Raw genomic sequence first — 72,089 nt, forward strand, 5'->3', positions numbered from 1 at the left:
TTGTACTCTTTCTTCATCAAACAACATTCTTGCTTTTGTTTTGTCTCTTACTTTACCCTAATGAATAATTATTAGACATGCCCACTATGTCTTGAATATCCGCATTAGCAGTCTTCCAAATAGGCTATCTTCCAAATGTGTTGATTGTTACTCCCATCATTCCCAACTATATATGAAGAATATCAAATTTGGGAAGGATGCATATGATTTAGCTGCTTAATTGACTTTGTTAACAGTTTACTGTTAATATTAACTGTGGTAAATATCACAGAAATGTGCTTTATCGGAGAAAACTTTTAAAAGAAAAGGCCTTTCTTAAATTAATTAAATAATGTACACTCACTGTACTCATTTTTAATATGTTAAAAATGCTATCAAAGTTAGAGATACTCTGCTGTACAATAGAATAAAGCAGTTTATTTCATCTGGCAGTACAGGTGAAACTCAAAAAATTAGAATATCGTGCAAAAGTTCATTTCAGTAATGCAACTTAAAAGGTGAACCTTATATATGAGATAGACTCATTAAATACAAAGCAAGATAGTTCAAGCTGTGATGTGTCATAATTGAGCTGATTATGGCTTACAGCTCATAAAAATCCCAAATCCACAATCTCAGAAAATTAGAATATTGTGAAAAGGTTCAATATTCTAGGCTCAAAGTGTCCCACTCTAATCAGCTAATTAAGCCATAACACCTGCAAAGGGTTCCTGAGCCTTTAAATGGTCTCTCAGTCTGGTTCAGTAGGAAGCACAATCATGGAAAAGACTGCTGACCTGACAGTTGTGCAGAAAACCAATCATTGACACTCTCCATAAGGAAGGAAAGCCTCAAAAAATAATTGCAAAAGAAATTGGATGTTCCCAAAGTGCTGTATCAAAGCACATTAATAGAAAGTTATGTGGAAGGGAAAAGTGTGGAAGAAAAAGGTGCGCAAGCAGCAAGGAAGACTGCAGCCTGGAGAGGATTGTCAGGAAAAGGCCATTCAAAAGTGTTGGGAGTGGACTGAGGCTGGAGTCAGTGCATCAAGAGCCACCACACACAGATGGATCCTGGACATGGGCTTCAAATGTCGTATTCTTCTTGTCAACCCACTCCTGAACAACAAACATCAGAAGCATCTTACCTGGGCTAAAGAAAAACAGACCTGGTCTGTTGCTCAGTGGTCCAAAGTCCTCTTTTCTGATGAGAGCAACTTTTGCATCTCATTTGGAAACCAAGGACCCAGAGTCTGGAGGAAGAGTGGAGAGGCACACACTGCAAGATGCTTGACGTCCAGTGTGAAGTTTCCACAGTCTGTGTTGATTTGGGGAGCCATGTCATCTGTTGGTGTTGGTCCACTGTGCTTCATTAAGTCCAGGGTCAACACAGTCATCTACCAGGAGATTTTGTAGCACTTCATGCTTCCTCCCGCAGATGAGCTTTATGAGGATGCTGACTTCATTTTCCAGCAGGACTTGACACCTGCCCGCACTGCCAAAAGCACCAAAACCTGGTTCAATGACTGTGGGGTTACTGTGCTTGATTGGCCAGAAAATTTGCCTGACCTGAACCCCATAGAGATATGGGTCATTGCCAAGAGAAAGATGAGAGACATGAGACCGAACAATGCAAAAGAGCTGAAGGCCGCTATTGAAGCATCCTGGTCTTCCATAACACCTCAGCAGTGCCACAGGCTGATAGCTTGCATGCCACGCCGCATTGAGGCAATAATTGCTGCAAAAAGGGCCCAAACCAAGTACTGAGTACATATGCATGCTTATACTTTTCAGAGGTCCGATATTGTTCTATGTACAATCCTTGTTTTATTGATTGCATGTAATATTCTAATTTTCTGAGATTGTGGATTTGGGGTTTTCATGAGCTGTAAGCCATAATCATCTCATTTATGACAAACCATGGCTTGAACTATCTTGCTTTGCATGTAATGAGTCTATATCATATATTAGTTTCACCTTTTAAGTTGTATTACTGAAATAAATGAACTTTTGCATGATATTCTAATTTTTTGAGTTTCACCTGTATGTGGTAGAAATTAAACCAGGAATGGATGCAGCATTGTACTGGAGAAGAAGATGGATCATTTGCCACGAACATCTGTATAACATGCTGTTCAGGGTTTCTTTTACTTGGGAAAAAGCTATGATTTGAATGCACAATACAAACATCATGATTAATGAGTTGATTTTCCTCTGTTCTTGAAAAGAAAAGAGAAAAGCTTGGGACTATAGGTGTCAAAATTAGAAAATTGAGTAATTTTGCCTGTGTTTTTTGGATGAGCAGTGATATACAGAAGCCATACTTTTCTTTGATCTTCCTTTGCATTTCTGAGAAACTGAAAAATATATTGCAGAAAAAGAAATATTTATGCAGCCATTTATTGCCACTTGCTATAGGCACTTCTAATTTTCCAGAACACTAACCAAAGGTGTTTATGAGTGATACCTGACATGTGGCTTTGCATGATTTTTTTTCCTTGTAGGTTACATAAATTTGAGAAAATGATGCTTTAGATTGATATCATCACTTTCATGTGACTGGTCTATCCTTTTCGTGCTCTGTGCCTTGGACTGCCACCCACACCTTTGCAAAATTTCCCTCACACACACAAATGAGCAAAGTGATAATCATTTAAAAGTATTTTAAACTGCACTGTTTGGTTAAAAATATGGACTTGAAATCACACTACATAAACTTGTGACATGATTGCATTTCACTATGGAATAGCTTTTTCTCCAGTTTTTTTTAATGTATCATAATTGGTGGATTAATGACTATCCCACCGTATCTTTGAAGGTCTCAAGAGCTAGTGTATCTGACCAGTTCTGGCTTGTAAGCTAAGCAGAGTCTGATTAAGATGGGTGGCTGCTAGGAAGGACAGGTTTTTCTGGCAAAACAAGAAGTTGAAAACATCCTGTGAAGATGGTAATAGCAAACCACTTCTGTACTGTTGTTAAGGAAATGATGAGGTTGTGTCCACAAAACCACCAAGAGTCAAACTTGATTCAAGAGTATCCTTATTATACCCTCTAAACCTGGGCATATGTAGATTAAAAGAATAGTAACCTAGTTAAGGGATGCAGAGTGAGGGGATCTTTAAAGTTTGATAAAAGAAGAAAAAAGAGCAAAGGATAATTTCATGAAAACCATACACACACCAACAACAAATTGGCACATGCTAAGAGCCATGTCATCATTGCCTCTTAATTGTCTTCTCTCACTGTTTGAAAATAGAAAACTTGAAGTTATGAATATTGAAGCTGGAATTCCTGCATTAATTCATTGCAACTTTTATTCTATAAACCACTACTAGAGATATAATCATTATATTAAACAAAAAATACTCATTTGGTCCTTGTTCAACGTTTCTGTAGTTGAAAGATTGGCTCTGATGTTTTTAGACTGCCTTCTTCAGATTGTTCCTAGAAGATTTCTTCCTTTTCCTTTTTTTCCACCTGCAAGATCAGATGAAGGTCTTTCATTGTTTAATTGCCTAATTTCCTTGGTAACCTTATTAAGATGCATCTGTCTCTTGATTCTAATCACACAAAGTATGTTGTGCAGGGGTAGGATTCTACCAGTTCGCACCTATTCACTAGAACCGGCTGTTAACATTCTGAGTAGTTCAGAAAACTGGTTGTTAGAAGAAATTAGTGGCCTATTCCTGTAAGGAAGGCAGGAAGGAAACATTCTGGAGTTACAGAAACTGCCACTCCGTTAACCCTTATTACATTATTGGCAGGACTAGACTTCCTGTCTTAGGAACTTCACTGGAGTTTTTCCTCCTCCTTTGCTGGTACTTTGCTTGTGTGGAGTGACCATTCAAAGTTACAATGACATTGAAAAAAGTGACTTATGACCATTTTTCACTTTACCACTGTTGCAGCATCCCCACAGTCAAGAGACGCCAGGCGAGGAGATGCGTGCCTCGATGTGAGTGATATTGAATTGGCCATGCCCAGCCAATAACATGACCACCAAGCCATGTCCACCTGGTCACATGATCACCAAGCCATGCCTACCAACTAAACCACGTCCACAGGACCGGTTGTTAAAAAATTAGAATCCCACCCCTGATGTTCTGCTAAATACATCCAAAATGCATGAATGAACTGGAGGGTGCTGACCAAAATCACTTCAATTTTCTCTACAATAGATTAGCTCCAATCCAAGAAACAGTAGATGGAATAGAATTTAGAGAACAGGAACATGCTCCATAAATATGCAAAACTATTTGTATCTTCAGTACTGCTGTTAACAAAGGTAACAAAAATAGATAGCAAAGGCACGATTTTAATTCTGTTCTTTAATTCTGTTTTTTTCTCTTGTGTCCGAAATGTTTTTTTTCTTTCTCCACTTTTATCTTTCCTTTGTAAAATTGAAACATACAACATAGAATTGGCTGCAGGTATCACTTTCTTGCTGAGTGAGAATAGAGAAACATAAATGGTTTTACGTATATAGACACCATCTCCCAGACAACTTTTGTTTAGTTTTCCTTTCATTCTACATTGCAGTGAGGGAGGAAGAACATTTATGATTTTCAAGTTCTGTCTTATAATTCAATCTTATAATTGAATTCAATCTTCAATCTTATAATTGAAGAACTGAAATTTGTAACAGAAGAAATCTGAATTCTATTCTCTGCACCATTGCTTATCAGGGATTTTCCCAGTTTCAGGTCAATCAAGTATTTCAATTCTTTACTATATATTTCAGGTAAAATTCCCAATAAAAATATCTTTGGTTTCAAGTCTATATGTTTTTTTGTCATTTTTTCCAACCACATGTGGATTTTAGTCCAATATTTTTTGGCATCCGCCCAAGTCCACCACATATGGTAATATGAGCCAGGTATCCGATGACATTTCCAACATTTTTCAGATTTGTTCTTGAACATTCTTGCCATTCTTGTTAGGAGAAAAGGCCACCTGTAAAACATCTTATACAAATTTTGTTTATATGCTGTTGACATTGTCATTTTATAATTTTGAGACCACAGTTTTTGCCATTTCTCTAGATCAATCCCATATCCAAATTTCTTCCCCCAAGCAATCATAGTTTCTTCAACTTGTTCTTCTTCTAGTTTAATTTCTAATAAATATCCATACAATTTTTAATCACCTTTTCATCAGTACCTGTCAAAATCTTATCTGAGTCAGTCAGTTTATCATAGAAACCTTCTGTTTTAGAATCTTTATCATACCTTGAATGTATTTGCACATATGAAAACCAATTCATCTTTATCATACCTTGAATGTATTTGCGCATATGAAAACCAATTCATCTTTATACCTTGTTCCTCTAACAGGTTTAAGTTCACCCTTTTCATTCAGTATTTCACCATATCTAACTGTTTGTTCCTTTTTATATATTATAGGATAAGAAAATGCTTCAATAGTCAATAGCCAGACTGGAATTTTCAAATAACATTGTCTTTTAGTCTTCTCCCAGTTTAACCACAGAGACTCCTGTATATAATGTCTTCTAAAATACCCCTGTGTTTAGAAAAGCATGCCACCCCAACAACAGATCATTTCCTTCTAATGTCAACAATCTAGTATTTCTTAATGCTATCCATTCCTTAACCCACATCATATTTGTAGCTTGGTAATACAACTCCCAATTAGGCAAACCAAATCCTCCTCTTATTCTGGCATCTTGCAAAAGTTTTAACTTTATTCTTGCTTTCTTACCTTGCCATATATATTTCAACACAATTTTATTTAAATCTTCAATCCAGAATGTATGGGATACATTCAAAGTAATCTTTTCCAAGCCTAATTGGAATTGTTTGGAACAAATATAAAATTCTGGGTAATATATTCATCTTGATTGTTGATATTCTCCCTATTAATGACAGTTGTAAATTTTTCCATTTTGCCAAATCTAGCGCTATTTGCTGCTTAAGTTTGATATAATTATTCACTTTTAGTGTACTACATCTTGCTGTCAAATATATCCCCAAGTACTTGATCTTATTCGTGACCTGAATTTTCAATACATCTGCCAGTTCTTCCTTTTGTCTCAATAGCATATTCTTTATCAAGATCTTTGTTTTATCTTTATTTATTTTCAAACCAACCACCTTTCCATGTACCTCTATCTTTTCTATCAGTTTTGATGCTGTTTCTAGTGGGTCATTTGCTAATGCTTGCAACTTAAATTCTTCCTTTTTAATTTTCATCCCTTTTATATCCTTTTCTTCTCTAATATTTCTGTTTAGCACTTCCAAGGTTAACACAAGCAACAGAGGTGATAGTGGGCACCCTTGTCTTGTTCCTTTTCTTATATCAATAGAGTCTGTCAGTTCTCCCTCTATCATTACCTTTGCCGTTTGCTTATGATATATAGCTTCTATTGCTTGAATAAATTTTTCAGCAAAGCCCATCTGTTCCAGCTGTAATAACATGAATCGCCAATTCACATTATCAAATGCCTTCTGTGCATCTAAAAACATCAAGGCCATTTGCTTTTCAGGATGCGCCTCATAGTATTCCAGTGTGTCTAAAATTATTCTTATATTGTCTTTAATTTGTCTCTGGCAGAAATCCATTTCGATCAGGATGGATAATATTGTTTAAGTATTTTTTAAGTCTTTCTGCCAATATTGAAACAAAAATTTTATAATCTGCGTTTAGTAAGGAGGTAGGTCTATAGTTCTTGATTTGTAATGGATAGGCCTCCTCTTTTGGGACAAGTGTAATATAAGCTTCTGACCATGATTTGGGTATCTTCTTCTTTAACATAACTTTATTCATAACTTCTAGCAATGGAGGTTCAATGATTCTTGTAGTGTTTTATAAAATTCTGCCGGAAGTCCATCTGGGCCTGGTGCCTTTCCATTGTTTTGTTTCTTAAGTGCTTCAGTTAACTCCATCATTGTTATATTGCTTTCTAACATTGTTCCAATCTCTTTAGGTATCTGGGTAGATTAGCATTCTGTAAGTACTGTTTAACTCTTTCCTCATCAATATTCTCTTGTGTGTATAGTTTCTCATAATAGTCTCATATAATTTCCTTCTTCTCTTTTCTACCATGGCAGACTTGGCCTTGGTCATCTATTAATTGCAATATTTTTCTTGATTCTTTCTCTTTTCTCAATTTATATGCTAACCATCTACCTGGTTTATTTGCATCTTCAAAGTCTGTTTCGTACCTCTGATTTTCTGTGCTAGTTCTTCTTTTTCTATTAGTCCCATTTTATGTTTAATTATATCCATTTTTAACTTAATGTCCTTTTTCTGTGACATTTTCTGTAGCTCTTTTTCAAGTCCTTTATACTCATCCTCTAATGCCCTAGACGCTAGTCTTTTCATGGTATTTCTTTTCCTTGTATAGTCTATTATCAAGCCTCTGGCATATGCCTTCATTGTATCCCATACATTCTGCATTGATGTATCTTCTTTTTTGTTTTCTCTAAAGAAAAAGGCCAGTTCTTTCTCCATCTATTGTGTGAAGTCTTTTTCCTTTAAAATAGTATTATTTAACAGCCATCTAGATCTTCTTCTTTGTCCTTTCCATTTAATTGTTATTGGATTGTGATCTGCCCAAGTACTTGTTTCAACATTTATTCCTTGAATATTAGCTAACAATTCTGTTGACATCCATATCATATCTATTCTGGACCATGATAAATGTCTATTTTAATAGAAGGTGCATTGTTTAGTCTTAGCGTTTCTTTCTCTCCATGCATCTTTTCAATTTATTTCATCTATCATTTTTAAAAAAGATTTAGGGAGAGTCTTTCTGTTTTGCTTTGTTGTTTTCTGTGCTGTATAGTCCAATTTATTATCTACAATTCCATTAAAGTCTCCCATCATAACTATATTAGCATAGTCCAGTTCAATTATTTTCATATATAATTTTTTATAAAATTCTTCTTGATTGTCATTCGGGGCATAGATTGCAATCAGGAGTGTTTTCATATTATTGTCCATTACTTCCACCATTAGTAATCTTCTATTGTCATCGGTATAGATCAATTTCGCTGGGATAATATCTTTAATGTATAAAACCACTCCTCTTTTCATGCATTGTGTCAATGAAGTAAATATTTTCCCTAATTTTGGCTGTATCAGCAATTGTTCATGTTGCTTTTTAACATCTACTTCTTGTAGGCAGATTATACCAAATTTTAATTTCTCTAATTTATGGAAAGTTTTCCTTCTTTCAACAGCTGAGTTAAGTCCATTTATGTTAATTGTAATCAGTTTTTTCTCTTCCATGGTTATACTTTGTAGTTAGGTTTAGCAGCTCTTGTTCTTTAATTTCCACCTTTCTGCCTACTGCACCTTCTTCTTTTTCAGTTGCTATTTGGCGGTCCTCTTGGAATTCAATTAGTGACATTTCTTTTTCTGCCTCCTCCTCTTTCCCTCCAAAATATTCTGTGTAAAATAATTTAGCTTTCTCAATTGAGTCAATTCTATGTCTCTGTTCTTGCCATGTGAACATTAAACCTTCTGGAATCAGCCATCTATAATTCACCTCTTTTTAAAGTAGAATTTTAGTCAGAAATCGGTATTCTCTTCTCATCCCTCTCACTCTTCTGGGTACTTGTCTCAGGACCACAACCTCCTTGTCTTTATATTTCAATGTCTTCTCTCTTGCCACTTGCAATATTTGCGTTTTAATGGCTTTCTTTGTAAATCTAATGTGAACTTCTCTTCGTAAGCTATTTCTCGTTGCATATCTTATGAAGACTTGATAAACCTCATCTATTCCATCCATCATCTTCTCTTTAGTTATTTCCAAAGCTTCAGCCAAAATTTCTATCATTGTCTCAGCTAGGTTTTGTCCCTTTTCTTCCTCTATGTTTTCGAATCTGAGGTATAAATCTGAGGATCTGTCCATCTCCCATCTCAGCATCCCACTTTTATCTTGTTCCACCACAGTTAATCTGCTATCAATATTTCCAATCTTCTTATCTCTTTGTTTATCTTCTTCAATTTTTTGGAATCTCTCATCATACTTCACCATCATTTGTTGAATGTTCTCCACCTTTTCATCAGTTTTTCCTGTTCTTTGTTCAATGTTCTCTGTTCTCATTTCAATATTCTCTGTTCTTATTTGTATATTTTGAATTCCGTGCATAATCATCTGCAGCGTCACTTTTTCCTGTTCTTTTTCTTGCTGTAATATCATCTGTATTGAGCGTTGTCCTCCAGATGGTGAAGAGGAAGAAGTAGAGGTTGAAGAACCAGGGGCTGTTAGTTTCCTACTCATTGCGGACAATTCAAAATCTTCAGGTTCTTCTAGACCTTAATCCGCTTGTGAAATAACCAATTGTAATTCCAAGTAAAAATAATGGGAAAAAAGAAGCCAAATAATAACAATAATAATAATGATAACAATAATAACAACAACAACTATTATTATTATTATTATTATTATTATTATTATTATTATTATTATTATTATTATTATTATTATTATTATATACCTTAATCCAATCGATTGGTTAGATAGCAGTAAAAACTCAAAAACGGAAGAAAAGACCATAAACACACCCACAAAAAAGAAAAAAAATGTTAAATCCTGGAAAAGGCAGAAAAGTAGAAAATAAAAAACTAAAGAAGAGAAAAGAAAAGTTCTTCAGGTTCTTCAACACCTTAATCCAATTAAAAAGTCTCAGGTATAAAAGAATGCATAAGAAAAAAAGAAAGCCACAAAAAAACCCAATATGGAAGATAAATTAAAAAAAAATAAAAAAAAATACAAGGGAGGGAGAGAGAAAAAGGGAAAGAGACTACTCCCTTAAAAAGAATTAAAAAAGGAAGGAAATCATTAATACTAAAGCTTTTCCTTTAAAATAAAATGCAAATGTAAAAATTAGACTTAAAAAAAAAGAAAACAAGCTCCAAAAGTCCAAAAATCCAAAATAGCTATTACAAAAAGTAAGCTAGTAAGGAGGGGGGTTTGTTAAAGTATGAAATAGCCCAGCTTAGATAAAAGTAGAAAGAGCACACTGCACCTTGTTTGGTTATCCAAGGCTTTTGTCAAAGTTTATAACTCTCTTCTCCAGAATCTTATCACCTTTTTTTCCCTATAGACTTCAACACCAGAGTCCAGCTATTGATAGAAACCCAGAAGAGCACCTATAATAATACTTTCCCACGCTCTTCCCTCTGTCTTATCAAACAGGCAATGTCCTTGAAAAGAAATCTCAGTTCTTTCTCAGCTTTGTCTGGTCAAGAAAAAAAAAGAGATACAATATTTCCAAGCCTCTAGTTAGCAGTGTTACAAAGTTTCTTCTGCTTTCACTTTCCTCCTCCTTTTCCAAACAAGATATAATAAAAATTAATTAAAAAGGGAGAAAGATATTTAAAAAGATGACTAGAAGGGGGTCTCTAGCCTAGAAAATTATAAAGTCAGAAAGGAGAGAAAGGATAGATGGAAAAAAAAAACCCAGTCCAGTTTCAAACTGTAAAATCATGTGTCGAAAATCCAGCAATGAGAAAATAAAATAAAAAATATTACGTTGGCTTCCTGTTTAAAATCGCCGCTTAATCACTTCTGTCAAAACTTTTACAGATTCTTTCTTTTCCGTAGGGTGTACTTTCAAATCTTAAAGTAAAGAAAAAAATCTCACCAAACCAGCACACTTTCTCTTTCCGTTCTCTTTTGTTTCGGAGCTGTCCCAACTTCAGCAGCTTTAATGGCTACCTCTTTGCCGCTGGCAAAAAGAGCTTCTCCTGGATCTACCAGGGACTTTGCGGTGTCCCTGGGATCGACAGGATGCACTCTTTACATTCACTGTCTCTTTGGGACAGTTTAGATCCGTTTGGACCATCCAGGAGCAAAGATATCGGCAACGATCTCAGATTTCCAAGATTGCATGCCGCATCATCGCGATGCGAGCTCTGCCCTCTGTCATTTATAAATGTTGATGAACATTTGATGTTGTATTTAAGCACTGGTCTTCCCTTTTGTATTTACAGTTTAATTACAAAAATTGTTATTATGGTCAGAGATATGGGTTGAAGAATGGTCACTGAGTCAGAAAAGAAGTCAGTTATGGTTCAGTATGCAAGACATCACATAAAGTAATAAGCCTTGCAGAAATATGCTATTTTCACACATAATCTGTATAGTCTTGGCTATAGCTCAGGGCAATCAAACTCCCAACCTGTGGGCCAGATATGTCACATGCTGGCCACACCCAGACCCAGGTTAGGAAAGGGGGAAAAAATCCTGATATGTCACATGATGCTGCCATGATGACGTGAGTTTGACATTGCTACTATAGCTATTTTTTTTACTCGTGGCAGTTTTAGCCTCAAGTCCCTCAAATTAGCCAAGCTTCAAAATAGCCAGGTAACATATGGTCTGACTTCTGAAAACTAGTCTGAACCAACAGAAGTTTCTGGATGTATGTAGAATTACTATAATCAGACCTGGAAGATAAAAGCACATTCAATATTATTTTAAACTTATTGACAATGTTTATAAAAGCTAATAATATGTGGTCCTGGCCATTGAGTCAGAAAAAAAATGTTCTGGATCAGTGGTGGGATTCAAATTTTTTTACTACCGGTTCTGTGGGAGTGGCTTGGTGGGCATGGCATTGCTTGGTGAGTGTGGCTTGGTGGGCATGGCAGGGGAAGGATACTGCAAAATTGCCATTCCCTCCCCACCCCACTAACCTGCTTTCCAGCTCCATTCTCCTGTGCAGGGCAACAAATGAAGACCCAGCTGATCAGCTGGGACTTGGGAGGCAGAGAATAGATAGGGCCAATCAGAGGTCTCAAAACTTCCGCTACTGGTTCTCCAGAACTGGTCAGAACCTGCTGAATACCACCTGTGTTCTGGATCCATTACTGTGTATCAATTCCTTCTGAGGAGAGTAACCATTCAGAGAAGGGAATTCACTGACTTCTTTGGGAGTCCTCAGCTGGGGCCATGTTCAGCTGGTGCATGGATCTAAATGAAAGGATTTGACTCAGCTTTTTTTGAGAATTGTCCTCACATGAAGCCATGTCAACTCATCCTGGTCTTGACATTTGTAAAACCATTACACAATAGTATCTAGTGAGTCTTATAAGCTATCATTGTAGCTCAAGGGCAGGAAAATATCTGTCCAAGTTCTGCAGGCAGTTCAAATTCTATGTCTGGGCAGAATAGCTCAACTTATTATGGGAAAAGATGCCACCTATAGTGGAAAGTCTGCTACTGCTTTTTTGAGCAGTACCCATTTTAATACAAAAAGAATTATGGTTACACAACAGTTGCAAAAGGACAGCAAGTCTGTTAAATCAATTGTATTACATATGGATAACTGTGTATAAGTCACTGTGTTCTTCTAAAGCTATATGTAAAAGTAAAAATTAAACAGCAATAAACCTTCTTATAGTAATTGGGAGGAGGGAAGGGAATGCAGCCACAAAGTTGATATTTAAGTGATACAATTTGAAAACTGGTAATTTTCAGGTTTTGGTAATTTTTGTTAAGACAGAAAAAAAAACAGCTTCACAGTATCATTGCTGATGAATCTGGCAACACTTTCCTGTAATAAAATAACTAGAGCAGAAATGTTAGTTTTGCTTTATACAGCTGTTTTCTTACATGCAGAGTAAACCAAGAAGAATTAAAGCCAATGTTCTCTCTGTTGGAAAAAGTAATTCCAAAGTCCAAGCTTCCCTTTAAGTCAAGCTTGGCAGTTGAAAATAAAACATTTTTTAGTTTCAACACTTCCTTGCCATATAAACTGCCTAGAAATTTCAAACAGATTTTATTATTATCCCACACTCAACACGTTTGAATTCCTGCTTAATGATGAATTTGTTGAGCAGCCTCAGAGGACTGGATGTTTTTCACTGGCTTCCTTCTATAATTGGACAATGTATCAACTGTATCAGATCTGCAACTATTTAAAAGGAGATGTAAAAATAATAGTAAATAGGCATTTGAAAAGTGAACTACCTGTCAGAATTGCACTTGCACTTATATACACTATAAAAGTGGTCTTAATGTTTATTGGATTAAATTTTCTACTTTATTACTTTCTGCATCATAACCAGATGAGAAAGCACCCATGACAAATGTTGTTAACACTCTTTGTGAAAAAAGGTAATTAAGTGTTGGCATTGCAGAACTGCTAGATTTCTTGGGACATATCCACATGCATTATTCTACTAACTTGTTCTACAAACTTGGATTAATATTATAATTTTGTTTACCTTGAATTATGAATAAAATATCTAGGCACACTTATCCACTGGATACAATTAAAAATATTAGAAATACCAGTGAAAATGTCTTAGTAGAGTGATCATAATTAAGAAATGCAATATATTTATTAAATATTCAATGTTAGTATTAAAAAAGTGTCTTCCTGAAACACATATCTTGTTCCATTACAGATTTCAATGGCTTATTAATTATACTTAATAGCTACTAGCAAGTTTTAAATTCCCACTGTTATAAATTTGAACAACAAATTCAAGATAAAAGATCTTTCTCATGTGAAAATGTATGTTTCTTATAAAAGCAAGCAAGTTTAAACTCCTAGTTTAATAAGTATTTCTCTGTTGTTAGAAGAAGATATAAGTTAATTTTCTAAGTTACAAAAACTTGCACATAGATAAAACAGTGTTTTCATAGGTCAAGGAAAAAGAAAATAATTATAGGATCCCTTGAATTGCTAAAAGGAATAACAAAAAAGCATCAGAAACCATAGATAAAAATAACAGGAAAAAAACCATTGAAATCAGTTTAATTAATAAAATAAATAAATTGTCTATCTCACCATCAGAGGATTCCAGGTGGCTTACAGACAAGATAAAAATAATAATATAAAACATTAAAATGATAAGTTACAACATTAAAATGAACAAAGATGGCTTAGGAAGGAAGCAATATACAACAAGGTGGAGATAGTATCTTCTCCACTAACCATTGCCCCATCAGGACCCCAGGTCAATTGGGAGAAATTATATCAAAGAATTAAATAATTTAGTATATGTCTTAAAATGCTAAGCAAAAGCTAAAAAAGAAATTAGGAAAATAAATTATACTACTGTGTGGGGACTTCCAAGAAAGGCTGGAAAGAATGGCCAGCAGAAGTGTCATGTTGATGGGTGGGGCCTTGACCTCCCTTACTGTCTGGGATTTGTCTCCAGTCTAGAGTAGACCATGGCAACTGTAGGACCTGAATGATCATTCTTTTCCATTTTTTACCCTTCCCATATCAACAGGAAGGCAAGTCTTGCTGGCTGGCAACTGTGACAACTGGTCTACCATGCCTAACAAAGATGTTTGTTCTCTATCCAGTAATCCCATACGATTCTTTTGTATCCTTCAATGGTTTACACAAATGGATGTCTTCCCAGACCCTTTCCATAATATCTCCCTTGACACTAATGCACAACCTTTCTTTTCCCCCTTATTGTAGCATCACTGTTTTAATGCTATGATAATCAAAGCAAGAATGGAAGTGCGTGCGGTGGCTTAAGTGATTAGGATACTGGGCTGGCGATAGGCATGCATGCATTTGAGAGCCAGTGGCTGCCACAGAATGGAGTGAGCTCCCATCACATGTTCCAGCTCCTGCCAACTCAGCAGTTTGAAATTGGGTGACCACAAATAGATAGGTACCATTTCAGTGGGCAACTTAATGGTGACATGAAAGGAGCCTTCAACAGGGCATTTCTTGGGCAACAGTGAATCTTTCAACCTGGAAGAATAGAATAGAATAGAATAGAATGGAATAGAATAGAATAGAATAGAGTAGAGTAGAGTAGAGTAGAGTAGAGTAGAGTAGAGTAGAGTAGAGTAGAGTAGAATAGAATATTTTTTTGGCCATGTGTGATTGGACACACAAGGAATTGGTCTTGGTGTAAATAAAGAAATAAAGAAAAGATACATTCATTAAGAATCAAGAATCATAATGTACAACACTTAATGATAGTCATAGGGTATAATCAACAATCAAATCATACTAGGAAACAGTCAATATAAATTGTAAGGATACAAGCAACAAAGTTACAGTCCTACAATCACAAGTGGGAGGGGGATGGGTGATAAGGAGTGATGAGAAGATTAACAGTAATAGTAGTGCACACTTTGTAAATAGTTGAACAGTGTTGGGGGAATTATTTGTTTAGCAGAGTGATGGCTTTTGGAAAAAAATGTTCTTATGTCTAGTTGTTCTGCTGTGCAGTGCTCTATAGTGTTGTTTTGAGGGAAGGAGTTGAAACAGTTATGTCCGGGATGTGAGGGGTCTGTAAATATTTTCACAGCCCTCTGTTTGACTCCTGCAGTATACAGGTCCTCGATTGAAGGCAGGTGGGGAGTAATTGTTTTTTCTGCAGTCCTAATTATCCCCTGAAGTCTGTGTCTGTCCTGTTGGGTTGCAAATAGAGGTACAGATGATAAACTCAATAATTCCTCTGTAGAACTGTATCAGCAGCTCCTTGGGCAGTTTGAGCTTTCTGAGTTGGCACAGAAAGAACAGTCTTTGTTGTGCTTTTTTGATAACGTTTTTGATATTAGGCATACATTTTAGGTCATGTGATATAGTAGAACCTAGAAATTTGAAGGTCTCTGCTGTTGATACTGTGTTGCTTAGTATTGTAAGAGGTGGTAGTATGGGAAGGTTTCTTCTAAAGTCTACCACCATTTCTACGGTTTTGAGTGTGTTCAGTTCCAGATTATTCTAGTTACACCATGAGGCAAGTTGTATAACCTCCTGTCTATATGCAGATTCATTGTTGTCTTGAATGAGACCAATCACTGTTATGTCATCAGCAAACTTCAGTATTTTAACAGATGGATCATTTGAGATGCGGTCATTGGTATATGGGGAGAAGAGAAGTGGAGATAGCACACAGACTTGGGGGGGCTCCTGTGCTGATTGTACAGGTATCCGATGTGATTCTGCCTAGCTTCACCTGCTGCTTCCTGTCCATTAGGAAGCTTATGATCCACTTACAAGTGTGTTCAGGTACTGCTAGTTGGTTTAATTTACTTAGAAGAGTGTCTGGAATGAGGGTATTGAATGCTGAACTGAAGTCTACGAAGAGGACCCTTGCGTAGGTATTGGAGATTCAAGGTGTTGTAGGATGTAATGCAGAACCATGTTAACAGCATCATCTGTTGATCTATTTGCTGGGTATGCAAACTGCATGGGATCTAACAGCGGATCCATGATGGTTTTCACGTGGGACAGCCCAAGCCTTTCAAAGATTTTCATAACTACAAATGTTAGAGCAACTGATCTGTAGTCATTCACTTCCTTGATGGAGGGCTTCTTTGGCACTGGGATGATGATAGAACTTTTGAAGCAGGAAGGAACATAGCACATCTCTAGTGATCTATTGAAGATTTGGGTGAAGATGTGGGCCAATTGGTCAGCACAGACTTTTAAGCCTGGCCCTGGTGCTTTTCCTGGCTTCTGTCTGTGTAATAGATCTTGCACTTCTTTTTCTGTGATCACCAGAGGTTGTGAGCCCAATGGATTGGGGCCAGTTGTAGGAGGCTTGGCTGTTGTTGGTGTGTTTGAGATGTGGGTTGTGGAGATAGGTGGCTGTAGTTTCTTTTTAAACCTGCAGTAAAACACATTCAGGTCATCTACTAGTTGTTGATTTCCTTCTGCCTGGGAAGGAGGTTTGCTGAAGCCAGTGATGTTTTTAAGAGTTTTCCACATATTTGCTGGTTCATTTGTTGAGAACTGATTCTTTAACTTTTCAGAGTAGCTTTTTTTTTGCTGCTCTGATCTCTCTTGATAATATGTTTCTGGCCTGGTTGTATAGCATTCTGTTGCCTTTTCTCCTCTTTGGAACGATGTAGTTGCTTAAGTTTAGCTGTGAACCAAGGTTTATTGTTACTATATATTTGGAGGTTCCTTGTTGGTACACATAAGTCTTTGCAGAAGCTAACATATGATGTTACAGTATCTGTGAGCTCATCTAGGTCTGCAGAGGCATCTTCAAAAACATTCCAATTAGTGCAATCAAGGCAGGCCTGGAGTTTCAGCTTTGCCTCATCTGAACCAAGTCTTCACTGATTTAATTGTTGTTTTAATAGTTTTAAGTCTTTGTCTGTAGGCAGGTACAAGGTGAATCATGCAGTGGTCAGAGTGTCCCACAGTACTCCCAACATGAGTATACAAACAATAGTAAGAATGGAACAGGTTATTCTTTAGTTCTGAACTTTCTGAAAGGAATCAATGACTTTTTTTTATGGAGATGCATGTGCATGAGGAATCTGAGAACTAAACTATGATAAGATTTATGGGATTTATATAGGGCTAGGGAAAGCCAAATTGGCTCTGAAGCAAACTGGTATAACCTGCCCTAGTTTTCCCTTTATTTGAATTTATTGAAGAGGGTTCATGATACACTTCATGATGTTAGACTATTTTGTTTATAAACTAAATGAAACAAAATCCAAATATTGATGCTATTTATTTATTTATTCAGACTCCCTTTGTATACCAGTGGGATTGGCATACATTTCTGATAATGTTTACTGCTAAAACGTACAAAACCTCATAAAATACAGAAAGGGGAATTTTGTAGATAACTATAGAGTTCTTACAATTACAACTCAATCTTGTAAGTTTATTTTGTGTCAGGGAATCTAACAGAACATGTGTCTTTTAACAATCTTCTCTATGACCAACAGCTTCTCTTCCAAAAGTAGCTTTAAGTTTCTTTAAGAGGGTTAAGGTTGGGGTAGCCTCTAGTGGCAGTTTTCACTTAGCATGAACTAGAAATAGCAAAAACTTGGAGAAAAAGTGGAGAGCTGCATTTTAGATGAATGTTTTATAGTTTATATTTCAAAGGGAATGTTAAAGATGCATCAATATATAGAATACATCAGTGTACATTTATCTCACCCATGAAATTAGTGAACTTACAGTATTATAAGAACCATGCATTATAGTTACATAAATCAAAAAGAATTTTAGTTACAAATATCTGAAGAACTAAAATAAGATAAATTATGATTTTTTATTTAAGATTTTTTTAATTAGTGTTGAATTTATTGAATAAATCTGTATGTTTTTCCTTTCACTGATAGAAAAATGTTTGTTTATGTTGATAGCATTATGCTAATTATGATATAGGACTAACTTACAATATATTTTAGGGTGAATTAAAATTATTTCCAATATGTGTTTCTTTTCCTTTCATATAATAGAAGTTGTATTTGTGGATCATTCTCATTCTCATTTTAAGGATATTAACTAAATCTCATTTGACAATAAAATAATACCTTGCCTATTATGTTGATCAGCTATAAATGAAACATCTTGATGAAAATATGACCCATTTTTAGTTAAACATTATTTAAATATGCCACCGTATCTCATTATTGTGAAACTTATTTTGGAAGTATTGTTTTTATGAAACTAGAATGCTTCAGAATTGATGTTGTAATTTATCAAGTGTCCTGCAATCTATTATTATGACGGCTATTTGTCTTTCTTTTTTTTAATGTGGCTGCTTGCTAATTGGAATCAGTGAGATTATCCCATCTCCCATGCTATGCTGTAGTTCACAGACAGAAACTGGCACAACTTCCTTAATTTCCACAATACATTCAAGGAGTTATGGTTACAAAATGTATTAAACGTGTAGCCCAATACTTAATTATACAATGTTAATAGCAGTCTTTTCTCAATTATAATATTTAATAATAACAACCATACTATTTCCTCCAATCTAATTATATAAATAATTATTACATTGTGCAGATTGTTGTTCTGTTGTGCCATGTGTTTATAATAAATTCATATGCATGAAATATATGTTTTAAAATAGTACAACTATTTAATTGATGCTTTCGTTAAAATAGTGATTTTTTTTACTATTTTATTTCATTATATAGCTAATACATAAAACAATAAACAATAACACACCTATCTTAGCAGAAAAAGCAGAAATGAATTTAAAAACAGGAACAAATGCTTGCCTAATTTCAAGAAGTTATAAATAATTGTTCTTTTTTATTTTATTTTTTAATTTTAAATAAACTTTATTTACAAGAATTAAAAACATAAAAATTTGAAAATACAAAACCAATAATGTATACATAACACATTCCTCTTTACATTCGATATCAAATTTGATACGTCCTGATAATCATTACTAATACTTCTCACATTTCCATTAACTATCAAATCATTTTTAGTTAGTGTTGAATTTATTGAATAAATCTGTATGTTTTTCCTTTCACTGATCACTGCGTAACTTGCAATACTTTACTAATCTTCTCGTTGGATTATAACTATTTATTAATTAATAAATAATAATAATATATTCATACTTTTTAAATAATAAATAATAAAATATAGTGAATATAAAATGCTAGTAATAATATTGTAGAAGAAAAGAATATTTAACACCTTTGTTATTCTTGTACATTTCATAAAGACAGTTGCATATAATTTGTTTCTAGGGTTCATTTATGTGTTTTCCCTTTACGGTCTACCCAGTTGTACCATTTGTCCCATGCCCTATAATAATCTGTGTCCTCCTTCCCATTGATTTTGAGTGTGACCCTCTCCAATTGGGCACACTCATACGTTTTTTGAATAGTAATATGTATCGGTGCTACATTTGGATTCTTCCAATATTGTGCTAATGAAATCCATGCCACTTTCAATAAGTGGATGGTCAGATATCTTACTTTAGGGGTATAATCCCCTTTAATCATTCCTAACAAGAACAGTTCAGGTTTCCACTCCAGCCCACACTCTATAATTTCTTCTAATCCAGGAATTGAAGCAAAATTTTTGGAGACAAGATAGTAGTTGTCATAAAGCACAGGATGTATACAAATTATATTTAGGAAAATACACAGCCTTTCAAAGGTATCATAGAGAATCTTTTGACGAACAGATTAAGTGGTGACATCTCATTGTTAATGAAATATATTTGGAACAGTAATCAAATTATACGAATGTTGCAGTTAGCTTTTAGTGTCACTGGTAGATAAGCTAGATATTTTCATTCCCTAATGTTGTCATGGGGAATTCATCAGTCCACTATGTAAAATGGTTGGGAACAATCCAAGATAGCTAACTATCTAAGTTGCATTTAGACTTATATACTGCTTCAAAGTGTTTTACAGCCCTGTCCTAGCAATTTACAGAGTCAGCATATTGCCCCTAACAATCTGGGTCCTCAATTTACCCACCTCGGAAGGATGGAAGGATGAGTCAACTTTGAGCCTGGTGCCAAAAACTGCCAAATTGCAGGCAGCCGACAATCAGCAGAAGTAGCCTGCAGTACTGTGTTCTAACTACTGTGCCACCATGGCTCTTTGATATGCAAACTAGGAGAGGAGTGAAAGAGTGAGACTAAAATGGAACCTAAATTAGATAAATAAGTAAATAAAAATATTGATTCTTCAAAAGGATCTATGATCAGAATTGGAAATAGAAAACACAAATTTGAGCCTAAGCAAAGAAGAAAACAGTATTTTAAGTGTGTTCAGAGTTTGCATATAACTAGCTATTTTTCCTGATTTATAATTTATGAACAAGCATTTAATTTTATACAACTGCTCTAAATGCCCAGTGCTTTTATTTTAAAAACCAAGCAACCTCAAAGTTCATGCTTTTATCCGCTCATGAAAGGAATGGCATTTGCTGGGTTCTTGAACTTGTCAGAGAATGTGATAAAAATAGAAATGTATTTGATCATATACCAAATTTGCTGCATAACTTGCGGTCAAAGAAAGGCAGTTAGCTACAATCTTCAGTCAGTATTTACATTCAACAAGTTCATTTTAGTTAAGACTGTGGTCCCGTGTATTGGGATATGCAACCAGTTGCACTCTTGGGATGCATTTTGACATACTATATACCCTGGTTCTCCAACAATATGGCCTCCCCAAATAGGAAGTCCCAGCATGTTTTATAGGCATGAAATGAAATTAAGCCCCTCCCCCAAATTAAGGCCTATATTAAAACATGCGAAATGGGGGGGAGTGGTGGGGGGACTTGCCGTTAGGAAGTACTTTTGTTGCACACCCGGATATGGTGCTGCCTGCGTTGACCCCGATACGAAGTGCCCCACCAATGCCGAGGTCAACATCCAAGCCATCGCCACCCGCCCAAAGATGCAAGGGGGGGAATTAAGTCACCCCCGAAAAGACGGCCTAGCCATTTTTTCGGGGCTCAAAAAAAGCCTTATTATATGAGAAACACGGTACATGGAGATACTTAAACAAGTAATAATGAATCAACTATGCACAAAATAAATGACCAAATGATCTTAAAAGGTTTAGAGGACAATTTGTAAAACTGTTTCACAGCATCAGCTGTACAAATTGATTCAGGGTGGGGTTGGCTCTGATTTAGCAGATCTTCTAGAAAAAAAATGAAGTCTCTTCCTCTGGATTTCTAATGATTAACTTCTTCAGGCAACTCAAAACTGGATTCAACCAAGAAAGACCTGTCTAACCCAAAATGATTGAGAGTAGACATTTAATTGATAATATTATGTTAAGCAAATACATATGTATACAATTATGTAGTGCTGCCATCCATATTTCTTATCTACCCAAGGCTTTGAAACAACTATCAAAATATCACTTAGCAGCTAAATCAAGTATTTTCTTGTACGGCTGATTTTTCCTTTTCTTATTTTCTATTAATTTCAATTTGCCATTCAATGTCCTCATTGAGAAATATGCTACAGAACATTACATTATGCAGCTTCCATTTATTAATTCATCTACTACAATTCTTATTTACTGTGCTGACTCTCAAAGCAGCCAGATATTTGCCTGTGTTGAATTACAAAGTATGCATGATATTTTATTTTCAGCTTCAGTTACTTGTAATCACCTTAACATTAAAAAAAATTGTGTATGAAGAAAGTAGTTATTACTTTCTTATTGTTGGATTATTTTAGTTAGGCTCACAAATGTGGTGTATGGTTTCCTGCCTAGGCAGGAGTTGGACTAGAAAACCTCCAAAGTCCCTTCCAACTCTGTTATTCTATGTTCTATGTTCTAAATCAGACTCATTGATGTCACTTTGTGGTTTGTTCAGGGGTGTTGGAGAGTCAATTTTTAAAATTTCTTTGATCTCTTAGTGCTTATCTCCTATTGCTGTATCTGCTAAACGGAGGAGTAACTCAGGAAGATTTTATCACAGTTTCCCTTCAATGTTCCCCTCTAGTCATCCAGACAAAAACTGTGTTGGAATCAGTGAGCTTTTGAAAGGGAATGCCTTGCATATGGGCTGCTATCATTTGTTTCATTCATAGAGTGATTCCTCACAACCTTCTCACTTGTAAAAAGGCTACCAACTGTTTCTATAGGAGATGTCTACATGTTTCTACCTAGAAAGACTGAAGAGGACATTAAAGGTCTATGCTCTGCAAATAGTGGTTTTTCTAATATCCTGTTTCAAGATGCTATGTATGGACAATGGAGGATGCATTAAAATGTAATGACTTAAGTAATGACTTAAGAACTTGCTCCATGCCAGTAATGTTGTGACCACTTGAAGAAGGCCTTTAATATGATGAACAATATTGGGGTAGGATTTGAATTTAGTTCAGGGAACTACCAGTGAGGGCTTTTAGAAAGATGCATATAAAAGAGCAGCATAGCATGCATTGATTCTAGATACATAGGGAAATGTTGCTTGGGCCTCACAATTTAGGATTAACTGTTTTCCTGCTGGTTCAAAATGGGAGTACTTGATTTTAAGGTTATACTTCAATGCATTATGGCTTTTGTATGCATGGGTTTGTTTGTTCAATATATGAGTCCACTTAGATAATATAACTAAAATACTGTTGTAAACTTTCCCCACATTTAATAGTAAATAGTAATTAGATGGCTTAACTTCTGGTTCTTTTTGTAATGACAAGAATTCTAAAAAATAGAAAATGTCAACAAAAACATCTGGTATTGCAAATGGTTAATATTCTGCAGTTTTCCAGGCATACCATCTTAAATTGCTCTGGAGTCACTGTGGAAAATATGTTTTACTTTTTACATTGGAGAATCCATTACACAGACAAATAATTATTGATATATGCTTTCAAGTTATTTAGTGCTATAGCCCTTAAACCTATCATAACCTGTAAAATTAGTCAGCATAGAGTATCCATTAGTTTAGCTCCCTATCAAAGTTACAAGTGCAGATGGGCTTTTAAATTTTTTATTCTGCAAAAATAAAATTGCAGGATGTGTTTGTTTTCCAAATGAAGTGATTCATCATTTGCAGTTGCCTCAGAGGAAAAAACCTGTTTACCCCTTTTAACCTGAAGTGCTGTCATTTTTTTTTAGGAAGAAAATATTAGATTCTCTTGTAATTATTGGTGAAACTCTATACTATCTACCAGTATTAAGGCAGGAAAGGAAGTAGGAAAACTCTCGATTCATAAAGGACACCAAGGTTCGTAGGATTAAAATAAAAGGCCAAGTTGTAATACTGTATAAACATGAGATTGCAAAAAGAGGAAGTCTTTAAGCTTTTTTCCTTGACATAATTTTATTTTGTCATCTTCACTACATTTTTAAAATGAGTGTTTGCATTTTCTACTTCATTTTAGACTAATTGGAATTCATTTGGGAAGGTCAGTATGCTATTACATATTTTTATTGCATTTTTTTTCAGTTTGATGTTTTATACAATGTATGTCTTTTTAAAAACTATAACTCTTGGTGTAGAGTATATGAGAAGGATGGAACTTAAAAAGAGACTGGAACATTTATCTGAAATGGTTTAGGGTCTCCTGCTTGAGGAGCGGGTTGGACTAGAAGATCTCCAAGGTCCCTTCCAACTCTGTTGTTTTGTTATTCTGCTAAGTAATTTATTTGGGGTATAGCATTGCTACATGAAGGCCAGGAGTCTACAATGTTATTACAGAGTAGAAGTTTGTCTCCCTAAGCCTGCTAGTGTGTTCAGTTCATGCTTGCACACTATTCAGCATATACCACGGGGGGGAGGGGGGGACAAACTAGTTCTACATACAAAGCAGCTAACAGTGTTCTGTGGGAGTATCAGCATCCTTTATCTCTACTGGTTTTCACTTCACATTTGGGCTGGTCCAATACGGATTGGCTTCTTGCTTCTGCCATTAATCGCACTGGAGTGGTACCTATTTATCTATTTGTATTTGCATACTTTTGAACTGCTAGGCTGGCAGAAGGAGAATGGAAGCTCACTCTGTCACCAGTGCTAGGGTTAAAACTTCTGGAATACAGAGAGCCAACATTCTCCAGCCAACAACTCCTGCATCTATAAGCTGCTGAGCTCCCACGCTTCATGAATAAAGTAATTTAATGGTAGCAATATCAACAGTTTGCAGTTTTGATAGATGAATCAAAGGGGCTTTAAATGGCAGTGACTGAGTAATTTTTTTTAAATAAAAGTTTTTATTTTTTAAGACAAACATATACAAACAAAACATAAAAACCATTTTCCATTTTATATGCATACAGTGTGTCAGTTGGTTACAAATCTTTTGTGCTAACCTTCTGTAGTCATTACTCCTAGTTTATATCAATTTTCACATTGTCAAAAACTAACATGTTTATCAGTTATTAATCATCCATGACTAAACTATTTATTCCATCATTTCATACGAGATATTCCAATTTTTTTAAAAAAATTATATTATACTTTCATCCAATGGTTGTATATGTCTATATTGCATTTTATAATGCTTATATAGCATTATATAATGGTTATATAATGCCATATTGCAATCTATTAAACTTCTATTACAAAATTATCTAGTCTATTACATTACCATGTCTTTTTGTCCAACCATTAATAAAAAAAATCCCATATCATATAAAATTGTTTATCTTCTTGTTCTCTAATTTAAAATATCAATCTATTCATTTCAGCACAGTCCATAATTTTCTTAATAACTTCCTCCTGCATTTATCATTTTTCAAATTCTTAGCAAATACAATTCTAGCCACTGTTAAAACATTTACAATTAAATATTTCAATTCTTTGTTGTATATTTCTGGTATAATTCCCAATAAAAAAAATCTCTAGTTTAAAGTCTATGTTGTTTTATCAGTTTTTCCAACCATGTGTGGATTTTAGTCCAATATTTCTTTGCGTCCGAGCATGTCCACCACATATGGTAATATGAACCAGGTATCTGATGACATTTCCAACATTTATCCAATTTATTCTTAAACATTCTCGCAAGTCTCATCGGGGGTCGATGCTACCTGTAAAACATCTTATACAAATTTTCTTTATATGCAGTTTACATTGTCATTTTATAATTTTGAGATCACAATTTTTGCCATTTTTCTAAATCAATCCCATATCTAAAATTTTTCTCCCAAGCAATCATCATTTTTTTAACTTGTTCCTCCTCCAATTTGAATTCTAGTAAATGTCCATGAAGTTTTTAAATTACCTTTTCATCAGTACCCATCAAAATTTTATCTAAATCAGTCAATTTATCATAAATACCTTCTGTTTTAACATCTTTGTCAAATCTAGATTGTATTTGCAAATATGAAAACCAGTTCATTTTTATCCCTTGTTCTTCCAATGCTTGAATAGATTTAAGTTCACCCTTTTCTTTTTTTTAAAGCAAATTTTATTAATTTTACAAAACAATATACAGACAAACAAAACATAGAATATAATAACATAAGAAATCTTTTTCTAAAAAAACCAGTACAACATCTTATTTAAAGACAGAGTTATTCCAAATTATCACATTTCCATATAAACACAATTTAATATATATATTTACCTTATCTGTTCAACTTCATAACTTATCCCAACTTCTCTTTATTACTCCCTTTCCTTCTATTTATTCAAATTATATCTCTTTTACTTTAGATTGTATACATTTTTATATCCATCTGTCTTATTTACAATTTCATTGTTCTCTTCCAATACACAAACAGACAAAACATGAAACACAAAAGCATAAAACATCTTTTCTGAAAGTTGCTTGATCCCCGGTTAAAACTCATTGTACAGACACAACTTCAAAAATCATGTTCCTTTTATATACCGTTCCATATCTTATTACCATTTTCCATTTTCTATATAGCTTCTTCCTTCTTTTAACTCTCTTAGTTTTATTCTACTTATCTCATCTCAGTTCAAATCATAACACTTGTCATTCTTTGTCTGTTCTCAACTATCCATCTTTTCTTTTTAAACAAAACTTCTCCTGTACACTGATTGGAGTATGATGCCTTTAACTCTTTCCCCTAACCTAATAATATTTAATATCACACATAACTTGTATTGGGATTCTGTTTAGCACATTCTAAAATTACACAATATATAGAAAAAAAAAGAAAAAAAGAGAGAACAACAACAACAACAAAAGAACAAATTTATAGATATATAATGTGGCTAGTACCACTGTCAATACCATTTTAATCATACATATTAATACTCATTTATATCTTAAACATTTTATTCTAAAAACACATATAAAAACACAGTCTTATATACCTTACAGAATCCCTTTTTCAATTAGATTTACCCATTGTCTCTAAATGAATTTTGTTTCTTTAAATCTTGCTTCCCGTCATTGAGACTTCTCACCCCTTCCTTTCTCCCTTGCTTATTCTTCTTACCCTTTTTACCCCTTTGTCTCTCCACCTCCCTTTTCTTCTTCTGCTTTCCCCCTTTCTGTTGTTTTCTAACCTTATATCCACCTTTCAACTCATTTTTATCATTTTTGGTTGTTTTTTTAGGTCTTAAAATCCCCTTTTTTTTCCCTCTTTCTTCTCCTCCCCAGATAAAATCACATGTTCATCAAAGATGGTTTCTTCTTTGTTCCAATCATCCTGCTGCACAATCGATTCTCCATAAGTACGTGCCGCCATTTCTAGAGATTGAAAAAGAATGCCCAAAGTATCTTTCCAATCTTGTTCTTCCTTTTTGTATTTTTGGTATTCAGTTTGGGATTCATCCAAAGATAATGCTATTATAAAGAGGAAATCTTTCCCCCAAAACAGCCACCCGAGTATTTTTAAGCAAAAAAAAAAAAAAAAAAAAAAATTTCCAAAAGATCCAAAGTCACCAAACAATCCAGATAAACTATTTCTTTTTGCACTTTTTCCTGTCTTCCATTTCTTTTTCTGGGATTACTGTTAAGTCACAAAGTTCCAATTAAAATATGTCTTTTTGAAGTCTTATTAATGTTCAAATAGCTCTTTAAAATTCTAGGCAGTCTGCTCCTTGTTTTCAAATTCTACTTCAATTTTTTTTCCTCTTCCTTCCCACTTGTAGCAAAAGAAAATTTTTCTTTAAATATTTAGAAATCCATATCCCCTTGGCATTAGCATAGTCTTTAGCATTTAGCATACCTCCAATGCGGGTTTTCCAATTTCTCTCAAAGTTCTATCGCTGTTCCATTTGGAAGGAGAGTGAAAAGAAAAAAACTTTTCCCTTTAATATCCATTCGCTGCTTGCTCAATCTGGGAACAATGTATCTTTAATAAGTATTAAATATCAGGATACTTTCACTGTTGCTTTGTCCCTGTCAGCAAAGATCACTTTCACTTCTTCACAGCTCCTCCTGCACTTTCTTTTTCCGGCTGAGCTCTTCTATGTGGCGGCCATTGCAGACCGCCGCTCAGCTGCCTTTGGAGAGGGAGATTTTGCCAGCTAGGGAAGAGAGATGCGATGTCTCTCATCCCTGCCAGAGCCCCCCAGTCTTCACCACCTTCTGCAAAGGTGGCTTAGCCCCGAAGCCAAATGGCTTGGGGCACTCGGGCAGTGAACACAGGCAGAGACCGTGCACAGTCGTGGATTCCTGCCTGCACCGAAGCGCTACAAACCGGAAGCCAAAAGTTCACCCTTTTCATTCAATATTTCACCACATCTAACTGTTTGTTCCTTTTTATATATTATTGGATAAGAAAAAGCTTCAATAGTAAATATCCATAATGGAATTTTTAAATAGTGCTGTATTTTTATTTTCTCCCAATTCAAAAACAATGCCTCTTGAATGTAATGCCTTCTAAATACCCCTGTGTTTTAGTTCCCTTGTACCAAAGGAAAGCATGCCATCCCAACAGCAAGTCATGACCTTCTAAAGTCAATAGTCTACTGTTTCTTAATGTCATCCATTCCTTTACCCACATCAAACTTGTCGCCTGGTAATACAACTCCCAATTGGGCAAGGCAAACCCTCCTCTTATTCTTGCATCCTGTAACAGTTTTAATTTTATTCTTGCTTTTTTACCCTGCCAAATATATTTCAGCACAATTCGATTGAAATCTTCAAAAAACTCTTTCCCTAATCGAATTGGAATTGTCTGGAAAAGATATAAAATTCTAGGCAATACATTCATCTTAATTGTAGATATTCTCCAACCAATGATAATTGTAAGTTTTTCCATTTTGTCAAATCTGTCACAATCTGCTGTTTGTGTTTAAAATAATTATCCTCCTTCAGTGTACTACATCTTGATGTGATGTATATCCCTAAATACTTAATCTTATTTATGACCTGTATTTCTAAAACTTCTTCCAACTTTTACTTTCGTCTTGCTAGCATATTCTTCGTTAATATCTTTGTTTTATCTTTATTTATTTTCAAACCTGCTACTTTTCCATATTTTTCTATTTTTTCTATTAATTTAGGTGCTGTTTCCAATTGATCTTCTAATATAAATACCAGGTCATCTGCAAAGGCTTTCAATTTATACTCTTCCTTTTTGATTGTCATTCCTTTTATTTCTTTTTCTTCTCTAATGTTCCTATTCAACACTGCCAATGTTAACACAAACAGCAGAGGCAACAGTGGATAACCTTGCCTTGTCCCTCTTCTTATATCTATAGATTCGGTTAGTTCTCCATTTACCATAATCTTTGCAGTTTGTTCATGGTATATCATTTCAATGACTTGGATAAAATTTTTTACCAAAGCCCATTTGTATCAACTGAAATAAAATGAATTGCCAACTCACATTGTCAAAGGCTTTTTGTGCATCTAGGAACATCAAGGCCACTTGCTTTTCTGGATGTGCCTCATAATATTCCAGAATAATTCTGACGTTGTCTTTGATTTGTCTCTTTGGCAGAAATCCATTTTGATCTATATGGATAAAGTTATTTAAATATCTTTTTAGTCTTTCTGCCAAAATTGAAGCAAAGATTTTATAGTCTGAATTGAATAGGGATATGGGTCTATAGTTTGTAACTTGCTGCAGGTTTGTATCCTCCTTTAGTATAAGTGTAATATATGCTTCTGTCCATGTTTTGGGTATTCTTTTCTTTAGCATAACTTCATTCATGACCTAAGTAGAATAACTCAGCTTTTTCAACTGTGTCAATTCTGTGTCTTTGTTCCTGCTAGGTGAACAAGAGTCCTTCTTAGTTTCTTTAACTTGTTCTTCTTCTAGTTTAATTTCTAATAAATATCCATACAATTTTTAAATCACCTTTTCATCAGTACCTGTCAAAATCTTATCTAAGTCAGTCAGTTTATCATAGAAACCTTCTGTTTTAGAATCTTTATCATACCTTGAATGTATTTGCACATATGAGAACCAATTCATCTTTATACCTTGTTCCTCTAGTTTTTGCATAGATTTAAGTTCACCCTTTTCATTCAATATTTCACCATATCTGTTTGTTCCTTTTTGTATATTATAGGATACGAAAATGCTTCAATAGTCGATAACCAGACTGGAATTTTCAAATAACATTGTCTTTTAATCTTTTCCAGTTTAACCACAGAGACTCCCGTATATAATGTCTTCTAAAATACCCCTGTGTTTTAGTTCCTTTGTACCATAAAAATTCATGCCACCCCAACAACAGATCATGTCCTTCTAATGTCAACAATCTAGTATTTCTTAGTGTTATCCATTCCTTAACCCACATCAAATTTGTAGCTTGGTAATACAACTCCCAATTAGGCAAACCAAATCCTCCTCTAATTCTAGCATCTTGCAAAAGTTTTAACTTTATTCTCACTTTCTTACCTTGCCATATATATTTCAACACAATTTTGTTTAAATCCTCAAAGTAGTCTTTTCCAAGCCTAATTGGAATTGTTTGAAACAAATATAAAATTCTGGGTAATATATTCATCTTGATTGTTGAAATTCTCCCTATTAGTGACAGTTGTAAGTTTTCCCATTTCACCAAATCTAATGCTATCTGCTGTTTAAGTTTAATATAATTATTCTCTTTTAATGGACTACAACTTGCTGTCAAATATATCCCCAAGTACTTGATCTTATTCGTGACCTGAATTTTCAGTAGATCTGCCAGTTCTTCCTTTTGTCTTAATAGCATATTCTTTGTCAAAATCTTTGTCTTATCTTTATTTATTTTCAAACCTTTCCATATGTCTCTATCTTTTCTATCAATTTTGATGCTGTTTCTAAAGGGTCTTCTAAGATGAAAACCAGATCATCCTCAAATGCGTGCAGCTTAAATTCTTCCTTTTTGATTTTCATTCCTTTATATTGTTTTCATCTCTAATATTTCTGTTTAACACTTCCAAAGTTAACACAAACAACAAAGGTGATAGTGGGCACCCTTGTCTTGTTCCTTTTCTTATATAAATAGAGTCTGTCAGTTCTCCCTCTATCATTACCTTTGTTGTTTGCTTATAGTATATAGCTTCTATTGCTTGAATAAATTTTCTAGCAAAACCCATCTGTTCCAACAGTAATAACATGAATTCACATTATCAAATGCCTTCTGTGCATCTAAAAATATCAGAGCCATTTGTTTTTCAGGATGTGCCTTGTAGTATTCCAAAGTATTCAAGATTACTCTCATATTGACTTTAATTTGTCTCTTTGGCAGAAATCCATTTTGATCAGGCTGGATAAAATTATTTAAATATTTTTTAAGTCTTTCTGCCAATATTGAAGCAAAGATTTTATAATCTGCATTTAGTAAAGAAATGGGTCTATAGTTCTTAATTTGTAATGGATCGGCCTCCTCTTTTGGAATGTGTAATATAGGCTTCTGACCATGATTTAGGTATCTTCTTCTTTAACATAACTTCATTCATAACTTCTAGCAATGGAAGATTCAACGATTCTTGTAATGTTTTATAAAATTCTGTCAGAAGTCCACCTGGACCTAGTGCCTTTCCATTATTTTGCTTCTTGAGTGCTTCAGTTAGCTCCATCATCGTTATATTGCTTTCTAACATTGTTTCAGTCTCTTTAGGTATCTTGGGTAAATTAGCATTCTGTAAATACTGCTTAACTCTTTCCTCATCAACATTCTCTTGCATATATAATTTCCCATAGAAGTCTCGAGTGATTCCTTCTTCTATTTGCTACGATGGCAAACTTGGCCTTGGTCATCTATTAATTGCGGTATTTTCCTTGATTCTTTCTCCTTTCTCAATTTGTATGCTAACCATCTACCTGGTTTGTTTGCGTCTTCAAAGTAGTTCTGTTTGGCACCTCTAATTTTCTGTGCTAATTCTTCTTTTTCTATTTGACCCATTTTGTGTTTAATTATATCCATTTTTAGCTTGATGTTCTTTTTCTGTGGCATTTTCTGTAGCTCTTTTTCAAGTCTTTTATGCTAGCCTTTTCATAGTATTTCTTTTCCTTGTATAGTCTATTATCAAGCCTCTAACATATGCCTTCATTGTATCCCATACATTCTGAATTGATGTATCTTCTTTTTTGTTTTCTCTAAAGAAAAAAGCCAATTCTTTCTCCATCCACTGTGTGGTCTTTTTCCTTTAAACTAGTATTAGTTAACGTCCATCTAGATCTTCTTTTTTGCCCTTTTCATTTAATTGTCATTGGATTGTGATCTACCCAAGTACTTGTTTCAATATTTATTTCTTGAATGTTAGATATTAATTCTGTTGACATCCATATCATATCTATTCTGGACCATGATAAATGTCTATTTGAGTAGAAGTTGTATTGTTTAGTTTTAGCATTTCTTTCTCTCCATGTATCTTTTAAGTTTATTTCATCTATCATTTTAAAAAAAGATTTAGGGAGAGTCTTTCTGTTTTGGTTTATTGTTTTCTGTGCTATATAGTCCAATTTATTGACTGCAATTCCATTAAAATCTCCCATCATAACTATATTAGCATAGTTCAGTTTAATTATTTTCATATGTAATTTTTTGTAGAATTCTTCTTGTTTGTCATTCGGAGCATAAATTGCAATCAGGAGTGTTTTCATATTATTGTCCATTATTTCCACCATTAGTATTCTTCCATCATCACCACCTCCTTTTCCGAGCAAGATATAATAAGAATTAATAAAAAAAGAAGATATTTTTAAAAAATGAAATAATTAAAGGGAGCCTCTAGTCTAAAATATTACAAAATCAAAAAGAAGAAGAAAAAAATAGATATAAACGAAAAAAACCAGTCCAGTTTCAAAATGCAAGATCATATATAGAAAATCTAGCAATGAGAAAAACAAAACATTCCTGTTTAAAATCGCTGCTTAATCACTTCTGTCAAAACTTTTACAGATTCTTTCTTTTCTTTAGGGTGTCCTTTCAGATCTTAGAGTAAAAAAAAAGTTCTCACCAAACCGGCACACTCTTTCTGCTCTCTTCCGTTTCGGAGCTGTCCCAACTTCAGCAGCTTTAATGGCTGCCTCTTTGCCGCTGGCAAGAAGAGCTTCTCCTGGATCTACCAAGGACTTTGTGGTATCCCTGGGATCGACAGGATGCGCTCTTCACTTTCACCATCTCTTCGGGATGATTTAGACCTGATAGGACCATCCAGGAGCAAAGATATTGGCAGCAATCTCAGACCTTCAAGATCGCATGCCGTATCATCATGACGCCAGCTCCACCCTCAGCCAACAAACTCATTTCTTGATGAGTTTAAAGATGGGATATGTTTCATTTTTCCTTTAATTCAAAAATAACTCTTGGTATACACTGTCAATGTTGTCTAATATTTCATTGACATAATGGCACTTGAATTTATAATTTAAGTTCTACCTAATTTATCTGCTGTGATTGAATATCAACAAAAAAGAGCTTTGAAGATTGTATATGATTCTACTTTATATATATCTTGCTTCTAAAAATAAATGTTATTTTGACTGTTGGAAAGACAAAAACAAGGAGTTATGAACCTTATGCAATTGTTTTCTGCTGCATGGAGGCATGTGTACATGTGTATAGGGCTCAATCCTGATGGGACTGATATTTTTGATTCATGGTATTCCAGGCACTAAAGGTAAAGGTTTCCTTGTCCAGTTGTGTCTGATTCTAGGGTGCAATGTTTATGTTTCTTGGCCGAGGGAGCCAGTGTTGTCCAAATACATTTTCTGTGGTCATGTGACTAGCATGGCCAAAAAGCAAAGGTGCACAGGACACTCTTACCTTCCCACTGAAGTGGTATTTATCTACTCACATTTGCATGATTTCAAACTGCTAGGAAGGCAGGAGCTGGGGCAAGGAACAAGAGCTCACCCCATTGAATGGCACTCAGGTCTTGAAAAAAATCAGACTCAGCTTTTAAATTTTAAATATATTGTAGAGTAATTCTAATGATATAACTTCATAACATCTTTCTTCCTCTTTCAGCTCGTGGTGTCTTCAGATATAGACATGGAAGGGGGGAGGGGGAGGCAAGGGAGAGTAAGCAATAAAACATACAAGAATAAGTTGTATGAAAATGTAATGACTGAAATACTTGCATCAGTTTGCTGTATACATTGCTATCTTTGTATATGTGTCCATTTTTTAATTTTTTGCAACAGTATGGAAGTAGGTTATTCAGTTTCTCAAACTAGTCTATTGTCCTGATAGCCTTCTTCCCCATTAGAGTACAACCTAGATTTTGAAGAACAGATTGATATTAACTTGCTATCACCTTTTTCTATCTTATTATCACACAGACATATACTAATATTCGTTGTCTGGTTATTGGAGTTCCAAGGTGCATTATTTCTCAATAAAAGAATGAGTAAAAGAAGCAATGAAATAAGTGGGTAGAAATACCTGTTTCTATAAAAAAAAAAGAGAGAGTATCAGGATAGGATATCAAAGGATGACTTGATATTAAAGAAGGGCTTGGCATGGAAGGGGAGCAAATTGTACATCCCATCCAGCCAGAGAACTGGTTCTGCAGAAGAGCCATGACATGAAAACCGCAGGGCATTCTGGGTTTGTGAAAACCATTCATTTGGTAAATAGACAGTTCTGGTGGCTGAAAATGAAAAAAGGACATAGAAGCCTATGTGGCTGGGTTGCCCCTTGTGTGCCTTCATGAACCGCCTACCTGGACAGCCTCCAGCTTACTACAGATGGTAGCCAACCCAGCTAAACTAAGGGAGGAGATATCCATGAACTTTATATTGTGGAGTTGTCTTAGAGTTCTGGGAATACAGTAATCTGGACTGTCACTGACGTGTTCTCAAAGTTAGCACACTTTGTGGTGTGTCTGAAGATTCCTTCAGCCTGGGTCCTAGCCAAGATGTTTGTACAGCATGTCTACAGACTACATGGGATCCCAAAACAGATTATCTTAGACAGGGAGTGCAGTTCACAGCAAAGTTTTGGTGGGAATATTTTAAGATGATAGGCTCCTCCCAGAAACGTAGCTCTACCTATTCTCCTAGTACCAATGGAGCTTGTGAATGTGCTAATTCATTGGTAGGGAAATACCTGCACTGTTATGTCAATTATCAGCAGACTAATTGGGCCTGCCTTTCATGGAACATTGGTTTTACCCCTTTCAAGGTGGCCATGGGGATTGAGTTCATGCCCATTCCAGAACTCCCACAGGGAACCCCATCTTCAGTGTTGTTGCCTGAGTGGATGGATATTTTGAAAGCCACATGAGGCACTATGTGTGTGTGAGGTGCTAAGTAAACTAGGGAAAGCCAAGAAGATTGGAAAAGAGCCCCTAGAAAGAATTTAGGGTGGGGGATAAGGGGTACTGTATTTACAAAATATCTGAGCCTGAGGCAACCTTTTGAAAAATTAGGCCCCAAATACAAACCTTCCAGATGGTAAATACAGAAACGATGGAGCTGAAGTTGCCCAAAACTCTCAGGCGGGTTCATCTGGTATTTCATTGCAATCTTTTAAAACTCTTTCAAGACTCTGGGTTGAGACTGGTCAGAGAATCACCTCCTCCTTCCATCCTAGTTAAGGGAGAGGAGCGCTATGAGATAAAAAAAAAATTCTTGATTCCAGATACCACAAGGGAAAGTAACAATATCTATTACTGTGGAAAGGATACCTGTTGGCAGATGCTGAATGGGTGGCTGCTCCAGATGTTAGAACAGCAAGGTTGGTTAAGAAGTTTCACACTAAGTACCTCCAATGGCCCCAATAGAGAATGCAGTAGTAGTTGGTTTGTAAGTAATAATGTGTATATATGCTTATTATTGTTTCAGATCTACCCTTCTTCTGGGACATCAGCACGTCAAGACTGATTCTCACTTTCACCTACATTTTTTCTTCTCTCGCAGCTTGACAATAATGTGGGTGGTGGTAGATAGGATGCAAGGGAGGCAGAATGGTATTCAAGCATCCATCGGCACTGTGAGACATTGCTGGTATCCCAAGGAAACAACGAACAGATATCCAAGAGTGGCTGGCTGTTTTCCATAATAAAATGTGGCCCATGGGGAAGAGTGAGAATTAACTACACTCGCTTTTGCGTGGGAAACTCAGAGCTGGTTTCGCTTCTTCTGTACCAATGTAGTTTATTCAGTAAAGTTTTATACTCCTGGTAAAATAATGTCCCAGGAGTTCCTTTTTCTGGATTCGCCAACTGGACAGTTGACATAAAATTAATAAAAACTTCCACCTCCAACCATTGCCTTGCTCTGTGGTATATGTACATGAAATAAGACTGAAGCTTTAGCAAAACATCTTGGGACAAATCTTCATTTGGTAGTTCAGCAAGTATAGTTTATAAGTCATTTTCTGCACATTATTTTCTAATCCCAAACTCTGAAAAATCAAGTAAAATGTGAACTGAATAAGTATGAAATTTAAAATAGCAAGTGGAAGAAAAACATATTTTGTTTTTTGCTTTCTTTTAAATATATAGTGTAGGTGGAATACATTATATACTAATTTCCTTTCTAAGAAAATTTCTAAGTGCTAATTAGTTATGCTCAAGAGATTCAAATGCTAACACGTTTCTTAGGAGATATTTGGCAGCGATGAGTTGAAGAGATGATTGAAAACACTATTTAATACCCATACATTTGGGAGTACTTACATCTTGGTATAGTTTACTCTATTATGGTGAAATTCTATCTTCCAGTTTTATTTTCAAACTGTATGCGTTAGGATAAGATTCCAGTTCCATGGTGCAAAATTTTATATCCACAACTTTAGTTTTAATTCGGAAAATATTACAGTTTTCCAGTAGAATGAAACAGCTGAAAGTTTTTTAAGCCTGTCATATACTACCACAGTGCAAATTTCAAACATTTATCCACAGTAATAAATGTTGTATAAGAAAAAGAATCAATATATTTTAAAATTAAACCTCTGGAACAATGTTGAAAACATCTGGAGGGGTTCTGGCTGCGCACCTGTGATCTGAAGCCATGGAATTCTGCAGATAAAATGCTCTAAATGCCCTTCATTTTGCCACATTGGCAACTAAATCAAAATTCAGCAGGAACAGTAAAAAAAAATATTAAAAACAATATAATTTCACTTTGAAATGCCCAGACTGCTTACAGTCTTTTAATTTACATAAATGTAGTGGTTATTTTTAAAAATATATTCTTTTGAAAATATGCTACTATCTTTCATTCTATTTTAGGAATTAGCATTTTCTTAGAGCTTTGGAGTTATCTGCCTTATTTGAGAACTTTTTAAAGATGAATGCTGAACTGTTAGAATTTATTGCATAGCATATATTTCAAGAATAATCTAGGTGATAAGAGTCTTAATTCAAAAACTTCATTGGTTTTGTCCATAAAGGCAGCTGAGAAGGGTTGTCTATATCAGCAGTCGCCAACTGGTAGTCCGCGGACCACTGGTGGTCTGCAAGAAAATTTTGGTAGTCCGCAGAGAAATGTCACTCCCAGAGCATCCCCACAAAACAATTAATCCAGGCTGCGTGAGAACACAAGGCTGCATCTCCTACATAGCCTGTGGGAACCATCCCTGCCCACTCGCTCCTTACCTGGTAAACTTGCCTGCTAAGTTGCTATTTTTCCTTTTTTTTTTCTCTTTCTGACCATCAGCTGTTCCGCTGTGCCAGTAGATTTAGATTAGCTAAAAAGTAGGAAATCGTTGTATTTCTTGCTTTCTAGCTAATGTTTAGATCTTCGGCTCTGCTGAACCTTCCTTAGGACTAAAGCTTCTATTATTCAGTGCAGGTAGCCAATTGCAGCTAGATAGATTTCTAAGTGAAGCTGTAATTCTGTGACCAACTCAATCTGCCTGCCTGTTTTGCCTGATTTTGGGTAAAAGTTGCTCTTTTTTAATAAAAAATCAATATTTACATAAATATTTATAATATTTACATCCAAGCCATGCCCAGCCAGTCACATGACCACCAAGCCAGACCCACAAATGAGGCCACGCCCACAGAACCAGTTGTTAAGAAATTTGAATCCCACCCCTACGTGTGTGTGTGTGTGTGTGTGTGTGTGTGTGTGTGAGAGAGAGAGAGAGAGAGAGAGAGAGAGGTTAAATCAGATCTTTCTTTCTCTCTCCCACCAATGTCAGCAAGTCACCGTCAGTCAAAATTCATATTAGTGGTCCCCAGGATTTAAAATTATGAATTTGGTGGTCCCGGAGGTCCAAAAGGTTGGCGACCCCTGGTCTATATTGCTGAGCTTATTGAATAGTCTTCATCCTATTTGCAGGACTGTTATAAAAATTAAATTTAATAAACTTATACATATGGAGAAAGGGTAGGTGTAAATGTGATAGAAAAGAAAGTAAGATGATTATGGCAAATTACATGGTTTAAAATCAGAACTCTTGGCCATTATATTTTTTGCTGATCCCTTATGTAAGATCTGTGGATAACAATACAGATCAGGGCCTTAATGTGCCAAATGGTGTTAATGTAATGCTGTTCTTTTGCAATCAATATTGCCAAAACTAATACATTTTTGTAAATTATTTCACTATAGAAATTGCAGGGTTGTAAGGAAAGAGCAAAATTTTTTAAATTCCAATGCTCCAGCTATGATTTTAGCAGTATTTACAAGTAAAATTTTCTTTAAAACAATATATTTCAAACACTATTTTGCTCTACAAATGGAATGCCCCCTTGTCATAGGCAGTGGGGAAAGCAAGCAGGTGGCAGCCCAGAGCAGGGCCCGAAAGGCAGCTGAGCCTCGCTGTCCCCCCCCCCAACAGAGGGGGCCCTTTGGCTGAGTGCAGCAAGCCTGGAGCTGATCTTTCTTCCCCTCCGTCAGCCTTACCTTCCAGTCTGTAGGGCTCGCAACATTCTCACAGCAGCCGCCCACACTTGGCCAAAGCGTACAGGCTGGCAGGAGGGCGAGGGAGGGGCAGCTGGCAGAGGGGCGATGCGAGTGGCATAGCCTCATGCTCCCTGGTTGCCCCCTGTCCTCTGCTCACTGGCAGGCATGGCCCAACAGCTGTGGAGAGTCTGGGCGGGTGCTAGATGTGGGCTGGGGAGGGGGTCAAGTGGCAGTGACTCAGCCTGGATCAATTCTCTGCCACCAGGCATGGAAGAAAGGGCTGAGCAAGTGGGGATTGGGGATCACCACCTGCCCTGCTAGTCTCTCCAAGCCATTAAAACCCTGGCTTTGCTGTCCAGCCCGTGATCCTGATAGTGTGGTTTAAGCCTGCTTCTCTACCATACGGATGGAGAGGGATTGTGATTCTTTTAAATGTGCCCATTTAAATTTTAATAAAATGAGATGGTAAGGACCCTTCTAGAGAATGGGGACTCTCCTAGACCTTATTATAACAGAAGAGTCAACCATGAACATGCTCCATTGGAAACTCAGACCCTGGCTCTTCAACAGATTTCTACCTGTTCTGGCCGCAACAGAAGCAGGAAAAGTGCACCAGCTCCAATATCTCTTTTAGAGCTTGGACATCACCCTGCAGCTCTCTGCACATGCAAGGGAGCGCTCTCTTCTGTCCCACTAAGCCACCCAGGGCTACTTGTATCATTGGCTTAAGTAGCAAAGCCCAGCACTGGTTGGGCTGAGTGCATTGCACATGGATGGTTAGCAGGCAGGCAGGGGGGCAAGCAGGAGGCTCCTGCTTGCTTCGTGCAGGGCGGCTTTCGCTTGCCCAGCCTCCTTCCTCCTTCCTCCTCCAACTCAACCCTGATCTAGCAACCTAACCAGGTTCCTTGCCAAGCGGATTTGCAGCAGATCCACTCTAACAAAAAGCCTGGCAGGTTGGTTCATATACAATCTTTAGAGAAGCTGCGCAGGGCGCTATAGTGCTACTTGGCGAGCCCGGTTCTCATAGTTATTTAGGGCACGAAATAACTCGCTTGCAAAGAAAAAGGTATGCAGTTTCCCTGGCGCATTGGCACACACTGCCTCTTCATAGCAAAGAGCTTGTTTGCTCTCTTGTGAGGATAGTCCCTTTTCAGAGCAGGGATTCCTTTTCTTTCCTTGCCCCCACTCTGGGATTTCTTTGGCAGAACTTTATCTTTTTTCCTCCTCTGGGCTTTTAAAAAAACTGACAACACAAAAGCCAACACTCATTCCCTCCCCCTCCCCCTCCCCCCTCTCCCTCTCTCTTTCACACACACGCACACACACACACACACACACACACAAACACACAGGAGATTCCAGGATTCCCTCCCCATTCCTTCGCCTGGCCCATACAGGCACCACCCCTGTGAGTGATGTAGAGTTGCCCATCCTCACTCAGTCACATGACACTGCCCCAGCCATGCCCATTCATCAGGTCATTAGGAAGAACCAGTTGTTAAATTATTTGAATCCCACCACTGCTTACGTATTAGTAAGAACATGGGAACAGGCCTACAAAATAAATATGCAAGTAGATGTTAAAAATGACCTCACATTAGCCTGTCTTTAAAAACCAGAATAACAGTATGACAGAGTTGGAAGGGACCTTGGCTCTACAGTCCAACCGCCTGCTCAAGCAGGAAAGACATTCATTCTTGTTGAAGTAGTAGCCTCACTAAGGGATAGTTTTGGAACAGTGTTTCTTTAACTTAATTTCACTTGGGACAACTTTCCATTTTAATTTTTTTGGAAAATTCCAAAACAGCTTTTTTGATTGGATTATTAATATTTTCCATATTAAAAAAATTAAATTGAATCATTCGTTATTGCTACCACTTCTCACAATGATTTGATGGGATTTTAATATTATATTGTTTTTCAACATGGCAAACATTTTTGATTTTGTAGACCCCTAAGAGGGTTCTGGAGGACAGCTAAGTCCTAGGACCACACTCTAAGAAACAGCAATTTAGAGAAGCGGGCCTAGATTTTTGGTTTTCAGATATCCATGTCTATTTTATAAAATACAACAAGGTTGCATTTTCTAGGTTCCATCAATTAAACACTGTCATCTTATGGATCCTACCTTTTCTGTTGCAGTGCCTGTCATATTGAACAACATCCCTTACCTTAAATTCTTCTCCCAGGCAATGGGCCATGCCCCTAATGCTATATATGTCTTTTATAAGTATGCATGTGTCTGAACCCTGGTGGAGAATATTTCATTATATTTCATTGTTTTATTTCCCTTTGTAGTTAATTAAAAAAAAAAAACTCTTCTTAGGTTTCCCAAGTTGTTTGGCAAGTGAGCTGCTAGACAGCATAAACTGAACAAGCAAACAAATCTGTTGAACTTAAGTCTCAAGCAGTGCAACAATTCAAGTAGGATTGCATCCAGTGTTTTCTGTTTTTTGCTGAGATTATTTATTTTTTTTGGAAAGAGAAATAACTGCAACTTTCCATTAGGATTTTTTTTTTTGTAAATTTTATTTGAGTTTTCACAAAAAGAAAAAAAAAACAAATAAAACATCTTTTTTGAAAGTAGCGTAATCCCGGGTTACATTTCTTCGTACAGACACAAATTCAAGTTCATGCTCATTTTTATATTCTATTCCATATCTTATTACTATTTTACATTTTCTGCATAGCTTCTCCCCTCTTTTAATTTTCTCAATTTTATTTTAATTATCTCATCTCAATTCAAATCATTATATTTGCATTTTTTGTCTGTCCTATTTCAATTATCTATTATCTTTTCTCATTAAACAAAATTTCTCCTGTAGTTATTGATTGGAGTATGACGCCTTTTTATCTTTTCTCTAAAGTTGTAACATTCAATATAATACATAACTTCCATTCGGATTCTGCTTGGTACATTCTTAAAATACACACTGTATTCTTAAAAAAAGAAAAAATTATAAATGTATATAATTAAAACAACATTCCATTCCAATTCAATTCTATCATTAATATTAATATTCATTAGAGTCTTAACATCTTTAATGTTACTTTTCAATTAAATATCATACTTCTATGGGAACAGTTATAAGCTTTCCATAGTTAATTCCCGCCCTCTTCACTTATATTTTATAAAACATTAACTAATTAAAATGTTCCCGTTCCTTCCTAATTCAATTTTCTCATTTATTTTATTTCACTTATTTTATTCACAAACATTTCACTAAATTACACTAACTATTTTATCCCTCATTTTAATCATACGTTGTTTCCAATTTTCTAAAGTTATTTCTATTACTAATATAACAATACAATCTCATGTACCTTTACAGAATCCCTTTTTCAGTTAGATTTTCACCCATTATCTCTAAATAGGTCCTGTTTCTCTATATCTTGCTCTGGTCCTTTGTAACTTCTTTTCCTTTCCTTCTTCCCTCTCTTCTTCTCTCTCCCCTTGTCTCTCTACCTCTATTTCTCTCTTCTGTATTCCCCTTTTCTGTTGCTTTTTTTATTTTTTGAATTATTTTTCTTTTCTTTGGTTGTTTTTTTAAATCTTAAATTCTCCATTCTCTTTCCCCCTTTTCCTTTTTCTTTCCCACATAAAATTACTTGTTCATTAAAGATGGCTTCTTCTTTGTCCCAGTCTTCTTGTTTTGCAGACGTTTCTTGTTGTTTCTCATAGTTCCAAATCTCCATTTCTAAGAATTGAAAAACGAAGCCAAAAGAACCCTTCCCTTCTTGTGCATCTTCTTTGTACTTTTTAAGTTCCATTTTCAATTCATCCAGAAGTGGTGCCATTGTATAAATTTTTAAACAACCACCCGATTAATTCTAGTCATTCAAATGTAATAACCAAGAATCCAAAGATCACCAAATAATTCAAATACACGCAAGCTGTTTCTTTTTGCTCTTTTTTTCACTTTCTCTTCTTGGGGTTACTGTTTAGTTACAAAGTTTCAGTTAAAATGTATCTCTTAGAAGTCTTGCTGAAGTTTTACTGTAGATTCTTTTTAATTCCAGGCAGTCTCCTCCCTCTTCCAGATCCTGCCCTTATTCTTTTTCTCTCCCTTCCTGCCTATGAAAAAGAAAATGTTTAATGTCCAGAAATCTTTATTATCCCTTTGGCATTTTGTTTTATTTTCAGCTTAATTGCCTATTGATGTCAAAGCGGATTTTTCCGATTTCTTATTTAAGTCTCTTAGTTGTCAGTATAGGGAAGGAGAGAGAAGAAAAAAAAAGCCAAACCTTTCCCTTTTCACTTTCCTTTGCTGCTTCTGACTCTTCTTTGGGAGCGATGTTATTTTTTTGTAAGTTTAAATTCCAGGGTACCTTAGTTGTTGCTTTTACAATTAAACCCGGTCAGCCAAAACTTTCACTTCTTATCTTCCTCCTGCACATTCTTTTCTGGTCAAGTTCTTCTTTGTGGTGGCCATTTCTGACCACCGCTGCAACCGCCTTCGGGAAAGGGAGTAATAGCCAGCTGAGGAGGTGTGACTATTTTACCTTGGTTCTGTCTTGTATTTTTCCACAAGAAGAAATCTTGCTGGAAAGCACGTATTCAGCTCAGCAGGAAAGCACTGACAAGAAGGAAGTTAAATAAAAGAATAACCCGAGACAATAATGTGTATTCAAATAAGATATGCCTGTCTATAGCAGCTATAGAGGATGTGGCTCATGTCACGTAAACTGGTCTAAAAAGATTAACATTGCATCTCTTTACCTTTCTGTAAATTTCCTCTCTGACCCCCTCCCTTGAATTAGCACAATAAAAGAGGACAGCAAAAAGCCTGGGAGAGAGAAGAAGGAAAAGGGGAAGAAAGGAGGAGGAGGAGGAGAGAAGCCTGGATTTTTCCATCTGTTCCAGGGCAGCCAGGGAATCCCATCTCCCCCAGGCTCAAAGTGCTGCCTCATTTTGAAGATTTCTTGTGTTTTGTGTGTTTTATTTCTTGTGCTTGCTTGGCAATCACTCTTTTGTGAGTCTTGCCTGGCCTCACCCTTGCGAGGGTCCCACTGTCTCGCCCTTGCGAGGGCTACTTTAAATCTCACCCTTGCGAGGGTTATTCTCTGAGAGGAATTCAGCAGTCAACCAGAAAGGCGAAACAACAGACCGGTCGCTCAACGCGACAGCTGGGGGCTCGTCCGGGATCTCTAATCATCTGGGATCCCTTCGCCTTTCAGGTTCCAAGGTGTGACTTTTGTCTAGAAGTGCATCTTCTTCACCTCATTCTTATTCGCCTGGAATAGGCTACGTCGACAAAAAAGGTAAGAATGGGCTCCTCGATTTCTCAAGTTTCGTCAGGGCATAGGGACGAACTTTATAATCTAGTGAAGAAAGCTAATTCCTTCCAAAAAACCAATGGTACCACTGTGTACCCTATTTCTAAGAAATCTTTAAATAAATTTATAATTTATATTGAGGCTCACTGTCCAGCCTATCCATCTGCTGGAACTCTTAACCATTCTGACTGGGAAAAATTAGGAAAATATTTACATAAAGTTCCCAGAGCTCCCATGGATATACTTATTTCTTGGAAAGCAATAATGGCTGCTATTACAATTATATATCCTCCTTCTAGTCTTCCTGAAAATTCCTTTTCTCCTGTTTCTTCTGACTCCCACTCTTCTAATTCAAAAACTTCTAAGCCTCTTGCAGCTCATTTGGAATCAAACTCTTCCTTACCACCTCCTTATTCAGATATTTCTTCCCCCTCATCCCCCTCCTCCTCCTCTTCCTTCTCTTTCTGATTCTCCTATTATGAATCCTATGGGAGGAATCATAACCAATCTTTTGTCATCACCTCTATCTTTAGAAACAGGAGAACCTTCTGCTTATCCTATGACTATCATCCCTGGGGGAGGAGGCAATGTTCATAGTAACATTGAGTTTAAAGTTTTGAAAAATATAAAAGATGCAGTTACAACTTATGGATTGCATTCTCCTTTTACTAGGGGAATACTTGATTCTTTGGTTACAGCTAATACAGTTATGTTATTGTATGATTGGAAAATGCTTTTTTCTATGCTTATGACTCCTGCACAATATGTTGTGTGGCAATCTGAAAACTAATTGAGGGGTCTTCAGCTAGCCCCGCCACAAAGGCTGAACTAACTGCCACAACGTTTCCTGTGGTATTGTTAGAGGATCTTGTGTATGATGATCCTGGTGCTGTTTTTACTCTTCCTTTAACTACAACGCTTTTCAAACCTCTTCCTCCTTCCACACCTGTCTTGCTTATTCCCAATTCTTCTCTTACAATAGAGGGTGTGGTTGCAGCTCCTTACTTATATGATTCTTCTGCTCTTAATAATCTTGCATTGGCTGCAATAGGAGATCGTTGCTTTTCTTTAAAAAGGGGGACAGTAGTTGCTACACTTATAATTCTGCCTCTTTTTGAACCTCCTTCTTTGCTTGCATTACAGAAACCTGTTCAAGCTTCAAAACCAACTCTTTCTGTTACACTCAATGGTCGAATTTTTGAAGGTCTGATTGACACCGGAGCAGATGTTTCTGTTATCCGTTCTAACGAATGGCCCTCTTCTTGGTCTCTTACAGAGGCTTCTTCAGTGCAGGGCGTAGGTGGTGCTCAAGCTGCTAAGGTCAGCTCTCATTGGCTCTCTGCTTCTACTGAGCATTCTACCTTAACTGCTTATCTTAAACCCTATATCCTTCCTCTACATTGCAATCTTTGGGGACGTGATTTACTTTCTCAATTTCAAGCTTATATTCAGATACCATAGTTTTTCTATCAAAATGTTTATTTCTCCTTTATCTCTTACTCTTAAAACATCTATTCCTGTGTGGGTGGATCAATGGCCTCTCACCAAAGAAAAATTGGAGGCTTTACATCTCCTTGTCCATCAACAGTTAATAGAGGGACATATTGAACCATCCACCAGTCCTTATAACACCCCAGTCTTTGTAATTAAAAAGAAATCTGGCAAATACCGTCTGATTAGTGATCTTAGAGCCTTAAATAAGATTATTCAACCTATGGGGCCACTGCAATGTGGTCTGCCTAATCCTAATTTGATCCCAGCTGGATTTGATCTCATAATAATAGATTTAAAGGACTGTTTCTTTTCTATACCTCTGGCACAAAAGGATAGAATCATCTTTGCATTTACAGTGCCAGAACTCAATAACTCTAAACCCACATCTAGGTATCAATGGAAAGTTCTTCCACAAGGTATGCTTAATTCACCAACTATGTGTCAATATTTTGTCAATGAGGCTCTGCATCCTTACAGATCTCAATTTCCTAATTTTCTTGTATATCATTACATGGATGATATCTTAATTGCAGCTGATGGGCCAAAGGGGACGGTACAAAAAACTTTTCCGATCCTCTTGACCACATTAGCAAATATAGCACCTGAAAAAATCCAGTCTCACTACCCAATGCAATATTTAGGTCACAAGGTTTTAGCTTCCTCAGCATTTCCACATATTCCTTCACTCACACTTCCACAGCCAACCACATTGGTTCAATTACAGCAGTACCTGGGAATTATTAACTGGGCTAGACCATATCTTGCTCTAACCACACAGATGCTATCACCGCTTTTTCAAGCACTAGTAGGATTAAAAATCCTGCAGATAAGGTCTATCTCTCAGCTCAGCATCTAGAAGCTTTAAAGCAAGTAAACACAGCCCTAGCAACTCAATGGGTAAACCGTGCACTTGCAGACACACCACCTTCTCTTGCTATTATTTCCACTCATCAATTACTGACTGCAATAATTGTTCAAGTATCTAATGCAAAAAATCTTCATTTCTTGGAATGGTTACACTTACCACATACTCCAAAAACCTCTATTTTTACTAAAGCAGCACAAATGGCTTTTCTTATACAAAAAGGGCGCAAGAGAACCAAAGCCCTGATGGGAATGGATATTTTTACATTGTATATTCCTTTTAAGATTAGTCAATGGGAACCTCTTTTCCAGACTTCCACAACACTGCAGGATGCATTGGAAGATTGGTGTGGCCAAGTGTCATGCCACCTTCCATCTGATTCAAGACTGCAGGTGTTGAAGACAGTTCCTTTTGTTTTACAATCACCTTTTGTCCAACAGCCATTGAAGGAAGGCTTAACTGTCTTTACTGACGGTTCAAAAAATATTGGAGCATGTGCATGGTGTGAAAATGCTCAATGGAACAAACGCTTAACTGCCCCACAGAACTCAGCACAACAAGCTGAGTTAGCTGCTTTTTCTTTGGCCTTGTCTCTTTTTCCACAGGAATCTTTAAATGTAATATCTGATAGCATGTATGTTACTCAGATGGTTGCTCATATTTTCGATGCATATATTTCTCCTGTTACCCCTCCTTCTCTCATGACACTTTTTTTCAGCTTCAGACACTGCTGAAAAGCGAGGAAACCTTTATTTGTAGCTCATATCAGAAGTCATCAGCAATTGCCTGGATTCCTGGCAGAAGGCAATCATATGGCAGATGAGGCTTGTAAAATTATGGCCTCCTCTCCTCTTCCACAACAGCTTTCAGCTGGGGAGAGTCATGACTATTTCCATCAAAATAAGAAGGCCTTGGTACAGCAATTTGGGATTACATATCAAGAAGCCATAGCAATAATTCAACAATGTCCAACATGTAGCTTGCAGGCCAAAGGTATCTCTGAAGGTGTTAATCCTAGGGGTACTCAAGCCTGTGATACATGGCAAATGGATGTAACTCATTATCCTCCCTTTGCTCCCTGGAAATACATTCATGTATCAGTTGATACATATTCAGGGTTTATTATGGCAACATTACAAAGAGGAGAGGCTACTAAAAATGTTATTAATCACTGTATTCGGTCATTCGTAACGTTGGGATGTCCAAAAATTCTCAAAACAAATAATGGTCCTGCTTATGTCAGTTCTCCCTTTGCTGAGTTTTGCCATAAGTGGGCCATCACACATAAATTTGGCATACCTTTCAATAGCCAAGGTCAGGCTATTGTGGAAAGGGCAAACCTAACTCTGAAAAATGCCCTTGATCGGCAAAAGGGAAAAAGGCTTAGGCCCCCGAACCTCCGGCGTTACAAAACATCTTGAACATTACTCTCTATTCTCTTAACTTTCTTAATCTTACTGGCTCTCCTTCTTCCACAGCGGCTTCTCGCCACTTCACCAAGCCAGTAGTTCCCTCTTCCCGTCCTCTTGTTTATTTCAGACAGCTTCCAGATCCTGCGTGGAAAGGTCCTGCACAGCTCATCACCTGGGGAAAAGGTTACGCTGCTGTCCAACTTCCTGATCGAGTGCTTTGGGTTCCTGCTCGCTGTGTCAGACCTTACCATGGCAAACCTGACTCTAACTCTAATTTTTCTTCTGATATCAATATTTCCTGTCTTTTCTCAATTCAGGGCATCTCCTGATGCTATATTTACTTTTCTTGCTGACACTGTTACCTTTATTTTTAAAGATAATCTCCTTTCTACATGTAATTATGTTTTCCAACACAATGGTAGCTTTCTTTCGCCTACTTCTGACATTACTGTTCACTATTACTATTCTCCTTGTTTAATATTTTTAACTATACATGTTACTCTATCTACTATAGGATCTTATTCTTGCTTAGGATTTTTTCACAATCACACATACTTTAATCACACTGTTCTATTACTTTCCACTCCTTCACTGGCATCTCCTCCACTATCCTCTGCTTTTCCTACATTGCCATCTCAAGCTAATTCTGAGACAACTTTTCCTGGAGACAAACTGCAATGGCATCTTCGTTGCTGCTTTCCACCCTGTGATGTCACCAAATGCATATTGCATCATTCATCTTCCTGGGTTCCTGTTCACTACAAAACACCTGTCGTGCGAAGACGCCACCTCATCCCTGATGACACTCATCGTAAGACTACAGCTCCCATTCGAGCTCGCCATCTTGGGTATCCTGTCTTCATCGCTGACAACTCCATCTCTAAGCGGTCTGCATCTCATGCTGTTCCAAGATTTGGCTATCATCGCATTCCTCGAAGCAGCATACAACCTTCTACAAATGAACATCAACCTCAAAAATATACCTGGACTATCCTTGATTTTCAAGGAAATATTTTAAACACCACCACTAATTATACTAGATGGCCATGGTTTCCTCAGCTTTTCATGGATTTTGCTGAAATGGGGACAGGAGTAGAAAAATTTGCAGATAAAGAACTACAAGCTGATAAATGGGACAAGCAAGGCTCCTGTTCTCCAGCACCTGCTCACAACTTTAGACTATATTTTTGTCCTGCTCACAGTACTGGTGCTTCTCGTGCTGCCTGCGGTGGGGTAGTTGACAGATATTGTAAAAATTGGAGTTGTGTATCCACAGGTCATATCTGGTGGGAAGCACCTACCAAAAATGACTATATTCATATTACCCGTGCTCAAGAACATCTTCCCTGCTCTTCAATGCCTTGTTGTGGACAGAGACTAAATCCACTCAGAATCACATTTACTGCAAAAGGAAAGACACTTACAAAAAAACAATGGATGGTTGGGTTTACTTGGGGAGGACGTCAGTGGGATGCTCAAGGAGATGAAGGGAATATTTTTACAATTGTCTTTCTATATCTATGTCTAATTATGATATTGGTCCCAATCACAATTTGAAATCAAACTTTCTACAAAAACCCAATATTCAGGTGAATCCATTAGTACAATTGGTTAATTCTTCTTACAAATTGCTAGCAACTACACTTAATGACTCATCCAAAATTGATCAATGTTGGCTTTGCTTATCTGAATTGCCACCATTCTATGAAGCAGTAGCTTCCAATGAACCTATTAGTAACTCCACCAGTGACACACAATGCAGATGGAATACTTCCTCCATCACTATCACTAACATAGTAGGTAAGGGATGTTGCCTAGGAAACATACCTGCCAGTCACTCTCAATATTGTCAGAAGGTTTCATCTGGATATCACTGTGATGTATATTTACCAAAAGAAAGATTAGGCCTTAACATTGGAGGCTATGCTCCTGTATACACCACCTCCAATGGCAATCTCACAGCTCGTCTCAAAGGACAATTCTTTATCCCAGGTAATAATTCTATATGGGCATGCTCCACAGGAGCAACTGCTTGTGTTCATGGTGATGTTCTTATTGCTCAGAAATCCTTTTGCATTCAGGTAACACTGATTCCAAAGATCACAATTTATCCAGGGTCAGAACTTATTAATAAACTTGAACCTCCACAATTTCCCCTTCATCAAAAAGAGAAGTAATAACAGCTATAACACTATCTGTATTGTTAGGCCTTGGGGCAGCAGGTGCAGTCACAGGTGCAGCAGCTTTAGCTGTTGGTCATCAACAGTTAGCTACTCTTAGTTTACAAATAGATGAAGATCTCAAACGAATAGAGACTTCAATTACTGCTCTTCAAAATTCTCTCTCATCTCTGGCTGAAGTGACTCTCCAGAACAGAAGAGGTCTGGATTTATTATTTTTAAACAAAGGGGATTATGTGTAGCATTAAAAGAAGAGTGTTGTTTTTATGCTGATCATTCAGGAATTGTTAAAGATTCCATGGCTGAATTACGTAAACGGTTGAAGGATAGAGAGAATGAAAGACAACAAGGACAGCCATGGTATCAAAGCATGTTTAATTTTTCTCCCTGGTTAACAACACTCTTATCAGCCTTAATAGGTCCTCTTGTGTTATTGCTTCTTGCATGTACTATTGGTCCATGTGTAATAGGACGTTTACTAAAATTATTGAAGGATCGTTTGAAAACACTTGACAATGAAATTAACAATACTCAAAAAACAGTTAGCTTTCTTACATCCAGCATTGAATCAAAAGATCTGGTCAAAAAACCGCTGTTGGAATGGTACTCTGACCAAGAGTCAGAGGAGGAAATAGACATTAATAACTTCTTTTCTCCCAAAGAAAATTTCTTAACTCGGTCCAGCCACGACTCGGGGGATGAGGACTTCTCCTCGTATGAGCTGGTTCTGCAAGGCATCAACAAACCGAAGGGCTTGTTGCCACCTTGTGAGACTACTCTGGAGGAGAAAGAACTCTATCTAGAGTCATGAGCACAAAAAAAATAAAAGAAAGGAGGAATTGTGACTATTTTACCTTGGTTCTGTCTTGTATTTTTCCACAAGAAGAAATCTTGCTGGAAAGCACGTATTCAGCTCAGCAGGAAAGCACTGACAAGAAGGAAGTTAAATAAAAGAATAACCCGAGACAATAATGTGTATTCAAATAAGATATGCCTGTCTATAGCAGCTATAGAGGATGTGGCTCATGTCACGTAAACTGGTCTAAAAAGATTAACATTGCATCTCTTTACCTTTCTGTAAATTTCCTCTCTGACCCCCTCCCTTGAATTAGCACAATAAAAGAGGACAGCAAAAAGCCTGGGAGAGAGAAGAAGGAAAAGGGGAAGAAAGGAGGAGGAGGAGGAGAGAAGCCTGGATTTTTCCATCTGTTCCAGGGCAGCCAGGGAATCCCATCTCCCCCAGGCTCAAAGTGCTGCCTCATTTTGAAGATTTCTTGTGTTTTGTGTGTTTTATTTCTTGTGCTTGCTTGGCAATCACTCTTTTGTGAGTCTTGCCTGGCCTCACCCTTGCGAGGTCCCACTGTCTCGCCCTTGCGAGGGCTACTTTAAATCTCACCCTTGCGAGGGTTATTCTCTGAGAGGAATTCAGCAGTCAACCAGAAAGGCGAAACAACAGACCGGTCGCTCAACGCGACAAGGAGGAGAGATGCGGCTCTCCTCAACCCTGCTGGCAGTCTCCCCCCTCTTCACCACCTCTACGGGGTGGCTTAGCCCCGAAACCAGCCAGCTCGGGGTGCTCCAGTGGCAAGCCCAGACCGAAACTGCGCACGATCGCAGATTTCTGTCTGTTGCCGAGGAGACTTCAAACTGGCCCATTAGGATTTTTTTTGTTGTCATGTTTTTTTCATAAGTTTTTCCATTCATTTTTCCCAGTAACAGAGCAGAGGTTACTAACTTAATACAAGGCAAACAAGTGACTTCTTCTTCTTCTTTTTCTTCAGCGTTTGTCTCGCGCTCGGGCGAGGTCCGCTAATGTCCTTGAGTACTGCTTCCACACCTCTCTGTCTGCCACGTGTGTCGGGTCTGCCTTCGCGATCTCTAGATCGGCCTTGATCGTGTCCATCCAGCGTTGTTTAGGTCTACCACGCGGTCTCGCTCCTCCGACAGTCACCTTCATTACAGATTTGATGAGGGATTCTTCCTTGGCGCGGCTCACGTGGCTGAACCATCGTAGCCGGGACTGCCTCATGACCGTGGGGATGGGCATGACGTTGAACCGTCTACGCACTTCTTCGTTCCTGGCGCGATCGAGTAGGGTGAGGCCTACCGACCATCGAACATTCGCATCTCCATTATCTGGAGTCTGCTTTCGGCTTCTTTGGTCGTCGGCCAGCACTCTGCGCCGTATATGGCCACGGGGCGCACCACAGAGTTATAGATTTTTGCCTTCAGGCGCATTGGCATCTTCTTGTCACAGAGGACGCCCGTGACGGACTTCCATTTGCCCCACGCTGCATTGATCCTGACTGCCACCTCAGTTTGTAGTAGGCCTTCTTCCCAAGAGTAGTTCCCAGGTACTTGAAGGTGGAGGCGCGCGGTAGCTCCTGCCCATTCACGTGGATGGAGCCTGTCATTTCATTATCAGTGGTCAGGTATTCGGACTTCTTTAGGTTCAGCCGGAGCCCGAACTGCTCGAGGCGGACGTGCCACTGTTGGACTCGGTGCTCGAGTTCAGCCTTGCACAGGTTGGCCAGGAACACATCATCGGCGTAGAGCAGCGTCCATGGGGCGGGCGTGTACAGGTCGTGTGTAATTGTGTCCATCACCAGAATGAACAGCAGTGGTGAGAGAGCAGAGCCCTGGTGTACGCCGACGGTAATATTAAACTCCTCTGATATCCCAGCTGCCGCTTTTACACGGCTTTTGTGACATCTGTATAGGAGTTGGACCCATTGTACGAGCAGCTCAGGCACGCCGTGATCTCGCAGTGCGTACCAGATGAGATCGTGCGGGACTCGGTCGAAGGCCTTTTCCAAGTCTAGGAAGGCGGTGTGGAGCGGGATTTTCTTCTCTCTGTGAGCCTCCATCAGCATCCGCACACCGAAGATGGCGTCGGTGGTGCCGCAGTTCTTGATGAATCCAGCCTGGTTGACGCTGATGTCGACGATGTCCCGAATGCGCTTATCAAGGACGCGTTCAAAGATCTTCATAGTGTGTGACAGTAACCTGACTGGTCTGTAGTTGGAGCAGTCCGCTGGGCTGCCCTTTCCCTTCCAGATCGGAACAGTGGTGCTGCGGTACCAGTCGTGTGGCACTTTTCCCGTGGAGACGATGTTGAACAGCTCGCACAGCCACAATGCCGAGCCCGGTAGTGCCTTTTTCCAGAAGTCGGCAGGGATGTCGTCTGGTCCTGTTGCCTTACCGTTTTTCATGGCCTTGATGGCATCGGCGACCTCGCTGGCATAAATGCCTGAGACTGGGCCTTCAACTGGGTCACCTCGCGGGGTTCGTGGGTGGGAACTCCTCGGTGGAGATCTTCTCGAAGTATTGCCGCCATCTCTCCGCAGCGTCTCTGGGGTTGACGATCAAATTTCCCCTTTCGTCGTTGATCCCATGGAACTGGTCAATGTCCAGGGTCTTCCTGTGTCTGTGTTTGGCTAGGCGGTAGATCTCATTCTTGCCTTCTCGCGTGTTCAGCTTCTCGTAGATGTCATCGTAGTGGGAGCTTCTGGCTGTCGCTACTGCTTTCTTGGCTGCCTTTTTGGCCGCCTTGTATTCGCAGAGCTTCTCGCTGGTCTTGTCCTGAAGAAAGGCCTTGTAGAGCCATTTCTTCAGGTGTACGGCATCTTGTACTTCCGGTGTCCAGAGCCATGTATCTCGTTCGATGCGTCTCCGTCCTGGCTTGGTGCAACCAAGCTGTTGGCAACCGGCAGTGTGAACAGTGCTCTTCAGCATGGACCACGCTTCCTGTGGCCCGTCGACCATCTGCGGGAACTGCTCCGGTTTGATGAGGGTCCCGCCATCTTCTTCTGGTTCCACCACTTGATTCGTGGCTGGTCTGCATTCCTTTTGTCAATCCTGGTCTTGGGCTTGCTGATCCTGATCTTCGCCATCAGCGGCCTGTGCTGACTGCTCGATTAAATGCGGGTACACCTTGGCGTTGAGCACGTTTTTAGCGGCTCTTCGTCGTGCGATGATGTAGTCGATCTGTGTGTGGTGGCTCCCGTTTCTGCTATGGTAGGTGAGGAGTTGAGATTCTCGCCTAATGAAGCAGGTATTCGTGATGGTCATATCATGGGAGTCGGCAAAGTCCAGGATCCTCTGGCCATTCTCATTCGTATCGCCTGTGCCGTGCCCACCGTGGCACTGGTGTCCGTTTTTGTCCCGCCCTACATGACCATTCAGGTCGCCCAAGATGATGATGTCGTCTTCGTGTGGGATCTGCCTGAGTTGGATGTCGAGCAGTTCCCAGAAGGTATCCTTCTCCTCCTCGTGACATCCGGTCTGAGGGGCGTAGGCGGATAAGATGTGTAGGCGCTGCCTCTTGGTCGCTACGACGATTATCATCAGTCGTTCTGTGAGGCGCTTAACTTCTGTGACGGAGCTTTGCCAGCTTGGACTGACAACCACAGCTACACCGCCGCGGTTTTCCTTACAGCTGGTGTATATGATCTTGTAGCCATCTATAGTCGTAGCCTTGTTGCCCTTCCAGCGAGTTTCCTGGAGGCAGCAGATGTCCAGCTTCCTGTCCCGCATGGCCCTGACGATCTCGGTCGAGCGTCCAGTCAGCGAATCCACGTTCCAGGTGGCCACCTTGAGCGTCTGGCAGTCCTCTGTTCCCCGCTTGCGTTTTTTCACACGGATCGGGTAGTCTCCGTGCGCATCGGACCCGGACGCAGTCGCCATAGCTTTCTCACATGGTGCAGGTGTGCCGTGCTTTCCGCGTGGACCATTTCGTTGATTTTTGGCGCAGGCCAATGGTCTCCTGCGCCCGTCGGTTCCCCCGAACGCGGTAGCATTGGACGTGTGTTTTGTAGTGGACGTTTCCACCATGTTGATGCGGCATTTGAGTACTCCAGCCGGCCTGTCGCGTGGGCCTGTCGTCGGAGGGTCTGCTCTCAGTTACGGTCAGCGTTTGACGGCTTCGCGCATCCAGGGGACACCACTTGGAGGTGGCAGACCGCTCGTCCCCCAAACAAGCAAACAAGTGACTGTCTTCAATTAATGTTACATATGTGGATGCCTACATGGAATGCTACAAAGGTATATATTTTCTGATTCAAGTTGGTATTTGTGAGTTGGATGATGATAACAGTTATCACAATAAAACAAATAAAGACCATGCAACATAAATTCATGGAAAATAAATTCAACACTTATGATGGCTGCAAAAGGTTACATGCACTTTCCAGCTAAGAATAAGAAAAGGTTCTACTTCATGTTCATTGTTGAGTGAAGACAAAGCAAACAGCAAAAGCTAAATAATTTTTCATTTCTAAGCAACTATGCATATAGCTTTAAAATGAATGTGTATTCTATGATGGCTTTATTTCTCTCTCATCAACCATATAGATGTGTCTACAGAGACAAGGTAAATAATCAGTGGCACTCTTTGTTTAATTAGTAATAACAAAACAAGATAAACTGTTCTTTGTAAAGTGCATTATCCTTTGGCTGTTGGCTAAATAGCATTAGTGTTGTGACATTGGATAATGGAACATTCTGTACAGACAAATGTTCCCTAAATCCAAAAGATAAAGGGAACGGTTGGTTGTTTTGAATAATATGGAAATATTTGATTTAATATATAGCTAAAGTACAAGAGATTCTATTTTATCTTGATGGGAAGAATGCAAAATATATTTATATTAACAGAAGATTAAAACAATGTTCCAAAATCCCCACATCTTAGAAATAATAATAGCTAGTAAATTTGCTCAAATATGCTATCTATTTGTAACGCACAGCTCAACATTGAAACATTGCAGAATACAAAGTTTATCCTTCATTTATTTTTCTGATCCTGCTTTCTTTTCATTGTGACAACAATAAAAGAGGAAAACTACACTATTTTGCTCATTAAAAACTCTATCATAATAAGGCAAATAACCTGTTTTTCACTAGCTTGATTTACATTGGTGAAATATGAAAATCTAAAGAAAAGCAGGTGTTGCCACAAGAAAAAAAAGGAAAAAATGCCAGCATAATCATTTGCTAAATTAATTTGTTTTTCACTTGATTAGCATGGATGTTTACATGTCTTTTATTTATTCTTTAATGTTATATGCTTATCATGGACATTTTAGGCTACTTGCTGAGTATAATGTGAACTGCTGAGAGTCTTCTGGGCAGACTGGGCAGAAAAACTAGTAAATGAAGACAAAAAATAACATTTTATAATAATTATTTATATTGATTGCTAGCTATTTTTTTTAAAAAAAATCAGCTACTGTGAAAAAATTGGAAATCCCCACAGACAGATTTCAATATCAACATAGAGATTCCTATTGTAGCATTCTCCTAAAGAACAAATTGTGAATATCTAGTTCTACTAAAAGTTTGTATGGAATCTTTTACTCTGTACCTATCATGCTAATTCATGCTTTTATCAATTGTAGGAATAATTGTAGGAATAAATGATGTGCTTTATGTGAAACCTCTTTCAAGGACACACCAGATTTTGCAGCCAATGCATACAATTACTGTTTGCCTCCTGGCAAATACAAGAAATATAAACTGACTTTAGATTTCATTGAGGCCACTGTATTGGTTACCTGTCAGATCCTGCCAGAACATTATCCCATAAATATTTTACGAGTGTAGATTCATATATTGTAAGACATTTCACTTCCTATATTTTTATTATCTTTTGTTGCTATGATGACAAGTAAAAGTTGAGTTGCCATTAATCTCTACGTGGATTAAAATGAAGAAACCATGGCATGGTCAGCAATAAATAACTGGATCCAAAGATGCTACTCATTATTTTAGAGTTGGGCGGGGGAAATTAGCAACTATGGGATGGTAGCAGAAAAAGAGAGAATTAAAAAGTTGAAGGCAAAGGAGGCATCCTATAGTTTTGAGGCAAATTTTTATTACACTAATTTCCCCCCCCCCCCATCTTAAGATAGACATATTAAGACATTAATCTATACAAAGAAGTGTGTAAATCCTACCTTCTCTTAGTCAGTGAATATAGCTGAGGATATAGTGAATATAGTTGAGTATATAGAAGCGAGGAATAAAAATTCAATCTTTATTATTGGGAAAAGAATTTGATTTAAAATCCCAAAATCTTATGTTCTAAGTATAGACTGACCACATTACAAGGTATTCATCTTCCCGTCTTTCAATCCATCATTTTCAAATGTAATTAAACAAGTATTCAACAAAGCTAGTTGAACTCTGTTCTATTTGTTCATATAAAACAATTTATTTATTTAATACTCTTTCATGTGGCTAAAAAACACATAGCGTGGGCTGAACTTTGTGATCACCCAAGAATGAAGGTGAATATACATGTCCCAGAATAATGTAGCAGGATCCAATCTGGGTTGGTCACCAGGACCAGAGGTTTTGTCTTCCAAGCTTTTGAACTTGTGCTGGATTCCATCTTTAGGGAAGTTCTCTCTAGCAGAGGGTGTGCTTTGGGCTGTTCTGTTTGTGGTATTTATACAATTTCTATTGTATGTGGCTTTTTAGATGTTGATTGGGATATTGATGGCTGGCTATTAAGTCCTTGGCTGTCATTTGCTTGTGTTGCCAAGCTCTCACCTCCTAAGTAATTGAAAAGCTGGTGGTAAATGAACACTGCTGTTGACTGATAAGGTTCCCATTTTCTAGGCTTCAATCACTTCCCTGGTTGTTTTTGTGCCTGTATAATAATCCAATAATCTTTGTAGTTGCAAAATTAAACGTATACAGAGGTGGGTTCTGTGGGCATGGCTTAGGTGGTGGGTGTGGCTTGGTGGTCATGTGACTGGGTGGACATGGCTTGGTGGTCATATTATTGGCTGGGTGTGGCCAACTCAATATCACTCACATCAAGGCACGCATCTCCTCACCTGGCCTCTCATGACTGTGGGGATGCTGCAACAGTTGTAAGTGTGAAAAATGGTCATAAGTCACTTTTTTCAGTGCCATTGTAACGTTGAATGGTCACTCCACACAAGTAAAGTACCAGCAAAGGAGGGGGAAAATCTCCAGAGAGATTTCTGAGACAGGAAGTCTAGTCCTGCCAAGAATGTAATAAGGGTTAAGAGAGAGGCAGTTTCTGTAAGCAACACCAGAATGTTTCCTTCCTGCCTTCCTTACAGGATTAGGCCAGTAATTTCTTCTAACAACCGGTTCTCCGAACTGCTTAGAATGTTAACAACCAGTTCTAGCGAATAGGTGCGAACTGGTAGAATCCCACCCCTGAATGTATATCCTTGTTCATTGTAGGGTGAGGCTACCAGTGAGTTCAGGTTCCCTTATTTGTCTACTCACTTGTGTTTTTGCAATCTGGTGATTAGTTTTCCCCCTCCCTCGTGTCTTTATAAACCATATAAATACCACACACAGGTCTCCTTGTCTGACTGCTCGCAATCTGGTGGTTAGCTTCCTCCCCATCTGTCCTACATAGTCACGGGCAATCCATGCAGTGGATCAGATAGATTACATTGCGAGTATCTCCCACCTCCAAGTGATCTTTACAATGCATAATTTGTCATTATATGGTAGCCTCTGAGCACTGTGCGATGCCCACTTGCAAATCTTGGAAGCTGCATTCTACAGATTATGAAATATTTTTTATATATATCAGGGTGTTCTGACCCACACCCTTTTCCAACAAATCAAACACAATCCAAAAGGAACAGAAACCTTGTAATGCTTTTACAAAATAATTAGCTGTAATAAGCACAAGTCTTGCCAAACTGTGCAAGACTTGCCAAAAGATAACAGACAAGAAATAATTCGCAAAATAAGAATCTTTAAATACAAACTCAGGATACTGGAACATCCACGAGGCTGGAGTTTCAAAATGTCTTTGCCTTCTGCAAAGTACGTTTGTTTCACAGCTGGCTTTTATCTTCTTGAAGGAGGGGCCATTACCTTGCAGCCTTACTCCTGAGTTGCCCATGCTTTTGTAACTGCTCTTTCCTCCAAGCAATCCTGTGCACATGTGCACTTAGCAAAGGCTCCCCGGGAACCTCCTCATCACTGCTGCCAGCCCCCACAATCTCTGAAGGCAGCAGTCTACTTCCTAATGCTCCTGGCCCCTTATCTGAGTCCTCGCTCTCCTCAGCCATCCGCACCTGCTGCCGGCTAACCACAACACAGGGTGTGCCATGTGGTTGATCTTGTACCTTATTTCTTCCTTTCTCTCTAACCACGTTGCATAGACATCTTATAATAAATGATTGTGGGTACCCATTCTGGTTGAATTGTTCACACAGGTACCTTCCCTCCAACTGTTTGGCTTGCTGGGTACTACAGTACCCACTGCCACCAGAAAAAGTTGTTCTGATATACAACTTTTTTTGTGTGACAGTGGATGGTTGCTGTCAAAATTTGGAATGCATGGAACGTTGGTGGCCTTGTGATAGTTGTTTCTGTGCTTCCATCTTCTTGTCTGTTGACAAGCATCTCTAAAAGGTAATTATCTAGCTGTTTTCCTCCCATTGTGAACTGTATGTCCAAAAAGATAGAATCCAGTATAGTATGAAAGTCTTTCAGTGTGTTTTTCTCTTAGCATCTCTAAAAGGTAATTATCTAGCTGTTTTCCTCCCATTGTGAACTGTATGTCCAAAAAGATAGAATCCAGTATAGTATGAAAGTCTTTCAGTGTGTTTTTCTCTTGATGAGAAAAGTGACGGCCACATAGCAGCACCAAAATTTAGGTGTGTAGGTCTGAAATTCATGGTGTTCTAGTTCATGAAGAACTGTTTCTGCAATGACTCCTGATATTGAGGATTCCATGGGTATCATTTTTATTTGTTTATACATTTGCTTTTTGAATGTGAAGAAGATGCATTGGCAGTGTTGGAGCAGCTTCATGATTTGTGTCCTGGTTAGGTTTTTCTGATCTGTATTGTACTCTTCTTCTAGTTTTCTATCTTCATATACTAAGTAGGGATGGATGGATATAAATAGGGACAATACATCAAAGGAGACCATGATCTCATTAGAAGCCACATATAGCTAAGCCTTGGAGTTTTGTCAGATATTGTTTGGATAATGTGACCATGCTGTTCAAGGGTTGGCTCAGGAAGCTTAAGCATTGTGACAGCCATTTAGCCAGGTTATACGTAGGGATGTCTCATATTGCAACAATAGGTCTGAGGAAGACTCCTATTTTGTGTATCTTGGGGACTCTGTAGACTTTCACTGGGATGGCATCTGTTCTTTCAATCATTCCTTCTCTGTTATACATTTGTTTTATTTGAGTTGGCTGAGATAAGCATTTAGTTGGGTAGCCATTGTTCTCATCCCTGATGTCTTTGCTGGTCTATATAGCAATAGCACTTAGACTTATATACCACTTTAGAGTGCTTTACAGCCCTCTCAAAGTGGTTTATAGAGTCAGCATACTGTCCCAACAATTTAGGTCTGAAGGCTGAATCAACCTTGAGCCTGGTGGGATTCGATCTGCCAAATTGCAGTGGGAGTAGCTTGCAGTACTGCACTTTAACCACTGTGCCACCGAGGCTCCATATGCTGAGGAATAAGTGAGTAGGGCAACTGCCTTCATTTCATAATCTGTGGTTCATCACCATCATTGAGCAGCCTTTGTATGCTGGTAAAATAATAATGTGCTGATCTTGTTTCAGGTCTTTCAAGTTGCATTGCTCCATTGGTCTGAATGTATTATTTGGTTTGTATATGACCAGCGTTTCCAATACTTTTTGTCTGAAAGCATGATTTTCTGGCTCTCTCCATCTCTGCTCTGTTGAATATGGATTCCAATGCTGCTATGAATTCTCTTGATGTGGCATCTCAAGTGTTGACTCCCTCATTATGTTCAAATATGCATAATTCCTGCTGGCTTAATTGTTTGCTCAATAAATTATTGACCAGGTTCATACAGGTTTCAGAGCATGGCTTTAAATTTTGAATTTTATCCTCAATCTGTTTCCTTTTTCTCACCTGTTTTTCTTTTACAAGGATCTTAATAACATTGTCTAGGTAAGTGACGAGTTCTTCTTCGAGTTGTGATAGACAATGTCCCTTGTGTATATTTACAGCTGCTTTATACTTGTGCATAGATGGCAATAATTGATTACGACCTCAAACTTATGTTTGGTGAATGCTTTTGCCATGTCTGCCCATCTCTGAGTTGACCAGTGGTCAGTATTGTGGGCTGCATTGAATGACCCCTTCTTAAATGCATTGGTAGAGGAAGCATAGCTGATTGTAAGTGGATCCCTTACATACTGTGAAGGATTCCCAAAGCCAAACTGTTTCAAGTGCTAGCCACACATATCTCTCACGAATGAAGGTGAATATATGTGTCCCAGGATAATGTTGCAGGATCCAATCTGAATTAGTCACTGGGACCAGAGGTTTTGTCTTCTGAGCTTTCGGACTTGGGTTGGAGCTAATCTTCAGGAAACTTCTCTCTAGCAGAGGGTGTGCTTTGAGTTGTTCTGTGTGTGGTATTTCTATGGTGCCTATTTTATATGACTTTTTCGATGTTAGACGTTTGTGTTCACTTTTAGAACAGCATTTGTTTATATCTGAAACCCTTTCTGCAACCACCATGGAATTTATCAGAAGGGAAGCAGAAATGACAGATAATGCCAGGGCTCATCTGTAACTCTTGAATGTTTAGCAACTGCTTCTTTAATTCCCCCTCCCCTGACCATTATCAATCTTATGGCCAGGTGGACAGACAGAATAATGCTAGTACTTGTTTGGCAGGAAGTACATACAATAATTTATAAACGATACAGATCATGTTAAAGTTCTGCAAATTTCTGTTCCACAGACCCTGATTTTTCAGAATTTCTCTTCCAGGCTAAATGTTGTAAGGGGTAATGCAAATAAAGAAAAGGGCAAAAGGGTTTGATTAAAGAATTCAAGGTCATTCGTTATGAGGGGGGGAGATATAATACTACAGTAGATTGCAACCTCTTGTTTGCTTTCTTACTCTCCCTCCCACCTTTGTTTTTATTTTTTTACCTTGATAGCCTATTAGAACAGGTCAGGTGAGCCCCTGTTTAGTAATGCTGCCAAGCTTAAATGTCAGTGATTAAGTGTTACCATGGAGATCTCTCTGAATTCCACAAATGGCCCATTATTTACTCCTACGGTTTGCAAGATAATTGATAATGACAATATGTTTGTGGTGCCTTAGGATATCCGAAAAAGGCAGTACAAAAGACTATGAAATACAGTATCAAAGGATGGGCCCAGATCTCCCAAAGTAAAGCAACCTAGGGTTTGATTTGTAGCCCTGGAGAGATGGCCAGGGTTTTTTGTAGCCATGGGCTTTCAGTTCCACAATTTAGGGTTGCAGGATGGCTGCAGAATAGGAAAAACAAAGTGATGAACACCAGCTCTGTGGGCATTTGAAAGGTGAATACTAATAGGCTGAAACTGCTTAAATAACTTATTATGTTATCTTCTTAGTTGAAGATTGGCAGTATTGATTAAAATGCTACTGTTCTTTGAGTATTCATTTTAGTTTTTCCAAGCACTAGTGTTTGAGTAGACATTCTTCTGTTTATGTAATTTACAATCCACAGTCAATTTCTTATTAATGTATTATCACATATTGTTTCTTAATATATTATCTTATTACTCAATAATTAAGAAACTATATGTGAAAACATCTTATCCTTTCTTAATACAGCATCATATATAATAATGTAAATCATTGAATGAGTCCAGTTATTGCACTAAATTATTAATTTTATTAATAATGAACTGGGAACATATACCATTTATTGTAATATTGATTGGACTGGCATATAAATCCTACTAATAAATATAAATAAATGTTGGGTTTGACTTTGTTCAGTGCAATAACCCAACTATTGTACCTTATACCTTTTTATTGTCAGTTCATCTATAGACTATTTAACTGAATGGGGCTTAAGAAAACTAAGACATGATATAGAGAGAAATAGCTTTTTGTGGCACTGAGCCATATCTTGTTTAATTTTAAAAAAATCTTTATGGCTGTGTCTATGGGCATTAGGGGATTCTGGTTCCTTATATGGTGCTCTTTTAAAGTACAAGATATTTGTAACTGTTTTCATATTTTTAAGATACATTTTTCATTATAGTGTGAGCTGCTTTGAATAAGGCAAGATATCAATTGCATCAATTGTATTAATTAATTAAATGTTATTTGAATGTTTTCTTCTGGGATGTGCATTGTTCTTTCTTCCATTCTTTTAGTTTTTATTATTTTAAATGCTATGTCATACATGTCAGTATATTCTAGAATGGATAACCTTCTAACAAATAAATATTTTTAATATGTGCAAAAGCTCTTTTTTTTTCTTTTTCTTTTTTTAAATTTTTATTGGTTTTTAAAACAAACATAAACAAACAAAACGTAAAAACATCAAGCCATCTTCCATATATAAACATACAGTGTGCCGGTTGGCTTACAAATTGTTTTGTGCTTCCATTTTGTAGTCTTCAATTACAATTACATTGCATATAATCTCGTATTTTCAATCAAATATTAAATACATTAATATAATTATTAATCAATCATTTGATTATACTTTTATTCATTTGGGTTTTATGAAATAATCATATTTTACTTAATTTGTTTTATGACAGTTCATATTATCATCCCAAATCTATCCTAGATATAATAAGAAAAGAATACATCTTTCTAAAAGTCTACATATTTCATTACTGTATTATATTGTCTAACCATTGATAGAATAGATCCCAAATTTTATAAAATTGTTTATCATCTTGTTCTCTAATTTCAAATGTCAGTGTACTCATTTCAGCACATTCCAATATTTTCTTAATGATTTCCTCCTGTGATGGTGTTTTCTCATTTTTCCAGTTTTTAGCAAATATAATCCTAGCTGCTGTTAAAACATTTACAATCAGGTATTTCAATTCTTTACTATATATTTCAGGTAAAATTCTCAATAAAAATATCTCTGGTTTCAAGTCTATATGGTTTTTTGTCATTTTTTCCAACCACATGTGGATTTTAGTCTAGTATTTTTTAGCATCCGCACAAGTCCACCACATATGGTAATATGAGCCAGGTGTCTGATGACATTTCCAACATTTTTTGGATTTATTCTTGAACATTCTTGCTATTCTTGTCAGGGGAAAATGCCACCTGAAAACCATCTTATACAAATTTTATTTATATGCTGTTGACATTGTCATTTTATAATTTTGAGACCACAGTTTTTGCCATTTCTCTAGATCAATCCCATATCCAAATTTCTTCCCGCAAGCAATCATTGTTTCTTTAACTTGTTCTTCTTCTAGTTTAATTTCTAATAAATATCCATACCATTTTTAATCACCTTTTCATCAGTACCTGTCAAAATCTTATCTAAGTCAGTCAGTTTATCATAGAAACCTTCTGTTTTAGAATTTTTATCATACCTTGAATGTATTTGTGCATATGAAAACCAATTCATCTTTATACCTTGTTCCTCTAGTTTTTGCATAGATTTAAGTTCACCCTTTTCATTCAATATTTCACCATATCTAACTGTTTGTTCATTTTGTATATTATAGGATACGAAAATGCTTCAATAGTTGATAGCCAGACTGGAATTTTCATATAACATTGTCTTTTAATCTTCTCCCAGTTTAACCACAGAGACTCCCGTATATAATGTCTTCTAAAATACCCCTGTGTTTTAGTTCCTTTATACCATAGAAAAGCATGCCACCCCAACAACAGATCATGTCATTCTAATGTCAACAATCTAGTATTTCTTAATGTTATCCATTCCTTAACCCACATCAAATTTGTAGCTTGGTAATACAACTCCCAATTAGGCAAACCAAATCCTCCACTTATTCTAGCATCTTGCAAAAGTTTTAACTTTATTCTCGCTTTCTTACCTTGCCATATATATTTCAACACAATTTTATTTAAATCTTCAAAGTAATCTTTTCCAAGCCTAATTGGAATTGTTTGGAACAAATATAAATTTCTGGGTAATATATTTATCTTGATTGTTGATATTCTCCCTATTAATGACAGTTGTAAATTTTCCCATTTCGCCAAATCTAGAGCTATCTGCTGTTTAAGTTTGATATAATTATTCTCTTTCAGTGTACTGCATCTTGCTGTCAAGTACTTGATCTTATTCGTAACCTGAATTTTCAATAGGTCTGCCAGTCCTTCCGTTTGTCTCGATAGCATATTCTTTGTCAAGATCTTTGTCTTATCTTTATTTATTTTCAAACCTCGTTCATAACTTCTAGCAATGGAAGATTCAATGATTCTTGTAATCTTTTGTAAAATTCTGCCGGAAGTCCATCTGGGCCTGGTGCCTTTCCATTATTTTGCTTCTTGAGTGCTCCAGTTAACTCCATCATCGTTATATTGCTTTCTAACATTGTTTCAATCTCTTTAGGTATCTGGGGTAGATTAGCATTCTGTAAGTACTGTTTAACTCTTTCCTCATCAATATTCTCTTGTGTGTATAGTTTCCCATAATAGTCTCAAATGATTTCCTTCTTCTCTTTTCTAGCATGGCAGACTTGGCCTTGGTCATCTATTAATTGCAATATTTTCCTTGATTCTTTCTCCTTTCTCAATTTATATGCTAACCATCTACCTGGTTTATTTGCTTCTTCAAAGTAGTTCTGTTTCGCACCTCTGATTTTCTGTGCTAGTTCTTCTTTTTCTATTAGTCCCACTTTATGTTTAATTATATCCATTTTTAACTTAATGTCCTTTTTCTGTGGCATTTTCTGTAGCTCTTTTTCAAGTCCTATATACTCATCCTCTAACGCCTTAGAGGCTAGTCTTTTCATGGTATTTCTTTTCCTTGTATAGTCTATTATCAAACCTCTGGCATATGCCTTCATTGTATCCCATACATTCTGCATTGATGTATCTTCTTTTTTGTTTTCTCTAAAGAAAAAAGGCAGTTCTTTCTCCATCCACTGTGTGAAATCTTTTTCCTTTAAAATAGTATTATTTAATGTCCATCTAGATCTTCTTCTTTGTCCTTTCCATTTAATTGTCATTGGATTGTGATCTGCCCAAGTACTTGTTTCAACATTTATTTCTTGAGTATTAGTTAACAATTCTGTTGACATCTATATCATATCTATTCTGGACCATGATAAGTGTCTATTTGAGTAGAAGGTGTATTGTTTAGTTTTAGCATTTCTTTCTCTCCATGTATCTTTTAAGTTTATTTCATCTACCATTTTAAAAAAAGATTTAGGGAGAGTCTTTCTGTTTTACTTTATTGTTTTCTGTGCTGTATAGTCCAGTTTATTGTCTACAATTCCATTAAAATCTCCCATCATAACTATATTAGTATCGTCCAGTTCAATTATTTTCATATGTAATTTTTTATAAAATTCTTCTTGATTGTCATTCGGGGCATAGATTGCAATCAGGAGTGTTTTCATATTATTGTCTATTATTTCCACCATTAGTAGTCTTCCGTTGTCATCAGTATAAATCAATTTCGCTGGGATGGTCTCTTTAATATATAAAACCACTCCTCTTTTCTTACATTGTGTCAAGGAAGTAAATATTTTCCCTAATTTTGGCGGTATCAACAATTGTTCATATTGTTTTTTAATATGTACTTCTTGTAGGCAGATTATATCAAATTTTAATTTCTCTAATTTATGGAAGGTTTTCCTTCTTTTAAGGGCTGAATTAAGTCCATTTATATTAATTGTAATCAAATTTTTCTCTTCCATGGTTATATTTTGTAGTTAGGTTTGACAGCTCTCGTGGATCTTAGTTCACATTGTTCTTTGGCTTCCTCCTTTGCATCTACTGCACCTTCTTCTTTTTCAGTCGTCATTTGGCGGTCCTCTTGGAATTCAATTAGTGAAATTTCTTTTTCTGCCTTTTTCTCTTTCCCTCTGAAAAACACTGTGTAAAATGATTCAGCTTTCTCAACTGAGTCAATTCTATTTCTCTGTTCTTGCCATGTGAACATTAAACCTTCTGGAATCAGCCATCTATAATTCACCTCTTTTTTAAGTAGCAATTTGGTCAAGAATCGGTATTCTCTTCTCATCTCTCTTACTCTTCTGGGTACTTGTTTCAAGACCACAATCTCCTTATCTTTGTATTTCAATGTTTTCTCTCTTGCCACGTGCAATATTTAGGTTTTAATGGCTTTCTTTGTAAATCTGATGTGAACATCTCTTGGTAAGCTATTTCTCATTGCATATCTTGTGAAGACTCGATAGACCTCATCTATTCCATCCATCATCTTCTCTTCAGTTATTTCCAAAGCTTCAGCCAATATTTCTATCATTATCTCAGCTAGATTTTGTCCTTTTTCTTCCTCTATGTTTTGGAATCTAAGATAAAATTCTGATCTGTCCATCTCCCATCTCAGTATACTACTTTTATCTTGTTCAACCACAGTTAATCTGTTATCGATGTCCCCAATCTTCTTGTCTCTTTGTTTATCTTCTTCTTCAATTTTTGAGAGTCTCTCATCATACTTCATCATCATTTGTTGGATGTTCTTCACTTTTTCATTGTTTTTCCCTGTTCTTTGTTCAATGTTCTCCATTCTCTTTTCAATATTCTCTGATCTTGTTTGAATATTTTGAATTCCTTGGATAATCATCTGCAGAGTCACTGTTTCTTGTTCTTTTTCTTGCCTTAACATTGTCTATACTGAACGTTGTCCTCCAGATGGTAGAGAGGAAGAAGTAGAAGATGAAGAACCAGGAGCTGTTAATTTCCTCCTCATTTTGCACAATTCAAAATCTTCAGGTTCTTCTAGACCTTAATCCAATTGTGAAATAACCAATTTCAGTTCCAAATAAAAATAGTAGGAAAAAAGAAGTCAAATAGTAATAATAATTAAAAAAAGAAAAAAAATTCTTCAGGTTCTTGTATACCTTAATCCAATCGATTGGTTAGATAACAGTAAAAATTCAAAAATGAAGGAAAAGACCATAAACACACACAAAAAAGAAAAAGTTGTAAAATCCTAAAAAAGGCGGAAAAGTGAAGAATACAAAGCTAAAAAAAGAAAGGAAAAATTTTTCAGGTTCTTCAACACCTTAATCCAATTAAGAGGTCTCAAATATAAAAGGATGCATAAGAGAAAAAAAAGGCCAGAAAAATAAAGCAATAAAAACCAAACCCCAATATGGAAGGTAGATGGAAAGACAAAAATACCAGGAAGGGAGAGAGAAAAAAAGGCTACTCCCTTAAAAAGAAAAGGAAGGGAATCATTAATACTAAAGCTTTTCCTTTAAAATAAATAGCAAGCGTAGAAATTTAACTTCCAAAGACAAGAAAAAAAACAAAGACAAGTTCCAAAGAGCCAAAAATCCAAATAGCTATTACAAAAAAAAGTAAACTGATGAGGAGGGGTAGCACAGCTTAGAAAGAATAAAAAGAGCATACTGCACTTTGTTTAATTATCCAAGGCTTTTGTCATAACCCTCTTCTCCAAAAACTTATCACCTTTTCTTTTCCTATAAGCTTCAACACCAGACTCCAGCTGTTGATAGAAACCCAGAAGAGCACCTGCAATAATACTCTCCCATGCTCTTCCTTCTATCTTATCAAACAGGCAATGTCCTTGAAAAAAAGTCTCAGTTCTTTCTCAGCTTTGTCTGGTCAAAAGAGAAATAGAATATTTCCAAGCCTCTAGTTGGCAGTGTTACAAAGTTTCTTTTGCTTTCACTCTTCCCCTCCTTTTCCAAGCAAAATATAATAAGAATTAATCAAAAAAAAGAAAAAGATACTTTTTAAAAAATAACTAAAAGGAAGTCTCTAGCCGAAAATATTATAAAGTCAAAAAGGAGAAAAAGAATAGATGAAAGAAGAGAAAAAAACCAGTCCAGTTTCAAAATATAAGATCATATGTAGGAAATCCAGCAATGAGAAAAAAAAAAAATATTACTTTGACATTCCTGTTTAAAATCGCCGCTTAATCACTTCTGTCAAAACTTTTACAGAGTCTTTCTTTTCCTTAGGATATCCTTTCAAATCTTAAAATATAGAAAAAGTTCTCATCAAACCGGCACACTCTCACTTTCTGTTCTCTTTTGTTTTGGAGCTGTCCCAACTTCAGCAGCTTTAATGGCTGCCTCTTTGCTGCTGGCAAAAAGAGCTTCTCCTGGATCTACCAGGGACTTTGCAGTATCCCTGGGATCGACAGGAAGTGCTCTTTACATTCACCGTCTCTTTAGGATGGTTTAGATCCTCTTGGACCGTCCAGGAGCAAAGATATCGGCAGCGATCTCAAACCTCCAAGATCGCATGCCGTATCGTCGCAATGCCAGCTCCACCCTCCTTATGTGCAAAAGCTCTTTATACATGTCAAAGTTATAATCTAGTTGATATTTCACAGACTTCCCTTACTATTTATTTTCCCACGAAGAAATAATTATTAGTATGTAGAGTCCTATCGAGGTCCTATATGTGGCCCACAGATAGGAGAGGACAAGACCTACTCTCTCTCCATATACGTACATACAATTATTTTTATATATTGGTTACATAGGTATCATACCTACTATCCTTATTGTGATAAAATCAACTTAGGAAAAATCTACCAAAGAATTCCTTGAAAAAAGGTACTAAACATATTGTGTACGCAATACACAATGGTGTATTTGAGTCAGTTTGTACTTTTGGTGACTGCAAGTACTTGCAGTTTTCTTGGCAAGGCTTTTCAGAAGTGATTTGCTGTTGCCTCCTTCCTAGGCTGTTAGAAAGTGACTAGCTTAAGGTCACCCAGCTGGTTTTATGCTTAATGCAAGACTTTATATTATGGTCTCCTGGTTTGTAGCCTTATGCCTTTACTATACCAAACTGGGTCTCAAAAACTGTCATACTGTATAAATATATACAGCACTGTATAAATCCATAAAATCATGTATAGAAGCAGATATGACAGTTTGATATCTGTGTTCAGATTAAATATTATCTGAATATGCAATGCATATTGGTATATAATATATACTGATTACATCTCTGCTGCTTATAGAATTAATACACTACTAAAAAAATTAAAGGGAATACTTAAACAACACAATGTAACTCCAAGTCAGTCACACGTCTGTGAAATCAAACTGTCCACTTAGGTAGCAACACTGATTGACAATCAATTTTACATGCTGTTGTGCAAATGGAATAGACAACAGGTGGAAAGCATAGCCAGTTAGCAAGTCATCCCCAATAAAGGAGTGGTTCTGCAGGTGGTGACCTCAGACCACTTCTCAGATCCTATGCTTTCTGGCTGATGGTTTGGTCACTTTTGAATGCTGGTGGTGCTTTCACTCTAGTGGTAGCATGAGACGGAGTCTACAACCCTCACAAGTGGCTCAGGTAGTGCAGCTCATCCAGGATGGCTCTCATTCATCAATGCGAGCTGTGGCAAGAAGGTTTGCTGTGTCTGTCAGCGTAGTGTCCAGAGCATTGAGGCGCTACCAGGAGACAGGCCAGTACATCAGGAGATGTGGAGGAGGCCGTAGGAGGGCAACAACCCAGCATCAGGACTGCTACCTCCGCCTTTGTGCAAGGAGGGACAGGAGGAGCATTGCCAGAGCTCTGCAAAATGACCTCCAGCGGGCCACAAATGTGCATGTGGATGCTCAAATGATCAGAAACAGACTCCATGAGGGTGGTATGAGGGCCTGACATCCACAGGTGGGGGTTGTGCTTACAGCCCAACATCGTGAAGGACGTTTGGCATTTGCCAGAGAACAGCAAGATTGGCAAATTTGCCACTGGTGCCCTGTGCTCTTCACAGATGAAAGCAGGTTCACACTGAGCACATATGACAGACGTGACAGGGTAAGAAGACGCCGTGGAGAAAGTTCTGCTACCTGCAACATCCTCCAGCATGACTGGTTTGGCAGTGGGTCAGTAATGGTATGGGGTGGCATTTCTTTAGGGGGCCGCACAGCCCTCCATGTGCTCGCAAGAGGTAGCCTGACTGCCATTAGGTACCGAGATGAAATCCTCAGACCCCTTGTGAGACCATATATTGGTGCGGTTGGCCCTGGGTTCCTCCTAATGCAAGACAATGCTAGACCTCATGTGGCTGGAGTGGGTCAGCAATTCCTGCAAGATGAAGGCATTGATGCTATGGACTGGCTCGCCCATTCCCCAGACCTGAATCTAGTTGATCACATCTGGGACATCATGTCTCGCTTCATCCACAAATGCCATGTTGCACCACAGACTGTCCAGGAGTTGGGGATGCTTTAGTCCAGGTGTGGGAGGAGATCCCTCAGGAGACCATCCGCCAGCTCATCAGGAGCATGCCCAGGCGTTGTAGGAAGGTCATACAGGTACATGGAGGCCACACACATTACTGAGCCTCATTTTGACTTGTTTTAAGGACATTACATCAAAGTTGGATCAGCCTGTAGTGTTTTTTTCCACTTTAATTTTGAGTGTAACTCCAAATCCAGATCTCCATGGGCTGCTAAATTTGATTTCCATTGCTAATTTTTGTGTGAGTTTGTTTTCAGCACATTCAACTATGTAATGAACAAAGCATTTGATAAGAATATTTCATTCATTCAGATCTAGGATGTCTTATTTTTGTGTTCCCTTTATTTTTTTGAGCAGTGTATATTTCAATTTACCACTCCTATCATGTTCAGCTTGTTTTAGTGATTCCTGATAAGGATAAGGTTAAAGTTGAATAAGCAGTTTAATTGTCTTTGAACAGCTCACTCAGTTGCCTTTTTACTCTTGCAAACTTGTTGAGACTATTATGGTTTTTATTTTACAGTTTTTATAACATTTCCCCTTATTAAAAAAAGGTACATACATAGAGTTATCTCTGTACAAAATAGGCACTACTATCCCCCAGCAAAAATATTAAAATTCTTCTACAAAAAAGAAACCGGATGAATTAATTTTTCTTTCAAATATTAAATTGGCTGTTATCTCTCGTGTATTGGATGCATTCACCAGGAAGGAATAAAACAAGCTACACTTACAAGATGGAAACTTTTAATGAATATTACTGGGACCTGCTAATGGGGATTACTTGTGAATAAATGATGTAGGAAGCACATCACAATAGTAATGGGGGGTTTCACCTACCCTGACATCAACTGGGAGACAAACTCTGCACCAAGTGGAAGATCCAACAGGTTCCTAACAAACCTAACAGACAGCTTTGTTTCCCCAAAAGTAGAGAAGGTAACAAGGGGATCAGCCATATTGGACTTAATTCTCACTAACAGAGATGAAATGATAGAAGGTGTTGAAGCTACAGGAACCTTGGGGGCAAGTGATTATGCAATATTGGAATTCAACATTATGCAAGCACAAGTAGTAGAACAAAGTCAAATTAGAATCTTGGACTTTAAGAGAGTTAATTTCAATAAACTTAGAGAGAACTTGGGAAGGATTCCATGGACAAGAATCCTCAAGGGGAAAACAACTCAAGAAGCTTGGGAAATTTTGAAAAGTGAGATTATATAAGCCCAGTCTAGCACAATACCAATGAAGAAGAAAAATAACTGCTCTCAAAATAAACCAACATGGCTGTATAAAGAACTCTCTGACAAATTGTAAGACAAAAAGGACAAGTATAAAAAGTAGAAAGAGGGGCAAATAACTATGGCAGAATATCAGCAAATAGCCCA

The 72,089-nt window shown here is 37.3% G+C and overlaps 1 long non-coding RNA gene across 1 annotated transcript; it reads left to right on the plus strand.

Annotated features, from left to right (window-relative positions):
- The first annotated feature begins 14,474 nt into the window (after positions 1–14,474).
- Positions 14,475–35,413, plus strand: LOC148125117 (uncharacterized). The gene is made up of 3 exons (XR_015744522.1): positions 14,475–14,573; positions 23,264–23,368; positions 35,371–35,413. It is a non-coding gene; the product is annotated as an uncharacterized LOC148125117 (long non-coding RNA).
- Positions 35,414–72,089: the final 36,676 nt, after the last annotated feature.

This window comes from Pseudonaja textilis, chromosome 8 (genome assembly GCF_049901715.1).
Source record: "Pseudonaja textilis isolate UNSWEBS1 chromosome 8, rPseTex1.2, whole genome shotgun sequence".
NCBI lineage: Eukaryota > Metazoa > Chordata > Lepidosauria > Squamata > Elapidae > Pseudonaja > Pseudonaja textilis.